This window comes from Zingiber officinale, chromosome 9B, assembly GCF_018446385.1.
Source record: "Zingiber officinale cultivar Zhangliang chromosome 9B, Zo_v1.1, whole genome shotgun sequence".
Classification (NCBI taxonomy): Eukaryota; Viridiplantae; Streptophyta; class Magnoliopsida; order Zingiberales; family Zingiberaceae; genus Zingiber; species Zingiber officinale.
The window spans coordinates 85427534-85499194 of NC_056003.1; the positions used below are offsets into that span (position 1 = coordinate 85427534).

General features: G+C 41.8%; 5 protein-coding genes across 6 annotated transcripts; 3 read left to right on the forward strand and 2 right to left on the reverse strand.

Moving 5' to 3' along the window:
* Positions 1 to 19446: 19446 nt before the first annotated feature.
* Positions 19447 to 20317, forward strand: LOC122023112. Its single transcript, XM_042581201.1, has 4 exons — positions 19447 to 19670; positions 19777 to 19883; positions 19985 to 20126; positions 20194 to 20317. The coding sequence occupies exons 1-4, from the start codon at positions 19447 to 19449 to the stop codon at positions 20315 to 20317; spliced, it is 597 nt and encodes a 198-aa protein (XP_042437135.1).
* A 7947-nt stretch (positions 20318 to 28264) lies between these two features.
* On the forward strand, positions 28265 to 28940 carry LOC122023680 (splicing factor 3B subunit 6-like protein). Its single transcript, XM_042581938.1, has one exon. The coding sequence runs from the start codon at positions 28357 to 28359 to the stop codon at positions 28732 to 28734; it is 378 nt and encodes a 125-aa protein (XP_042437872.1). The 5' UTR covers positions 28265 to 28356; the 3' UTR covers positions 28735 to 28940.
* A 131-nt stretch (positions 28941 to 29071) lies between these two features.
* LOC122023679 (putative pentatricopeptide repeat-containing protein At1g13630) lies at positions 29072 to 34954 on the forward strand. Of its 2 annotated transcripts, XM_042581937.1 has the most exons (3): positions 29072 to 31524; positions 32164 to 34239; positions 34682 to 34954. In XM_042581937.1, the coding sequence occupies exons 1-2, from the start codon at positions 31143 to 31145 to the stop codon at positions 34218 to 34220; spliced, it is 2439 nt and encodes an 812-aa protein (XP_042437871.1). In that variant the 5' UTR covers positions 29072 to 31142; the 3' UTR covers positions 34221 to 34239; positions 34682 to 34954. The 2 variants fall into 2 exon arrangements, with proteins under 2 accessions (XP_042437871.1, XP_042437870.1); XM_042581936.1 differs by lacking the exon at positions 34682 to 34954 and having other exon boundaries at positions 32164 to 34332.
* An 840-nt stretch (positions 34955 to 35794) lies between these two features.
* LOC122023706 (heat stress transcription factor A-1-like) lies at positions 35795 to 39629 on the reverse strand. The gene is made up of 2 exons (XM_042581977.1): positions 39226 to 39629; positions 35795 to 37376 (listed from the first exon to the last, which is right to left on the reverse strand). Exons 1-2 carry the CDS (start codon positions 39523 to 39525, stop codon positions 36120 to 36122), a joined length of 1557 nt encoding a protein of 518 aa, XP_042437911.1. The 5' UTR covers positions 39526 to 39629; the 3' UTR covers positions 35795 to 36119.
* Positions 39630 to 41171: 1542 nt separating this feature from the next.
* Positions 41172 to 42200, reverse strand: LOC122023113 (inositol-tetrakisphosphate 1-kinase 1-like). The gene has a single exon (XM_042581202.1). The coding sequence runs from the start codon at positions 42180 to 42182 to the stop codon at positions 41172 to 41174; it is 1011 nt and encodes a 336-aa protein (XP_042437136.1). The 5' UTR covers positions 42183 to 42200.
* Between the last annotated feature and the right edge of the window lie 29461 nt (positions 42201 to 71661).

Genomic DNA, 71661 nt, shown 5'->3' on the forward strand with positions numbered 1-71661 from the left:
TTACCCTTGCCTAACCTCCAGTTAGGGCTTCTCAGTCAAGTATCCGATCAATCTTGACCTACTTGACTCTTCTAGTCAACCTTTGACCATCAATATCCTATCTGGGTAATTTCACTTGTAATCTCTATACATTGTCAAATATCAAAACTCAAATATTATGACTCAAGCTTGAGTCAACTCAAGTTTAGTTAACTTAGTCAACCTTGATTCAAGAAAAATTACACCAATAGGGTCGGCCCTTGGCAGACTAGCCATTTGGCGGGATGGGCTGACCCATCATCTTGTTGTGTGGGACATCTCCAGCCCAACTCATAATGGGTTGCTAGTTAGGCAGACAATTTTTATAGTGAGTAAAGAGGCTTCACGAGAATCAAAATTAAGAATAAATGGATAAAGCCTATATACTTCATGGATAAAGGATTCAAAGCATTGTAAAGATCAATTAGCAAGCTATTTAGTTAATCAAGTTAATATGCTTTGCTTGGATATATGATAAAAGTTAGGAATCAAATTATGTAATAGAGTTAATCTATTAAGATATTGAGTCACGAGCCTCTCTATATATATATTAAATTTTTTAAATTTAGATTACAAATTAGGCATGTTTAGGCTATATTAAATTTTTAAATTTAGATTATAAATTAGACATGTTTAGGCTATGACTTTAATGGGACTGTAATCAAGCAGGTTTTTATGTATTTATTATCTTTGGAGATTTCTATCCATAAAGAAATTGTGGAATGACTAATAATCTGGAGTACTTGTTTGGTTATGGTATATTAATTTTAGCCTTAATGAAGAATAGAACTCATATTATTTGGTTATGGTTTGGTTTGACTATGGTTTAAGTGGATTGGTTTATTATTTATCTAAAATTTAATTGTGCAACTCAAGTCCATCGAGAGCCAACTTACGCAAGTTGCAGCCTAGACAAGTCGACACATCTAGATCCACCTTATATTAGTTAATAAAATTCTAATACAACTCTCAGGACTCCATCTAAATTGACAATTCTAAATGGGGATGGGATGGAGATGGACAAAATAAAATGGGGATAAGTATAGGGGATATAAAATCCGACCTAGTTTAGGGATGTTGTTGCATTGATATCTAAATTTTGGAGGGCATTTTAGAAATTTGCTAAAATATATATGTTACATTTTAATTTGTTAGGAGAACCATAAAATCTAAATTTTACTCCTCAACATTTTCAATCAATTGACTATCGATCCCGATCCCCTTCCAATCTTCCCAATTTCCCCTAAAAAATCATCTCCGATCGGAGTTGGGGAGACTAAACAACGTTGTGAAGAGCTTCAAGACCAGGATCCTCCTAGGTTTGTGATCCCGTCTGGAAGCTGAGTCAGATGAAGGCGAGCCTTGTTGTGCCGAAAGTTGACGGAGAGTCGTTCAAGTGATGGATGAACCGAGTGCCCACCTGGAAAGGTTCCCACGGGTGGTTGACGGAGAGGGGTGATCAAGACGATGACGCTATCTCTTTCTGCACACACTCAAATGAGTCCCCCGGTCGTTAGAGACCAAAAACTAGGGAAAAAGTCCCCGGGTCAGGTCCTCCGACGCTCAAGTCAGGTACTTTTCCCCCAGAAATCGCAGAAAAAAGGACGAAAAGTAAAGGACTAGTGGAAAAATGACGAGTGAGCGTACCTGCATAAGGGACAAGGCATCCCTTTTATACTACAATGAAGATTCCTGGGTCTGATGGGTGTCAAGGAATGTCGGCTGTCAGGCTTTATCTGGCGGTGGTTGGCACGTGGCTCTTCCTAATAGGCTGGCGGTAAAACCAAAGGTGTATTGAGCCCCGACTGTTGGCATATTCCCTGACACCTTGATTATTCCCTCTGACAAGCGGTTGCGATTCCTTGGCTGATTTGTCCTGTAGCCCCTGACCGATCCGGGATCTGGACTTGCCCTGTTTTTATATACTGTTGCCTTCGATTTGTATGTCTCGATCTGTGTTAAGCTCGTGTTCGGACCTGCCTTTGTCGTCTGCCATCTCGATCTGCCTTCCAAGTCTGTGTCTAGACCAGTGATCTTTGACTTGGGTATCCCGACCTGCACCTTGGGTCTGGTTCCTGACCCGCCTGTCTGCTGCTGTCTGCTATTATCCAAAGCATGTACGTCTCGACCTGCACGCTGGGTCTGGTTCCCGACCCTCATCTGTCTGATTATCCAAGGCATGTAGATCCCGACCTGCACGCTGGGTCGGCTTCCTGACCCTCATCGTTCTGACTATCCAAGGCATGTACGACTCGACCTGCACGCTGGGTCGGCTTCCCGACCCTCATCTGTCTGACTATCCAAGGCATGTACGTCCCGACATGCACGCTGGGTCGACTTCCCGACCCTTATCTGTCTGACTATCCAAGGCATGTACGTCCCGACCTGCACGCTGGCCGACTTCCCGACCCTCATCTGTCTGACTATCCAAGGCATGTTCGTCCCGACCTGCACGTTGGGTCGGCTTCCCGACCCTCATCTGTCTGACTATCCAAGGCATGTACGTCACGACTTGCACACTGGGTCGGCTTCCCGACCCTCATCTGTCTGACTAACTAAGGCATGTACGTCCCGACCTGCACGCTGGGTCGGCTTCCCGACCCTCATCTGTCTGACTATCCAAGGCATGTACGTCCCGACCTGCACGCTGGGTCGGCTTCCCGACCCTCATCTGTCTGACTATCCAACGCATGTACGTCCCGACCTGCACATTGGGTCTGTAAGCAGACCTGCTGGTAGTTTCCATCCTTAGCTATACTTGGCCCACGAGCCCATCTACTACTTACTATCTGGGCTGGGTCTTATAATTCTCTCTTTTGACTTTAGCCACGTAAGCTGGACTTTTGACCTCCCTGCTGTCCATATCAGCCTGACTGTTGACCGGCCACGTTGGCTTGTCTTCTACCCTTCTTGACCTCCCCGTCATCTGGACTGTTGACCGGTCACGTTGGCTTGACTTCTGACCTTCCTATCCTACAGGTCAGCTTGACTTCAGACCCTCTTGCGGCCTTAACTCCGAGCCACATCATCCTATTGACCCCATAAAATACGCACCGTATCACAACCCTCACCCTCAAGTCTAGTCGAAGGAGGTTCTAGTTCGACTGACTAGACCCCAGTGTCCTGAATACCTGATCTGGCTCTTAACTCCTTTGCCGACCCATCATCCCTCTGATTTCTATAGGATGTCCAGCCGTTATGGGAGGTAGCCGGGCTCACTTCCTACTTCCGTTGACTCCTCGACTTCTGAGTCCGGTTAGTCTTTAACTGCCACACTGGTTTCCAAGCGACTCCTTAGGTTCCGAGGGAACCCTTTCACCTTCCTCTTCTTTATAAAAGGCTTAGTCACTTTACTCCTTTATCTACACTTTCTCTTCATACCGGCTCCTTAACTTGCTCATGGAATCTCCCGAGTGGTCTACTCTACGTCACCGACTGGCTATTGCCGAGAAAGCCTTACATGACATGACTTTGAGCCAGGATCTACAGATCTCCCTTCGTAGGGAGCTAGAAGAACTATGGCAAGCGGCTAAATGTAGGACTCGGGCGGAAGTGGCTCTGAAAATGAAAGCGCAGGCAGACTTTCACGCTCAACTCCATCATATCCTCTATTTGAAGCTGAAGCATGAGGATGAGGTGTCTTCTCTGAAAGAGGAGAATCGACTATAGGGTGCCATCATTGCTCAACTATGGGCCACCCTTGACCACGTCCAGATAGAGCTGGCTCAGGCGAGAACTCGTTTAGAGAGAGGACATCAAATGTTTGGGTCTGGTAGCAATTGAGGCTGTCGTTATATGTTCCTTTTTTGAATGAAATGCAACCTATTTTCTGTTTTGTGAATGTATTGCTTTGTTCTCGTGTCTTTGTGTCTTTATCGTTATGAAACACCTACATTCTTTTAATATTTCTAACAAAGATAACAAAAACAATTTTCGTACCTCACTTTCTCCTTGCCCTTCGCCGGCCGACTAGCAAGCAGTGATGCATGAGAAGAAGTCAGGCTATATCTTGCCCATATGCATGTGAAGAAATACCGCTTAAGAAAGTTGTTGAGCCGACCTGGAAGGTTGTTGGTCATGAGAGTCCTGCTCACTTATAACTCGCACTGGGGCGAGAGTCTGGGATAGCCGACCTGGAATGTCGTTGGGCATGAGAGCCTTGCTCACTTATAACTCACACTGGGGCGAGAGTCTGGGACAGCCGACCTGGAATGTTGTTGGGTGTGAGAGCCTTGCTCACTTATAACTCGCACTGGGGCAAGAGTCTGGGACAGCCGACCTGGAAGGTCGTTGGGTGTGAGAGCCTTGCTCACTTATAACTCGCACTGGGGCGAGAGTCTGGGACAGCCAACCTGGAAGGTCGTTGGGCGTGAGAGTCTTGCTCACTTATAACTCACCCTGGGACGAGAGTCTGGAACAGCCGACCTGGAATGTCGTTGGGCGTGAGAGCCTTGCTCACTTATAACTCGCACTGGGGCGAGAGTCTGGGACAACCGACCTGGAAGGTCGTTGGGCGTGAGAGCCTTACTACACTTGCTGACTAGTCTGCAGAGAACGGCTCGTTGCATGGTCCTCAGTGAGTCTATGGACTGATTGAGATATTCCTGTCCCGACTGAAGGTCGTTGGGCGTGAGAGCCTTGCTCACTTATAACTCGCACTGGGGCGAGGGTCTGGGACAGCCGACTTGGAAGGTCGTTGGACGTGAGAGCCTTGCTCACTTATAACTCGCACTGGGGCGAGAGTCTGGGACAGCTGACCTAGAAAGTCGTTGGGCGTGAGAACCTTGCTCACTTGTAACTCGCACTAGGGCGAGGGTCTGGGACAGCCGACCTGGAAGGTCGTTGGGCGTGAGAGCCTTGCTCACTTATAACTCGCACTAGGGCGAGAGTCTGGGACAGCCGACCTGGAAGGTCACATGGGAGCCTTGTTCTTTATATATATTGCAAACATGAAGCGTACAGCCGACCTGAAAGGTCGTTGGGCGTGAGAGCCTTGCTCACTTATAACTCGCACTGGGGCGAGAGTCTGGAACAGCCGACCTGGAAGGTCGTTGGGCGTGAGAGTCTTGCTCACTTATAACTCGCACTGGGGCGAGAGTCTGGGATAGCCGACCTGGAAGGTCGTTGGGCGTGAGAGCCTTGCTCACTTATAACTCGTCCTGGGATGAGAGTCTGGAACAGCCGACCTGGAAGGTACATCCCAACCAAGATATATATATATTGCAAACATGAAGAGTAAACTCCTGGCCAAGATAAATGTTGCCGCCGAGGGGCTCGATCTCTTGATCAGGATATAGGCTGCCGACCTACAGGTCTATCTCCTGACTAGGATATTATCAGAAGAGCTTCGACTACATCTGTCATCAAAAAATACACCATTAATGATGTTGTGATGATAACCATATTAAAATCTTACTCAGCCTTGGCCTTGTTGCATTTAAATTTCTTTCCCGCTACTTTTCTTCGACGGTTCCCGAGAAAATCGCGTATTAAGCATTTCCGTACTCCCGCCTCATATCATGATTTCCTTATCACGTCCATCATTAATATAGCTCCTAGGAGGTCGACACCTGTCCTCTGCCTTTATTGCTTATGCAAGATGACACCGTCCACACCACTCCTTTTTGTACATGATTTCCCATAAGGGTATGTTCTTCGGCGATCGGGCGGCTTTAAGCGCTTCACCCAAAAAGATACTCATCTCTTTTCGATATTCCCTAGGAGAACTCCCTTTATAAACCCTAAAGGCAGTCCACAGTCATTGCCTTACGCATTTTGACTGCCTTCTTCCTATTGCTTCGACTTCTCCGGCGTCTGCACCTTTCCTTTTCTAGGCTCCTCCGTCTAGCGCTCTTCTCCTCCTCAACCTTCTTTACCCTGATAATGGCTGATGGTAAGACCACTCTTTGATATTCCTGCTTCATTTCGGATATAGACGACCACGACCTATCCGTGATTCGCTCAGACTTGCAACTTAGTGACGCTTATGAACTCAGAGTTCCCGTGCCGCATGAGCATCCTGCTAACCCTCCTGAAGGTTTCATGACCATTTTTAGAGACCATATTTTAGGAGGCCTTCATTTTCCCATCCATCCATTCATTTCTTCCCTGAGTGAATACTTTGGCATTTGCATCTCTCAGTTTGCTCCCAACTTCTTTAGGGCGGTTTGCGGCACCGTTATTCTTTGTCGCGTATACCAACTTCTCTTGACTGTTCATCTCTTTCACCACTTCTATTCCTTCAAACGCTCGGAGCCAGGAGTGTTTATGGTATAGGCTAGGCCTGGCTACAAGTTTTTTTTGGACATGCCTTCTTCGAACAAGGGGTGGAAATCCTGTTTCTTCTTTATCAGACTACCTAAGCCGCTGGTTGAGCCCACACAGTGGCGCCCCGACCTCCCTTCCGACCTCCCTGTACATCAACACCAGCCTTCTTGTATCCCTGCTTCAGAAGCACTTCAAGGTGTGCTCGTTAACTTTTCTATATTATTGTTGGAAGGCTTTCTATATTTGTTTGGGCTCAGCCCTGTTCAGAAGGACATCGGGGCTCCGTTTGGTAAGACCCCGTTTTCCTCTCAGCTACTATTCTCTAACTGAGGTATCTTTCTTTCTCATCGCAGAGGCTGTCATGTTCCGAGCATATGCCTCCGATGTTAAGCGCCGGTCTACTTCCTATTTGAAAATTTTAAGTGAGGAGCTTAAACAAGGTGTGGCAATTTCCTCCCGATCTGACCCTTCTGCTTCATAGTCCGCTCCTTCCGCGTCAACACCTATCCCGCCGACGACGACCCAGGAGGGAACTTCTTCGGCCATTCCCATGGATGCAGCTCCGCAAAAGACCTGGTCGCTGTAGAACAGGTCGATCTGCCCACTGCAGAGCAGATCGAGGAAGCCACTGAAGAACAGGTCGGGGAGGCCTCTGAAGAGCAGGTCGAGGAAAGGCAAGCTGCATCTTCCCGACCAGCCAAACGCCTGAAACTTCAGCGCAAGAGGAAGAGAGTGACTCCAGCTATTCAAGAGTCACCTCCACCCCTCCCCTCCATCTGTCGCTCTTCTGCTGCCCTTCGTTCGTTGGAAACAAAGACTGCTACTCCCGCTTGGGAGATTAATATGGGGCCTGAAGTTCTTGTCAAGTCACCACACCTATCAGTCTCGGCTCCCAGCCGCAACATAACTCCCGAGCAGGCTTCTCTTCCAGCTCAAGCTTCTTCTCCCGGTCAGCCACCCTTACCTTTAGTGGACCAGCCCGGGAGTTCTGCAACTCCATCCGCCTCCCTTCCCTTAGATGTTCCCGCGTCTACTTCTAGATCTCGGAGGAAAACTCACAAGAAATACTCCTTTATTGATTTTTGGCGCCTGCCTTCCTCCATAAGCTCAGGGGCCGCCGCAGAAACTGCTGAAGGGGATCCTCCCCTGGTTGCTTTGGTTGAGTTAGAGGGAGACTTAGCGGCCTCCTGGCGCTCAGGCAATCGCAAGTTCTGGAAGAATCTCCCAATGGGGGGGCTAGATCAAGCGGCTTGTCAGATGGTTGCTGTAAGTCTTCATACTTCTATGTTCCTCTGCTGAAATCTTTTATGATCTTTCTTCTTATATCTAATACAGGTCTGCTCCGCCAACCTAAGTGCCCTTCAGTATGCTTGTGGCTTGCAGAGAGAAAATGAAGTGTTGAAGGCTCGTCTGGAAGAAATAGAGCTGCCCCTAACTCCCCGCGATCCACTCAACCCAACTCCTGGAGATCTGGCGCACTATCTTCGCTTAATTGGAGAGTCTGCCGAATCTGCCCGCAATATTTCTCATGCGGCTTTTGACAAGATAAGGGCCTTGGAAGCAGCTTTGCAGTCAAGTGAGTCGAAGTTGGCCTCCCAGGTAGAAAAGCGTCAGGAGCTAGCAGCTGAGCTAGATAAGAAGGATGCTCAATTGGCTAGCCTGCAAGAAACCCGGGAGAATCTTCAAAAGACCATAGCAGAAGTCCAGGGTCAACTGGCTTCTAGCGCCGACCGGGAGAAAACCCTTCAAAGCCAGTGGGAGGCCAGCAAAGCAACTCTTAGATCCGTGCAGGCCGACTTTCTGAAAATTCAAGAGGATGTTTCCCAAAGTCAACAAGCCTTGACTCAGGCCCGTGCTGACAAGGAGAAGGTGGAGACCAAGCTGGCAGATTATTAGGCAGGTGAAGTGGGTCGTCTGAGGGCCTACAGGCGAGCCTATGTTACCTCCCCCTTCTTCATGAAGAAAATGGGAGATTTGATGAATTTCCTGGTATGCTGCGGCGCGGGCGGAGGAGCTCACCAAATGTTTGAACAGAATTTGCTTAAGGCTGCTCCTTCGGAAGATTTCCTAGATATAGGTCGCATCATGGATGAGATTCTTGATGGGTCATTCCCTTCTTTTAAAGACGATGACGACCTCTTCCTTCTTCCTGAGCCTCCAGCCGATTCTACGTCCTGCCCCCCTGAGCACCCTGCTGGCCCTGTTGAAGATAATCCTCCGGCTGAAGATCCATAAAATGGCAACATGTATTGCACTTTTTGATGTAAAACTGTAATTAATCAAGTCTCTTCCAAGTTATTGGTTGAATTGTCTTCACTTTAGCGTGTTTATCCCTCTCATGATACCTCTTGACCGCGAGCTCTCGATTTTCTTTTAGCATATTAATCATCTGACAGTGAGTTGTTCGATTGTTGGTATTCTTGCCTATTGCCCTTCTGAGTCTATTTGAAACGTCCCAAGGCCTTACATGTAATTTGGATACCTATTTTAGGTCCCATCTACTCCTGATCGGGGATTCTTCTATTCCCCCGACCTGCCTTCCTCGTCCTCTACTGATCCCCTGCCTTGGTCTTGCTCCTCGATTTGTCCTTTGCCTTGTATTATAGGTCTGTATTACAGGTTTGGATAACCGAAGACCGGGAAATTAAGAGTTATGCACAGACCGGAGTTCCTCCTGATCCAGGTCTATATAGACGAAGACCTGGGAATTTAAGAATTAAACCCCGCTCAGGACAGCGTGGGTGCTTTTCTAAGACAATTGTTTGTATCTTTTCCCGAGATCCGCCTCTTCGTACTTTGTGCCGGTACTTTTCCGTATATGCCCCTAGGCGTTATTTCCGAGGAATATCCTTCGGCTCTCGCTATTCCCGCTTATTGTTTTGCTCCGATGGATGATAGTTTGACTAAATTACCCTTTTGTTCGGCGACTATAAATATTCTCTTCACTTTCGACTTCAAGCGTTTCATGTCCTTTTCTTCTTCCTTTCGCTTGAATCCCTCCTTACTTCTGATCCTCTTGCTTCTACCTCGATAGCTTTCTACTTGATCTTTCTTCTTTGTGTTTCTCTTTTCCATGGCTTCCCCCTCCTTTCTTTCTTCTTTGGCGGTGATACACTATCCTGGCTCATCCACTTTCGATGAATTGGACCGAGATTACCTACGCTACACCTTCAGAGTGGAGGATGACGTGCAAGTGATTATCCCTACTAGAATACATCAATTCTTCAATCCTCCTGCTAGCTCTAGCACTTTCTTCAAAGAACAATTTATAGCGGGCCTTCGTCTCCCTATTCACCCTTTCTTCTCCGAAGTATGCCGCTATTTTTGAATTCCCCTGGGGCAACTAACACCCAACTCCATCAGGATCCTCTGTGGCTTTGTAGTACTGTGTGATGTGTGTGAGTTATCCTGGTCCGTCCACTTATTTCACTGCTTCTTCACCCTTCGGTACCAGGAAGAAGGCACATTCCGTTTTCAACCCCGTCTTCGGACTACTTTTTCTCATCCCTGCCTTCTTCTGACCCAAGCTGGAGGAACAAATTCTTCTTCATTATCTTTCCCTACGAGATGGAGTGGCCCTTGCGATGGCAACAGTCACTTCCTCCCCCTCCCGAACTAGGAGAATTTCATCTTGACTCCTCTTACATAGAAGTCTCGTCTCGCTTGTCCGGCTAGCAGCTAAACTTGGCACGGCTATTATCATCGGAGGAACTGTTGTCCTATTTTCGCCTGAGTCATCTGACCCTGGATACGCCTCGCTCCCTGGGTGAGCCTCTCTTTCCTTTCTGATATCGCTTCGTGAGTACTTTGTTTTCTACAGCAACTAATCTCCCACTTTATCTTGTGCAGCTGAAGTCTTAACCCATGCTTCGGAGGTTCAGCCCCTTCCTATAAGCGATATGGAAATAATGAGGCGTGGCCGAGTTATCCTGCAAAGGAGATCCCTCCCCCACTCGTCTTCAACTTCAATCGGCGGGGCTTCCCGGGCCCATCCTCCGCCCCGACCTGCTCGGCAAGGGTCTTTTGTTGTCCTCCCTGTTCCCTTGACTCGCCCCACTTGCCCACGCACTGCGCATCCCCCTCGGCCAGCTGCCCCTGCTCGCCCCCGGGCTGCTCGTCCACCTCGGTCGGCCGCCCCTGCTCGCCCCCGAGCTGCTCGTCCACCTCGGCCCACTACTCCGACACCCATCCAACCAGTCAGCTCTCCCCGAGCCACTTATATCCCTGGTCTGGGTCTGGGTGAAAGACGTATGGGCCTTGGTGGAGGAACAGGCAATGTTTCCTTCGCCAGCCCTGCTTTCAAAGAGGTTTCTCAAGTTGCCCACCGGGCCCACGCCACAAATGAACGCCTGAGCCAGGATGCCCCTTCTCCCTCTAAACGCAGGGCTCAGTCGCCGTCCAATGATTCTGACTCGGATGACCAGCCGCTGGCTCAGAGATGTCGACGTCGAGCCCCTCGTCCGGTGTCCAACTCAGGCCCGTCGTCTGTCCCTTCTCCTCCTCCAAATGCAGCTGCCTCTCCTCCACCTCCCCATGTGACTCCGCCTCCAATCCCGAGCCCTATAAATGATCCCCCTATTTCATCTGATACCTAGGTCAAACCCCTGTTGGCTCAACCTTCCACATCGCAGCCAACTCAGGGCGATGAAGCTGGCCCCTCAGAATGCCCTTTAACTATCCCGCCTGTAGTACCTCCTCAGGGGCCTTCTTCAGCTCCTTCTGACTCTACTGTTGATCCCTCTGCTCCTCCTAGCTCAATCGCGGGTCCCTCAGACCCATCCCAGCTTACTTATCACAGTTATTGTACTAGTGTCCCTTCTGAGGAGAGGTTATGGTCCTGAACAGATGTTCCCACCAGCTCCCTCAAGATGAAAGGTCGTCTGGCCACTTTATGGGAAGAAAGAATACAGCATATGGACTCCTTGCCTCCCCGGCCCAGATGGACAAATTCGCAGAGTTATATGTCAAGGTAAACTTTGAAGCTTTCCAAACTGTTGTTTTTCCCTCTCTTATCAGATATTTCCTGTATACCCCAGGCTTGTGCGGAGTCTCTAGCAGTGAACAATTCCTTCCATGCTATTTATCATCAGAATAAGGTGCTGCGAGACCAAGTTGCTGAACTGGAATTGTAATTGAATGATCCTGCCCAGGCCAGCCATACTTTGCGGGCAAAGATAGAAGATTTGACCAGACAGAAGAACCGTCTGGAAACATCCCTAGCGCAAGCCAATCAGGAACTTAAAGATTTCCAGGAAAAGCAAAGTCAAGTTGACATTGTGCACCAGCAGAGTATACATCAACAAGCTTTAGAGCATCAACGAGCTATGGACCAATTAGCTCAGAAGCTGCGTGCTGCTAAGACTCTAGCGCAGGATCAAAACCAAAAGTTAAAATCACAGGAGACCCGGTTGACCTCTTAAGCAACAGAACTAGCCACTGCCCGGAATGAACTGGCTCAGGCTCGGGCCACCACAGAGGGCGTATCAACAGCTCTGGCTATTTACAAAGATGGAGAGAACGATCGCTGTCTACAGAACCATGCTCAGTATCTGCGTTCTCCAGAATTCTGTACACATGTTGGACAGTGTTTCTCTACATCCGTTATCTATGGGATGGGCGGGGCTCTGCGACAACTTCATGAGCAAGACTACTTAAAGTCCCTTCCTCCCCCTGAATTCTTAGACCATGACCGGATCCTCAAAGAGATACCAGATGAAATATTTGCTCCTTTCGAATGATATTTTTTGGCTTCTTGTACATAATGACTTGAGAATTTCTTGTAAAGTACTTTGTTGTTTCCTCATTTGCGCTTTAAGGCTCGTTTTTACTAAAATTGCTTAGCTTTTGTCACAAAAAGTATTAGGACATATAATTTCTGCTTTCACCTCTTTTTCTGCTTTCCCTGATCTACTCTTCCCTGGTCTGCTATCCTAATTTGTTGGATAAGGGACAGATCGGCTTATTACCCAACTTACACTTCTCGACCTGCTTCTTCAAACTCGATAAGGTTGCAGATAATTAGCACTCCATGGTCGATCTAGCCTCTTGCCCCGTTCATCTTGTAAATAATAAGCTCCGGATTCTAACTTTTTAACGACCTTGTAAGGCCCGTCCCATTGAGGTGCTAGCTTAGTCACGTCCCCTACTGGCTTGATTTGCTTCCAGACCAGATCTCCTTCTCCAAAGAACCGAGAAATCACTCTCCTATTATAGTTTTTTCTCATTCTTTGTCGATAAGTCTCCAGCCGAGCCACTGTTCGGTCCCAGGTCTCGCTAATAAGATCTAGCTCGGCCAACCTTCGTTCTGTGTTTTCTTCATCATATAATGTCCTTCTGACTGATGGCACTCCTATTTCTATGGGTACCACTGCTTCATTGCCATAAACCAAGTGGTATAGCGTCAGACCTGTGCTTTCCCGAGGTGTTGTAAGATAGGCCCACAGAATGCTTGGCAGCTCTTCCACCCAATTGCCTCCGATATGATCTAGCTTGACCTTCAGACCTCGTACTATTTCTCTATTAATTACCTTGGTCTGACCATTGCTTTGTGGATAGGCTACTGAAGTGAAGGCTTGCGTTATGCCAAATCCCTTGCACCAGGCTTGGATTCTTTGTCCTTGAAATTGTCTTCCATTGTCAGACACCAGCTTGTGAGGAATATCAAATCTGTAAAGAATGTTCTTCCATAGGAATTGAATGACGGCATCTTCTGTAATTCGAGCCAAGGCTTCTGCTTCTACCCATTTAGAGAAATAGTCCACTGCCACTAATAAGAAACGCCTCTGACTTGGCGCCATCGGAAATGGTCCCACGATATCCATGCCCCATTGATCAAAAGGACAGGAAACTATAGACATTCTCAACAGGGTCGTAGGTTGATGTGTCAAGTTTTGATGTTTCTGGCAGGACATGCATGTGTTCACCAACTTGTGAGCATCCCTCTGTAAAGTAGGCCAGAAATACCCGGCCAGGAGCACCTTACGAGATAACGTCCGACCGCCTACATGATTGCCACAGCATCCCAAGTGTATTTCTCGCAGGGCTTGATCTGCTTCCTCTACCCCTAAGCATTTGAGTAAAGGTCGAGAAAAGGACCTCTTGTAGAGCTGATCTCCAATCATTACATAAGCATGCGCTTGCTTCCTAACCAGCCGTGACTCTTCTGGATCGGTTGGTAAGATACCCTGCCTGAGATAACTGATCATGGGTGCCCGCCAATCAATAGTTACTTCTGCATTGTTTTGCAGATCTATCTGGGCTATCAGAAAAGTTTGTGCTGCTGACCGATCCAGCACCCAAGTGGTTAGGGAACTGGCCATCTTTGCTAGCTCATCTGCTCTTTCATTATCTGACCTGGGAATTTTGGTCACGATGACTTCTGTGAACTCCCCTTTCATCTTTTCATATGCTTCCTGATATACTTGTAATTTGTTGCAATTTATCATAAAGTTACCATTCACCTGCTGAGTTACTAGATGCGAATCTGAATAAATGATCACCCGGGTGGCCCCTACATGTCGGGTTGCTTGCAGTCCGGCCAACAAAGCCTCGTACTCTGCTTCATTGTTCGTGGCTCAGAAATTTAATCGAACCGCCAGTTGGAGTATATCTCCTTGAGGAGATATTATCAGGACCCCAACCCCGCTTCCCTGATGATTAGCAGACCCATCCACATAGATCTTCCATGTTTCTTTAGAGTTGGTTTGATGCACCTTGGTTAGGAAATCTGCTAAGGCTTGTGCCTTAATAGCAGTGCACGACTGATACTGTATGTCATATTCTCCCAACTCTGTGGCCCATTTGATAAGCCGACCCGCAACTTCTACATTGGTCAGTGCTCTTCCCATGGTGCTATTGGTTAGGACTGTGATTGGATGCGATAAAAAATACGGTCTCAGCCGCTGAGCCATAAGGACCAATCCGTAAACCAACTTCTCGAGGGACGTGTATCGGACCTCGACTCCTTTCAATAAATGGCTGAAAAAATACACTGGTCATTGTACATGGTCATGTTCTTTAACGAGCACGGCCCCTACAGCCTCAGGGGTGGCCGACAAGTAAACCCATAAGGGTTCTCCTACAACTGTCTTAAAGAGAGAAAGAAGAGTCTCCAGATACTTTTTCATCTCTTCAAAAGCTTTAGTGCATTCATCGTCCCATTGGAACTTGGAGGCCTTCCTTAGCACCTTGAAAAAAGGAGCAGCTCGATCTGCAGATCTGGAAATGAATCTTGACAAGGCAGTTATTCTGTTGACCAGCTTCTGGGTTTCTTTTAAATTCTGAGGAGGTTGCATATCCTTGAGCACTTGAACTTTTTCAGGATTGGCTTCTATTCCTCGCTCAGTCACCAGGTAACCCAAGAATTTTCCTCCTTTAGCTCCAAATAAGCATTTCAAGGGATTGAGTTTCAGCCCATATTGTCGGAGAGTCCTGCATGTTTCTTCCACATCTTTGATCAAGTTTTCGGCCAGCGGGGATTTGATGAGTATATCATCTACATAGACCTCCACATTTCGCCCGATCTGCTCCCGGAAGATTTTATCCATCATTCGTTGGTATGTGGCTCCGGCATTCCTGAGACCAAAGGGCATGACAGTGTAACAGAAAGTACCGTCAGCCGTAATAAAGCTAACCTTTTCTTGATCTTCCCTTGCTAGAGGTATCTGATGATACCCCTGGTAGGCGTCCAGCATACATATTCTCTCACAGCCGGCCGTGGAATCCACCATTTGATCAATCCGGGGCAAAGGATAACAGTCTTTAGGGCTGGCCCGGTTGAGATCCCGGAAGTCTATACATACTCTCCACTTATTGTTGGGCTTCTTTACTAAGACTACATTGGAGAGCTAGGCTGGGAACTGAACCTCCCGAACATGTCCTGCCTTCTTGAGCTGATCTACCTTGGCTCTTATTATTTTATTCTGGTCAGCTGAGAAATTCCTTTTCTTTTTCTTTACAGGTCGGGAGTCTAGTAATAAATGTAACTTGTGTTCAGCTATTTCCGGCTTAACCCCGGGCAGCTCCTCAGTAGACCAGGCAAAGACATCCCGGTTGCGGATCAAGCATTGAATTAACTCTTCTTTGAGGGGAGAGGGAAGGTCGCTTGCCACCCGGGTCAAACTTTCAGGTCGCTCGGCGTGTAGTTGTACATCTTCCCAAGGGATGGACTCCTCAACTGTAGGAAGAGGCTCCTTCTGCACTGCATGAACACCTCCATCTTATATTCTTTGATTTTTTCGAGCCTCTACTCGGACCATGTCAATGTAACACCGGCGAGAAACCCTCTGTTCTCCTTTGACTTCCCCGACCTGCTCGCCCATGGGAAATTTGATTTTTTGATGGAAGGTCGAGACAGCAGCCCGAAATTCATGTAGGGCGGGCCTTCCTAGAATAACATTGTAAGAAGAAGGGGAGTCCACTACTATAAAAGTGCTCCTCCTTGTGCGCACCAATGGCTCGGTGCCCAAAGATATGACCAGCTTAATCTGACCCATAGGCTTCACTTCATTGCCTGTAAATCCGTATAAAGATGTAGCCACCGGCTGGAGTTCAGCAGCATTAATCTGCATTTCTTTGAACGCAGTCCTAAATAGAATGTTGACTGAGCTCCCGGTATCAACGAAAACTCGAGCCACTCGGCTATTGGCAATGATGGCTTTGATGATGAGAGCATCGTCATGAGGTAACTCCAAGCCCTCCAGGTCTGCTGGCCTGAAGCTAATAACAGGGCCAGTAGCTTGCTCATGACTGCATCCGACGGCTTGAACCTCCAAGCGCCGAACATGAGAGTTACATGCTCTCCCTGAATCTCCGTCAGTTGGCCCTCCAGAGATCATGCTGATCTCTCTGACAGCTGCATTACCTCTGTTCTCAACCTCCCGTGATCCTTCTGGCTCTTTTCCCCGGCCAGGCTGATGAGTGCTAGGCCCTGCGAGGTCAGGACGAGATTGCCCGGCCTGTCCTTCCCCCCTTTGTTCCTCCATCATCTTGATCAACTAAGGAGCTAGCTCGGGCGGAGGTAAGCCCATCTCGGCAGCCCGCTTGGAGTCTCGAGCGAACTGAAAGCAACGGTTAGTATCATGCGTACGTGACCGATGATAAGTACAATACCGATTATTCCATGTCTCTGGTTGGGGAACATGTACAGCAGCAACTCGAGGTGCAGGTCTGACTTCTGGCCTCGGGTGAAATGCGGGTCTGGCCTCCGGGGCTTGCGGTAGAGGTTGAGGAGGTGGTTGAGGCACCCTTCTTTCTTGCTTGTTGATGGAAGGAGGTGGTCTTTCAGCTTTCCTCCGAGCTGCTTGCGCTTCTTCCACTTTAATGTAGGAAGCAGCTTTTTCCACCATCTCATCAAAATTCCGAGCGGGATTTTTGATGAGATCTCTGAAGAATTCTCCCTCTCCCAATCCATGAGAGAAGGCGCTCATTAGAATCTCTGAAGTGGCAGTGGGGACATCTTGAGCCACTTGATTAAAGCGGTTGATATAACTTCTCAAGGGGCTCAGTCAGCCCCTGCTTTAGAGCGAAGAGACAATAATCTGTCTTCTGATACTTCTTGCTGCTAGCAAATCGGCGCAGAAAAGCCGTTTTGAAGTCCAGAAAACAGGTAATGGACCCTTGAGGTAGCCCATCGAACCACTTTAAGGCGGAGCCAGCTAAAGTGTTCAAGAAAACTCTGCATTTGACAGCATCGCTATATTGGTGCAGCAGGGCTGTATTTTTGAATTTTCGCAAGTGATCTTCCGGGTCCTTGCTCCCGTCATACTCTCCGATCGACGGGGCTCTGTAACCTTTAGGCAGTCTTTCATTTAGAATCTTGGCCGAGAAAGGTACTTTCTCGTCCGGATCTTCGAGGAACACCTCAGGTGCGACAAAGGCCTTCCCCTTCTTTGAATCTCGCCGCAAAGAACTCTCAGCCATATAGGCTTGAGGCTGTTCCTTCTTAAGGCTCTGCCCTTGGGGCTCTGGCTGATAATATCCCACACCAGGCTCACGATAAAAATTTGAGGAAATACCCCAGGATGCTTTCTTTTAGAACCCCGATCTGAAATAGGGAGGGGCTCCTTGGAAGCTCCAGCAGGGGCTTGTCGTGGTTGTGAAACAGTTGTCTGTCTCTCGGAGGCTGCCAACCTTTTGGCCTCCTTGAAGAGCTTGTACTCTCCGGCGGTCATAGTGACATGAATACGGCTAGACTCCTCCATCGTCACGTTCCGGAACAGGTTGTTGTGTTCCCACAGACGGCGCCAAATTTGATCCCGTCCGGAAGCTGAGTCGGATGAAGGCGGGCCTTGTTGTGCCGAAAGTTGACAGAGAGTCGTTCAAGTGATGGATGAACCGGGTGCCCACCTAGAAAGGTTCCCACGGGTGGTTGACGGAGAGGGGTGATCAAGACGATGACGCTATCTCTTTCTGCACACACTTAGACGAGTCTCCCGGTCGTTAGAGACCAAAAACCAGGGGGAAAGTCCCCGGGTCAGGTCCTTCGACGCTCAAGTCAGGTACTTTTCCCCCAGAAATCGCAAAAAAAAAAGACGAAAAGTAAAGGACTAGTGGAAAAATGACGAGTGAGCGTACCTGCATAAGGGACAAGGCATCCCTTTTTATACTGCAATGAAGATTCCTGGGTCTGACGGGTGTCAGGGAATGTCGGCTGTCAGGCTTTATCTAGCGGTGATTGACACGTGGCTCTTCCTAATAGGCTGGCGGCAAAACCAAAGGTGTATTGAGCCCCGACTGTTGGCATATTCCCTGACACCTTGATTATTCCCTCTGACAAGCGGTTGCGATTCCTTGGCTGATTTGTCCTGTAGCCCCTGACCGATCCGGGATCTGGATTTGCCCTATTTTTATATACTGTTGCCTTCGACTTGTATGTCCCGATCTGTGTTAAGCTCGTGTCCAGACCTGCCTTTGTCGTCTGCCATCTCGATCTGCCTTCCGGGTCTGTATCCAGACGATCTGCCTTCCGGGTCTGTATCCAGACCAGTGATCTTTGACTTGGGTGTCCCGACCTGCACCTTGGGTCCGGTTCCTGACCCGCCTGTCTGCTGCTGTCTGCTATTATCCAAAGAATGTACGTCCCGACCTGCACGCTGGGTCGGCTTCCTGACCCTCATCATTCTGACTATCTAAGGCATGTACGACCCGACCTGCACGCTGGGTCGGCTTCCCGACCCTCATCTGTCTGACTATCCAAGGCATGTACGTCCCGACCTGCACGCTGGGTCGACTTCCCGACCCTCATCTGTCTGACTATCCAAGGCATGTACGTCCCAACCTGCACGCTGGGCCGGCTTCCCGAACCTCATCTGTCTGACTATCCAAGGCATGTACGTCCCGACCTGCACGCTGGGTCGGCTTCCCGACCCTCATCTGTCTGACTATCCAAGGCATGTTCGTCCCGACCTGCACGTTGGGTCGACTTCCCGACCCTCATCTGTCTGACTATCCAAGGCATGTACGTCACGACCTGCAAGCTGGGTCGGCTTCCCGACCCTCATCTGTCTGACTATCCAAGGCATGTACGTCCCGACCTGCACGCTGGGTCGGTTTCCCGACCCTCATCTGTCTGACTATCCAAGGCATGTACGTCCCGACCTGCACGCTGGGTCGGCGTCCCGACCCTCATCTGTCTGACTATCCAAGACATGTACGTCCCGACCTGCACGTTGGGTCTGTAAGCAGACCTGCTGGTAGTTTCCATCCTTAGCTATACTTGGCCCACGAGCCCATCTACTACTTACTATCAGGGCTGGGTCTTATAATTCTCTCTTTTGACTTTGGTCACGTAAGCTGGACTTTTGACCTCCCTGCTGTCCATATCAGCCTCACTGCTGACCGACCACGTTGGCTTTACTTCTGCCCTTCTTGACCTCCCCGTCAGCTGGACTGTTGACCGGCCACGTTGGCTTGACTTCTTACCTTCCTATCCTACAGGTCAGCTTGACTTCTGACCCTCTTGAGGCCTTGACTCCGAGTCACATCATCCTATTGACCCCACAAAATACGCACCGGATCAGTTTGCTTTGCACGTCCGTTGTACTCTTCCTCTTGTTGGCATTGAGATCTGGAAAGCGGCGAGGAGCAAAAGCGAATTTTTTGGAGTCCGGAGGTAAGGAAGAGGAGGCAGAGGAGCTCGTGAAGTTCTCCGGCGTGGAAAGCATGACGGTGCACGACATATTGGAAGCGCCGGGGGAGGTGGTGCCGAAATCGGGATACAGGACGCTGTGCGGCTGGATGGTGCTGCTCCGCTTCCTGCGGCCGGTCTGCTTAGCCGTACCGAGGAGTTGCTTCCGGCGGTCCAAGCGTTGGGAGCGATCCGACAGCCTAACTTGGTGCCGCTTACGTCGACCTACGCCGCGGATTACTGAAGCAGTTCTTAAGAGGTGAGCTTGCTGTTCGCTTAAAAATGGCATTTTTTTTATTGATCTGGTGTTGGCGATTGAATAAAACATTTTTGTCTAAATTGTCTGTTTTGTCTTCATTTCTCAGTTCAAAATTTACTGTCTGGAAGCTGCTTTTTTCCTTGTCGCATTGCATGCTGTCATTGACAATCTGGTTTGCTGTTCATAAGGAAAATACAAACGTGATCGAAAACAGTAATCATTTGGGAATCATATCAAGGAAAGTCCTCACCTTTCTTTCAATTGATCTTAACAAGTTACTCTTACAATTTGGCTGATTTGTCTTTAATGCTTAGATCGAACAACAATAAATAATTCAACTGCTAACTTGATTGTACAATCTTCAGCTGGGGTTGCAGAAGCACACAGATGGGATTTCACCCAGAAACTATCTCTTGGTATTGTCAAAGGTTTGGATCATCTCCACGAGGGGCTGGGGTAGGCCGTTGTGCATGGCAATCTGAGGAGTAATAACATTCTAATCGACACAGAATTCCTCCCTCAGCTTTTTGGATTTCGGTTTGCACCTCGTCTTGAGTTCTGCAGAGGCTCGGGACATGCTTGAATCCTTGGTTCAGGGCTACAAAGCATCTGAGCTAGGCAAGATGCGAAAAATGTCAGCAAAGTGAGTGACATTTACAGTTTGAGATTGATCCTACTGGAGATGCTCACACAAAAGTATCCCATTGGCAACATCAGCTCCTTGCAATCCAAAGAACAAAGTCTCAAACAACTTTAACTCTGAGCTCATAAACCACAGCATAGATCAAAATTTTATCAATAAGCAACGCCTACTTGCGTTGTTCCCAATTGGCAATCGCGTGCTACTCTGCCTAACATTCTTTGAGGCTGGATATAAATGTGTCATCATGCATCTCGAAGACACTTCCTGCGATGTTACCAGTTGTTGCCAGCAGTTGTCAATCTGTTCTTGGTGCCACAACAACGAAGATGACAAAAATCCTTAGATTGGTTGAAGCAGCGGTGGGTATGTTTCACCTGAAGATATTTTGTGGCTGGCAGCAAATAGCAGAAGAAGTGGTCTCCACTCTCCACTATGACCACCAGAGATCAGGACAAGTATCAGATTGGTCGTCGAACCATCAATGGGATCTTGGGGTAGGTTACATATGTGATTTACAGACAGCTCTTTAAATGTTTGAAGAACTTCTAGGGTAGCATGAACTTGTGTCCTTTGATATCTGACTCAACTGTACTTATCATCTAGACTGTTGATGCTTCATGTGATTTGTAGGTACAAGCTACATTGCTGCTCCTTGGCCTGTTCCGTGACTGCTGCAACAAAAAATATGGAACCGTCACATCAATGATCCCTTAGAGCCTGTCTCATGGATATAAAGAGAGCTTGTCTCATGGATATAAAGAGATGTAAATTCAAATACATAGGTGGAAGACGCATAGCGGGACTACCACATGCAGTGACATCCTGGGGATCGACCCCTGCCCAATCCGGACACACTACCATGTGCCCACCAGATGTACTACACCTCGGGGACAACTGAATGCTACAACAAAAGAGACCTTTTGGTGGTTTGATTTCTTTGCTTGTTGTAAAACACATACGCATCAATGTAGAATTTCCCATTTCTTTCCTTGTTTTTGCCTTCCGAAACCTAAATGAGTTAAGAAAAGGCAAGCAGTGGTGTTGCAGGGATTTTCTATACAGATTTGAGTTGGCCACTCTTGATACTGTCATCTTCAAGCATCAGCTCTGCTTCCATGGCGCTTTTGTTTCCGAATTGCAGGTTAGCAATTGCGACTGACCTGTTTCGATATTGGTTAAATCATAATGTTATTTGCCTTGTAGTCATCTTGTTCATTCAGCCAGAGTTCTATGTGTTGGATCGAGTGGACTGACTAGAGGGGGTGAATAACCTGTAATGAAATATTAACACTTCTCTAGCTAACTAACTAGCAAGGACGCACTGAATTAAATAGAAATAGAAAGCATAAAAGAAATAAGAGGTAGAGAGTTACTTGGTTACAACTTACGTGGTTGTTAATCAAAGAGAATGAAAGTTCAACTAAAATCTCCTTCGTGAAGGCGGAGTAGTCTTTTATAAACTTTGGAAACTCTCTAGGGTGCTATTTATAGCTCTGAGAAAAAATTACCATTGCTGATGTTGCATTGGAGGTGCCTTAGCTGGATAAAACTTTATCCACAACTCAACGGTAGCCTAATGATTACTATTCAATGGAGGCGTCTCGGCTATTATTTATACGAGGTGCCTCTAGTCTCATATTCAACTGAGACGCCTCGGGTCTCTTCCACGATAGCTTTTCTGTCGAGACATCTGAGATGTCTCCAACCAAGTGAGGTGCCTCGGGTCTTTATGGTCAACATTTGAGTTGACCATTTTCAAGCCCTGCTTGCTTAGGTGATCTCCGGTCATACAGAGTTGAGCTCACTTGAACTCAACTCCAACCTTCTCCTAGAGCAGGCTTCCTCCCCACCTTCTCATCTCTCGGATGCGTCGTGTGCATCCTTCTCGCTCCACCGATGTACTCTTCCGTAGCTCTTCATCCTTCGGATGCACCGAGCCCGTCAACTCTATTCTTGTGCCATCATTCTCTTTCGCTGTGTCTTCTGCTCGACTTCTTGTGTTCCTAAGTCCTTGCTCATTCAGACATAAGGTATCAAATACATAAGGTCTAACTTAACTCGGTTGATAACATCAAAATTATCCCGGGTACTTACAATTTTCTCCTTTTTGATATGCATCAACCCAAGTTAAGATTAGGATAAATAAACAATAAAGAATTAAAAATAATAATTTAGTACCAGTATAAAAATAATATCAAATATTGCAATTAAATACAAACAATAAACATTACAATCTCCCTCTTAACGTAACCCTTATACTCCTCCCTTAACATATCAAAAAATAAGAGAAAGTACGATGAAAATGACAGAAAAAATCTTTAAAATTGTTTAACTCAAATTATCGAAGGTTGTTTATTTTTACCAAAATTATTTTGTAAAATAAAATAACTTTTCAGAATTAAATCTCATTTTTGTCAAAAAAAAAATAAAAATCATTTAAAAATTATTTTTAAGTTTTAAAAAATCATGAAAAAATTTTTAAACTCAAACAAAATCATTCAGATTATAATAAAAAATTCACGAGAAAATTATTTTCCGTATGATCAAAAATAAATATTTTATAAAAAATAATTCTTTTTGAATTTAAATGCTTAAAAATAGATTTTGACTTATAAAAATATTTTAAATTTTTCTAGACATGAAAAATATAATGATTATCTATAGAAAAATTAAGTTTTACCAGATTGAAACATTTTTAATTTTAAAAACTCAAATTTTGTTAAATAATTTATAAAAATTAAATAGCAATCGATTTTTTTAAAACAAATTGTGTTAATAGATAACATCTTTATTTATTATAGAAAAAAATTTGAGCAAATAAACCAAAAGTCAAAACAAATTTATTTTACCAATACATTTAATAATTCAACTAAATTAATTTCTAGTATGTACATAAAATTAATTTAATAAGTTAGAACAAATTTTAAAATCCAAAATAAAGTATTGTCTACAGGATTAATTAAATATTTTGTCGGAATATTATTTTTTATAACTTTTACAATTTAACCCTGGTGATTTCTAAAAATTAATTCAGCCCTATATATTATTTAATATTTCATTCTAGAGTAAATGAATTTTAACATATAGAGTTTTTTTTATTTTAATTTTTCTATTTATTCATTTAATTTTACGTTTTTTATTACAACTTTATCAAATTTTTCTTTTAAGCTTGCATGATCTTTCTTTGATTTTATATACGTGGTCTTAGTTTTACATAAAGTTCTACTTAGTATTTTAACAGCTTCGTAAAGTTAATCGGAAGGAAGGATGCATACCTCATTTATCATGTCAGACTCATAGATAGATGCTCCCCATTCATCTATGCTCTCTTCTGAAGTAGCTTTGTCGTCTTCTTTTTCGTGGCTGGTCATTAATGCTAGTCTGATGTATTATTTCATCTCAGATTCGGATGATGACAATTCAGTCCACATTGCTTTGAGGTTTTTGTACTTAGATTTTCTTTTCCTTTGCTTAATCTTGGGCAGTTGTCCTTGATATTCTCTTATTCTTGGTAGTTATAGCACCGAACCTTCCCTTTCCTTCGAAGTAGCTTTGTTGCCTGTTTTTTTTTTTTATCAAAGTTGTTAGATTTAAAAAACTTTGAAAACTTTCTTATCATAAAAGCTTCTTCATCATTATCGGGTGTTGAATCTGAATCCAGTTTGTTCTTCTTAGCTTTGAGTGCTAGGTTCTGAGTCGACTTCTATTCTTTACTTAGGCCTCCACATCTTGATTCGTGTAATTCAAAAGTAGAAAACAATGTTTATAAACTACTTACCTCGATGTCCTTGGAGATGTAGTAGAAGTCTACTATAGACGTTCATTCCGATGTTCTCGAAAATGCATTTAAAGTATACCTTAGTGAATCCCGATTTGTTACAGTTTCTCCAAAGTTGTTGAGTTCAGTTATCAACTCTTTGAGCTTTGCGTGCAGTTGTGCTACCTTCTCTCCCTTTTCCATCTGGATGTTCATTAATTGATTGCGGAATAAATCCCATCTTGTCAGTTTAGCCTCCGAGGTCCCTTGGTATAGCTCGAGAAACTTCTCTAAAAGTTCTTTGGTTGAGTTGTAGGTGGCGATTTGGTTGACTTCTTGAGATGGTAGTACATTTAGAAGGTGAAACTTTGTTTTCCCATTGGCTATAGAGTCGGTCTGCTGCTTTTTGTTCCATTGGAGCTCTTCTTTTTCTTCTCTGTTCTCATCCTTGGTACTTCAAAATTATATTTGATTATAAATAAAATATCAAAATTAGTTTTGAAAAATGCCTTCATACGATGCTTCCATAATATGAACTGTTGGTGCAGGGAACATCATAATCGAATCTATATTTTGATATTATCAAACGTTTAAGTTAAGTCTTATTATTATCTGATGAATTGATCAAGTGTGCAAGAAGCTCAACTTGGAAAGTCCTAATAGGTTAGCTGGATTCGATACTAGATAAGGAAAGTCTCAGTAGATCGTGGAACCAGACAGGAAGTCCAGATGGGTCAAGTGGACCTGACATTTGGCAGGTGGACTTGGTAGGTCTGGAGGACCCGATATCGAGTCAAGTCAAAGCCCTAGTAGTCGATCCGATGCTGAGTGGTTAAGTCCAAATAGGTCTGGAGGACCCGATGTTTGGCAGGTAAGTTACGGTAAACTACCGAAGGTAGTGAAGTGAGGTCATGTCTTATTAGGGATAAACCTTAGGTACTGATCTGACTAAAGAAACTGATGGAGGTTTCTAAGTTGAGATCAAGACAATCGTTACTGTTTCATTCATGCATATTATATTTACACTAATCTTACTCTACATATTTATGTTCTAACTGTGTTTTGCAGGGTACATATTATTTTTATTTACTAACAATGCTTTACAAAAAAGTTGTTTCGTTGACGAAACAAAGGTGTTCAGTCGACAGATCTATAAAATATCGAAACAACGATATTTGATTTAGAATACAACAGGAATTTTCGGTTCAGTCAACGGAGAAAGGTGATTAGTCAAGGGATCAGTTTATTTCTTGAATTAAACAAGATTTGAATTAGAGTAAAAATGGCAAAAAGACGTTCAGTTGATGGAAAGATCTTGATCCGTCGATGGAACAATGAGATTTCGGCAATCGAACGGATTAGATCAACGCAAACAAGGAAGGAATAGAGGATCAATCGATGGATAGAGTGATCAGTCGACAGATCAGTTCAGTTGACGAAATATCTTATCAATCAATCGACAGAACGAGACCTATAAAAGAAGCATTCGAGCTCCGAGCAAAAAAAAAACCTCCTGCTTTTCAATTTAGTATTGTGCTCTTTCTCTACTAATGCAAACTGCAACTACTATGACGCCGAGAGACTTCCGACAACCTACACTACTTCTTAGATTGATCGTTGTCGTTATACTTTGCTTTTAAAGTGACAAGATGCAGCCCCCCGCTCTCTCATACTCTTACGATCCAACATGAACTCCTCCTCGAACTTCGGTGGATGAATGCTAGATCTGGTAATTTCCTTGTTGCTTCAGTTGACAGTTAGTCTTTCTAAAGCGGTTAGACTCTGATACCATTTGTTGCATCGAGTAGACCGGCTAGAAGAGGGTGAATAGTTTGCAATTAAATATTAACACTTCTCTTGCTAACTAACTAGCAAAGACACTTAGTTAAATAGAAATAGAAAGCATAAAAGAAATAAGAGGTAGAAAGTTATTTGATTACAACTTAGGTGGTTGTTAATACAAGACAGTGAAAGCTCAGCTAAAATCTCTTTCGTGAAGATAGAGTAGCTTTTTACAAACTTTGGAAGCTCAAAAACAAATCAGGAAATAATTATAGAGTATGTTATTGAACACCTAGCTCTAGAGTGTTATTTATAACGTTCTGGAAAAAAGTTACTATAAGTATTCTGTGATAGTTTTGATGTGATCAACCAAGTCAAGTTAGGTCATGTTATATTTTGATCCTTGTATCTAAGTGTATAGGAATTTAGGATCACAAGAAGTTGAGCGAGAGACACAGCTAACCAGAAGAATGACACGGGAAAGAGTCGATGGACTCGGTGCGTCCGAGGGACAAAGGTGATGCGGAAGAGTATGCTGGTGGAGGACAAGGAAGTGCGCAACGTTTTCGAGGGATGAGAAGCCAGAGCAGAAGATTGCTCTAGAAGGCCAGAAGATGGGTTCAGATGAGCTTAATTCAAATGGCCGGAATCACCCAAGCGAGCGGAATCAGAGCAGAAGCTCATACAAAAAAGTCAACTCTAAGTTGACTCTTGTCCGGGCACTCGAAGCAATTCAGGGCGCTCGGAGTCTAGGTTTGGACCACTTTGGTCCAGCCAGAGCACTTCAACTCCTCGGTGTTGTGGATGAGCATCAGCAGGGGCCAGGCGCTCAGAGCGGAATAAAATTTTATCCCGCATTCGTTGTGTAGTCATTTGCGAGAAGATGAGATTTGTCATGTTGGGGGCGCCTGGAGAGGATCCAAGTGCTCGAACCGTGTCATGTCAACAAATGATCAATTTCGACCAGTGAGCTATAAATAGAACCCTGGTCTTCTCCTTTCGAACAACACACTCTATACTTCGAATCTCTTTCTGTTTTTCACTTCCAAGCTTAATTTTTGTGTACGAGGCTTCTCCGCCTCCGATGTTTTGTTCGAAAAGGAGATCTTCATAGTGAGCTTATTTGCCTTGAAGTAGCAATATTTTGATTGCCAACCAAGTAAACTATTTGTCTTGTACTCCCTTTAATTCTGTAATATTTCTTTAAGTGTGTAATCATATAAAGCATGATTGTTTGAGAAAGGTATTTGTTGTTAATTGTATAGGACAATTCACCCTCCTCTTGCTGGCCGCAAGAGATCTATATTTACCTTTGCTGACATTGTATTGGAGACACCTTAGATCACTTGGAGACACCTCCAGTTGGATAAAACTTTATCCTCAACTCAACGGCAGCTTAATGATTATTGTTCAATGGAGGCACCTCCGGTAGACTAAGGCCCCTCAAGTACTATTTATCTAAGGCGCCTCCGGTCTCTTCTATGACAACTCTTTTGCTGAGGCATTTGAGGCATCTCTTGCCAGATGAGGTCTCTCGAGTCTTCATGGTCAACATACAAGTTGATTATTTTTGGGCCCCACTCGCTTGGGCGATCTCCGGTCGTCTGGAATTGAGCTCACCGGAACTCAACTATGATCTTCTTCTTGAGCAAGCTTCTTCCCCGGCTTCTCGTCCCTTGGATGCGCCGCACGCATCCTTCTCGCTTCATCAGTGTACTCTTCTGCAGCTCTTCGTCCCTTGGATGCACAGAGCCTGTTGCCTCCCTTCTTGTGTCATCTTTCTCGTTCGTTGCGTTTTCCGTTCGATTTTTTATGTTCCTAAGTTATGCTTACTCAGACATAAAGTATCGAATACACAGGATCTAATTTAACTCAGTTGATTACATCAAAATTATTTTGGAATACTTACACTATGTCTTCTTATCCCTAGGGCATAATCGAGTTGGTTATCACATGATAAATTTACAGAATTAAACAAAGATTGAATCTTTAGCGACGACCAAAAAATTACCTTCCCATATAATAACTAATTTTTAGCGACGACCAAAAAATTACCTTCCCATATAATAACTAATTTTGATTTCCTAATTACTCTCTTCCAATGACATAAGACAGTCATGGGGGCCATCACAAATTATACCTTTAGCAAAATAGAGTTATATGTTTTCCTTCTTTATATTCTAATTTATTTTATTTCACCTTGAATAAATTGCACCATTAGTCTTTGCAACGAGAAAATATATAAAAATTAAGAAATTGTGTATGATATAGTTTGTGAAATTATGTGGTGAAATAAAAAATAGTAAACAGTTGGCTTGTAAAGTGCAATTGTCTCTTTAATTTTGTAGTTTAGATCAAATAAAAAAAAATCAGTATTTATTAGGCCTGAACCACCCCTATAAATACAGATAAACCGGCCATAGCCCATCCGGTCCCTGGCGAAAGGGGTCTTGTTCGTCGTTCCTGTTCGTTTCTGAAACCCTAATTTGGCATCGCAATCGATCATGGCGACGATTAGCCTTCGCAAGGCAAACACCCGTCTCCCGCCGGAAGTGAACCGGGTGCTGTACGTGCGCAACCTCCCTTTCAACATCTCCAGCGAGGAGATGTACGACATCTTCGGCAAGTACGGCGCCATCCGGCAGATCCGCATCGGCACTAACAAGGACACCCGGGGGACCGCCTTCGTCGTATACGAGGACATCTACGACGCCAAGACTGCCGTCGACCACCTCTCCGGCTTCAACGTCGCCAATCGCTACCTCATCGTCCTCTACTACCAGCAAGCCAAGATGGCCAAGAAGTCCGACTCGAAGAAGAAGGAAGAGGAGATCACGCGTCTTCAGGAGAAGTACGGCATCTCCACTTCCAAAGATAAGTAATAATTCACAAAGGCGCAAGCTTTATCCGATTAGGGTTGTTGAATTGGGGATTTCTTGATAAGTAACTGATTTGTATGTTATGTCCGTTGTGAGCTGAAACCTTTATGCCAAATATGTACGGCCTAATTGCCTTCTACTTGAAAAATCAGACATTGAGCTCTTGTATATGGTTGTTTTGAGATAACTATGTTTGTTTTGGTTTTGCATTTCTGAGGCTATTAGTCTAAATTGATACAATTTCCACTTATTCGACTATAGTTCTCGAAATCTAAATAAATATGTTGATAAACACTGTGAATTGATGTCATGGAACTAAAACAGACAAGTGATCAAGTTGATACTCTTTAATCTGTGTTTGTTTGTAGCCTGCCTGAATTTTTATGAGGTTGGAGATTATTCTCGACTGATACCGTTTCTAATTTTTGCAATTCTGGCTCTTGAAATCTAAACAAGTATGTTCATAGACAGTGTTACTCCAAGTTCTTGGAAATCAAACTTGATTGAGTGATCAGGTTGAAATTTTGCTGTGTTCAAGTTTTGATTAAATGGATATATTGGTCATTTGTTTGTGTTCTTAGCATGCCTGTTTATTTATGAGTAGAGTCAAAGGTAGATAGTATTGTTCATTATATGCTTTGATGAATTGTATATTAAGATCTTCATTGGAAAAAAAAAGAGAATAGTTATGTAACATCTTCAAACTTCGCCCCCAAAGAGTACATTTTGCATAAGTTGTTCTTTTTCTATGAATTTGGACTATATGCCTTAAAAGTTATTATGAATGAGTAATTTGTTGCATGCAAAGATAAGATTAAAAAAAGAAGTAATTTGTTTCTGCCTGTGTTTTTTTAGTTATAAAAGGACTTTCTTTCTTTTTCAGAATATCATTTATGAACATTAGTGTTCTATAATTCTATTCCATTTCACTGAAAGTGTAGAATCTGTCTAGCTTCAAAATATATGATAAAATAAAAGAGAATGATGGGAAATAGGGGGAGGAAAATGGCTTTGCCTTATTTCCAACGAAGTTATTTTTTCCTTAAAAAGAAAAAAATATCAGGAAAAAATTAAAATAATTTTTAGTTGAAGCTTATCAAAAAAGAATTTTCCATTTTTTTGCCTCTCATTTTGCCTTCCATGGAGTTTATCATTTTGGCCATGATTTATAAGGAATTTTTTAGTTCTCAAACCAACTTTAACTTTTCTGGCTAGTAAGATGAGATAGGCAACCAAATCAAGCATTAGAATAAATTACTGGTGAAGTTGGGATGTCGTGTGAGGAGCTTCTATTAATTTGTTGGACGGAATGTAAAGTTGGGATGTCAGTTAGGAGCCATTGTATTTCTTGTATTCACTTGATGGATGGAATGTGGAGCTAAATCATCTATTCTAGAATTGAATTAATGGAGTTGTAATATTTGGATATCGTGCATAAAAAGAGATAAATTGTCTCCTCGGATGAGTCTAGTGGTTAGCGCATAAGGTGTTGTCACCATGAGGTTTGAGGTTTGAATTTCGACAAAGTTAAAGTAAATGTTTCTTTTAGGTGCTAGTTACTATTCTAAAGGCTAGTAGTTGTCCGTGATTTATCTCTTCCGTATTGGTCTTGAGATGAGTTGACGGGGGTGTTGGGGACTCATCTAATAAATTAATGTAATTATGGTATGAGTTTAAATTTTCATTACTCCTACACGAATATCAATAGGATATATATACTATTTTTTTTTGTTATTTTTCATAAAAAATATTGGTTTTGTAAAATAATTGATTTTATTTTTATTGTTGTCAAATTAAATTGAACTTATTAATTCATGAGCCATTTAACACAGTCTGGATCCTTTGGACCGTTTTTTACGGTCCAGGGGATGATCCCTTGATGTGGATTGGTGAAATGAATTATTCTCGTTCATAAAATAAGTAGGGATCATTCATTTCACCAATTCATGCTAAGGGATCATTCCCTGGACCGCAAAACCCTCCATTTAACAAACCAAACTAAAGAAAATTTTATAATCCATTTATTCTATATTTCATTTTTAGAATTTATTAATTTCATTTTATGAATTTAACACGTCGGGCTAAATTAAATATTTTTGGAAATTATAAGAAAAATCGAGATAGAATTATTTGCTCTAGCTAAATTTTATCAAAGCACAAAATTTACAAAATAAAAAAAAGGGTTAAAATAAAGGCGAAGCCCGACGGGCCGGATGAACCGGGCCGAGCCGGACCGGCGATACTATAAATGGGTCTTCTGATTTGTACGGGAGCAATACCTTAATGGGTAATTTCCACCTTCCCGAAGCGAGGTTACTGGAAACTCCTCCCGACGAAGACGACGGCGGGCGGCGGAGCAAAGGCCGCCCGCCCTTTTTATTTTCTCTCTAGAATGAAACCCTAAACCTTCAATGCTATTCCGGCGCAATTCCCCATATCAACTGCGGATCCCTCGCCGCTGCTCCACCAGTAAACGCCTGCTCTCGTCTCTGGCGGCGGCGGTTGTCGCCGAGGAGGAGGAACTCGTCTCCGCTTCTTCGGCCTCAGATTCCCAGAGTTCTCTGATAAAGTTCGTATCTTTGTTCAAACCAGAGGCTGAAAGTATCGCTCCGTGCCAATTCGCCCGCGGGGGCTTCAGTCGACATGGAGCTCCGAAGGAGAAGGAAACGGTCTCGTTCCCTGGATTGCATGAGAATCGAAGGGTACGGAAGTTGGAGGTTTGCCACGCTTTGGCCAAAGAAGGGAGATTGAAGGAGATGCGAAACGCCATGCGAGGGATGGTGCAGGACGAAGGTTTTTTCTTGTTTCTTTTACCATTTTTTACCTTTCCTTTGATTTCCTATTCTCTGTCGATATTTTCCATAAATTTTCACTGCAAAAGTTGCATATTTTGCTGGCGAGAGTTGATAGAGTTCCAAAACCTCTCCATTCTTGGGGTCACTGTATGCTGTAACAGTATGATGATCATCTTCTTCCTTAGTTTTAGATTTCAATAAGCGTGTAACTATTGATGACAGGATAACTAGTTATGGTCTTAGAGAGCCTGCATTTATGCTGCATATGCAGCTTCAAAAAAGGCAGATTTTAAAGGAGACTGTGTATGGTTGCATTTATCATATATGATTTACATGTGCAGCTAAAAATCCTATCTTGTTCATCTAAGCCCATTTAATCTCTACCAAATGTACATAGAACCCTAAGTTACCTTATTTAGTAGCTTGCAACTACAAACCTTAACTTTTAAAAGTGATAAAATGTGATGAAACTCTTAGTGCATATATGGACCTAATAAATTGTATCCATGCTCTATCATAATTGGTAGTTGCTTAAATTCTTTGGCCATTTATTAAATTTTATGTTGCTCGAAGGAGCATAGCTTGATTGTAATTTATTCATTAAATTTCTTCTTCTTTTTTTCCTAAATGTGAGAAGGAGTTGGTTCGGCACCATTATTGAGTGAGCACCTGTGGACTCATTTCAGACACTGGGATTCCAGCAGCATTGTTTGGGATATGTTGGCAGATGTATATGCTAGATCAGAAATGATGGACGACGCTCGTTTTGTCTTAAGCAAGATGGCTATCTTGGACATGCAAGCTTCTGTGTCTACCTATCACAGTTTATTGCACAGTGCAAGGTATACAAGCATTGTTCTTGATCTTTATCGAGAAATCAAAGCCAGTGGGATTTCTTGCAGAGAGCAGACAATTGATCTCCTCATAGACAGTCTCTGCAAACAAGGAAGAGTGCAAGATGCAATATCGTTCTTCCAAGAGATAAGAGAAGAGAAATCATATTGCCCTCGTTTGATCACCTTCAATGCCCTCATATCTGGACTGTGTAATTCTCGCTTTATCAAGATCGCATGGTCTCTCCTCTCTCTTTCCTTTAAGTATGGATTTCTTCCCGATGAATATAGTTTCAATTCTCTTATGCATGGGTTATGTCTAGCAGGAAATGTGGAAGAAGCTTTGCAACTCTCTGAGTCCATGCAAAATGACGGCGTAGAGGTTGATGTGGTTATGTATAATATTCTTATAAATGGGTGTCGTCGACTTGGATCTATGCGTGAGATCTGGATGCTCGTTAGAATGATGATAAAACAGGGACTGCAGCCTGATCCTGTTACTCATACTATTGTGATAAGTGGTATTTGTGATGAAGGCGATATTGATGAAGGACTAAGGAGGATGGATATGCTTGCCCGAGGATGCAGGCTGAATATTGTGACTTACAGTGTTCTCCTCAATGCCCTTTGCAAAAAAGGGGACATCGCTAAAGTTGAAGAGTTGCTTCATGAGATTAAAGATATCGGCCTCGATATGGATCTAGTGGCATATTCCATTCTCATAAACGGGTATTGCAAGTTGGGAGAAATAGACAAGGCACTTCAGGTGTGCCGATCTATGAGCTCGAAGAGTGTGATGCCAAATTCTTTTTTTCATGGAGCAATTCTTTCAGGTATGTGCAAGAAAGGTTTGATGTCAGTAGCAAAGTGCTATTTCGAGTACCTAGTTGCTACCGGTCAGAGATTGAACGTTATATTATATAACATTGTCATTGATGGCTTTGCTAAAGTTGGTGATGTCGAAGAAGCTCTTGCAGTATATGAACAACTAATTAGGTCAGCTATAACTCCTACAATTGTGACTTATAATTCCTTGATTTATGGCTTTTGTAAGATCGGAAAGCCAACCGAGGCACAGAGATTCTTGAGGGAAATGGATACGTATGGACTGGTTCCTACAGCCATAACATACAAGACACTTATTGATGGATTTTGTGAAATTGGGGATGCCGATTCGATGCAGATGCTACTTGAGGAAATGGATAGGAAATCAATCATGCTCGACAAAATTACTTACAGTATAGTTATCAAGGCACTTTGTAAAAAGGGTAGAGTAAAAGAGGCTTTTGATAAACTGAACGACATGGTTCTTAGTGGAATAGATGCTGACTCAATTGCCTACGGTACAATTATCCAAGGCTTTTATCAGCAAAGGAACTCAGACATGGCCTTCTACATATTTTATAAAATGTTAAAAGGCGGTATCGCACCTACTCCTGCTACTTATACCTTTCTCATTGATTGTCTTTGTTTAAATCACCAAGTTGACAAAGCAGAGGAGTTCCTATATTATCTTTTGCATCAGGGTATCAGATTGAGGAAGTGTGCCTACACCACTGTCATAAAAGCACATTGTGCCATGGCGATCCCGGATAAAGCCTTTGTGCTCTTTGATAAACTGTTGAAGTCTGGACATGAAGTTACAATCAATGACTTCAGTGCGGTGATCAACCGATTATGCAAACGACATTTTGTACATGAGGCAAAGGGCTTCTTCAATAAGATGTTAGGTTTCGGCATACATCCAGATCAGGAAGTGTGTGATGTGATCTACAATGCCTTCCTCAGGACGAAAGATTACAAGTCATTGATTACTTTCTGTGCCTTTTTGATCAAAAGAGGATTGGAGCCACAATCATAAAAGCACATTGTTGAAGATGGTGATTCCTCCAACCCCTCTTTTCTTATGTTTCATATTAGAATATTAGATTTTATGTGAGTTATATGAAATTATCACAAATGTGTATATTAAATGAGAAAGAGGAAGACCAAAAAAGAATTGATTAGTAATAATAAAATAAAATAAAATTTATTTAAATATAAATAATGATATAATAAAGAATAGTATCTAATAGTATATAATGATCTATATAGTCAATACCACTAGGATATTTGTAATTGTTAATAAAAATATAATGCAGTTTGTTGTTCATTATATGATTGATGTAAAGTGTTTATTATAGATTATTTATATTAGTGAAGTTCTTGAGATGTCTAATTGTAACTTCCTGAAAATGGTTTTTATATCTTGAATACACATTTTATTTCCTTAAACTAGTGTGTATCTTGATTTGAAGAGAGTCCATTTGACTTGATGGTCAGGATATCTGGATCTTAACTCTGCTCAAAATTGTTCTACTCCACTTACAAATCTACTTCAAAGAAAAGTTCAAGATATTCGAGTATGTCCAACTCTCCTATCGAAGAGAACCCTTAACGAACATAGGGTGATACATCGCCTTCGCTGTAGTCGATCACTTGAAACGGGAGGTTTGTATGTGATATATTAGCAACCTCATTATAAATTTTAGAGAAGTCAATTTTGTGAGTTTTTTTAAGTTGATATTAGATATTCAGTTTAATTCGATTCCATAAATATTTTCAACTGACTATAAGAATAAATTTGGTAAATATCCTTATGAGTTTTGTTATAAGATCAACTTGAAATCTGCAAACCATTAGATCACATCAGCCTTTAGGTTTATATGAAAAGCTAGTTTATTCTCTACGGATTTGCATGAAATAAATATACTTATTTATGCTAGAACGGAACTTAGATTTGTCTTAATGATCTAAGTTCAGATAGAAAAGATTATTTTTTTACTTATTAGTAAAATCAATTAATCATTTTGGGTATACATTTTTTTAAAAAATTCAGAATAGTGAATTTTATAATAAATTTCCATATAAAAAAAAAAGACCCGAGTGGTCTAGCTGAAGGTGGCGATGGAATTTATCTTTTAAGAAATTGTTCTTTTTCAAAGTTATTCAGATTTCTTATTGACTAATAATAAATTTTCTGTTAATCTCTAGCCTTTATTAACTTAAATGCGGGAACAAATGAGAGAGTTATTAACGGAATCAAGAACAATTTAGAGTACACAAGTAATTAATTTGTAACAAAATTTGCGATTTGGAGGATAAATGATGATTTTTGAAAGGAAAACATTTGTAAAATCCAGGAGATTATGAGAAAATAAATAAACAAAAAATGAAAATGTTACAAGTATTCAGCTAGCTACTGAAATCAAACCGACAGATCATCAAATCGACATAGGTTCTGTGTAATAATAACACGGGTGCCACTTATATATATAAGAGCAAAAACAAGTATGAAATTTTAAAATCACTTTCCAACAAAAAAAATGCTCAATGGTTGGATCAACCCAAACCGACCTGTTTGATCGGCTTGGTCAGCTAGAATTTCTCATATTCTAGTCCAACAAGTGAACCAGATCATTCAGGTTAAGGACTCTTAGGTTTCGAGTCGAGTTTGAAGTCACAGAAACACTTTTATGCAATGAAAGTTTTCTTCGTATGGAGCTGCTACTAATAACCAGAAGGCGATACAATATGTAGCCTCGCCTTCCATACAGAACTGATATGCAATCGATTTTCTAGGAAGTACTCCCTTGGCGAGTCAAATAAACACTTACCTTGGCCTTCTTGCAATCTCCAACGGTTGCTATGACTTTAGTAGCAAAATGTTAATGTCCAAAATCTGAACCAAGTTGCTTCTGTGGTAGGATGATAAACCACATCAAAGCTTAGGAGCTGATGAAAGAAGCCCCATTTGCTCCGTAATATGATTCATGTGTTCAGTGTTGTTCCACACATTGTCTGCACTTGGCTGAACCTCCATCTGCTCCTGGGTGGTGGATTCAACCTCCTCTGTGTCTACTGCGAGGGGGCTAGCCATCAGGAATTGCTCCCAGAAATCATCGATAATGCCAGGGAGCTTCTCCTCATCATTGAACAGGTTGATGTCAGTATCTGCTGAAAAACCATCAATATCTAAAGGTCCAACTTCTTGCAAGACCAAGGCATTCTGGTTAGCATACATGTCCTGTGGCTTGGGCATTTCCAAAGTTTCAACTGGAATATCAGTAACATTGTCTTCAGGATCTATTCCGAGTAACTCAGGGAGATCTGGGATGTCAATGTTAGTCGGAGATGGAGCAATTTCCTCTGGAACTACAGATAACACTCCAATGTCATCTGGTCCAATCATTTCATTAGCTACTGCAGAAGACTGATCAGATACTGCAGAGGCAGTAGGAACAAATGGAAAGCCAGAATTTGAAGGGATCTCTGACAAAGTAACACAAGAATTCTGACTTGCTGTGCTTTCAAATGCTTCAGATGGAATTTGGAAGTTCTCTAGTTGAAGATTATCAGAATTTCCAAAAGATTCCAACCTAGCAGATGCATTCATCTTTATAATTTGTCTTAGCATTGCTTTGGCTGCTTCATTGATCAGTGGTTGGTACTTCACTATTTGACCTTCGAGCATCTCATCATCATGACTATCTCCCTGTTTTGGCAGCCTCCGCTTCTTGTTTACTCCAGTAATGCGTCTGTTGCTATCATTTTGATTTTGCTGCACAAATTGCGGAAAGAAACCAGGGCTCCGCATGGCCTTTGCGAGGAATGCCATCATCTGTTGTTGACGTTGTTCCATTCCCTGGAGGCGTTTCATCAATGTCTGTAACTGATGGTCTGAGGTTTGCTGCTGCTGGCGCAACCTAATAAGCTCTTGCATGAGTACATTCTTATCTCTCTTCAGCTGCTCAACCTCTTCTTCCAACCCAAACTTGCCCAACTCAACACAAGCAGTAGCTGGAGCACTCTGTGGTTGTGGTTGTGGTTGTGGTTGCGGTTGTGGTTGCTCTTTTTGACTTTGCCCATGTCCATGAGAGGGTTTCCTCCTGTTGATAGTTTTAAGCAGGTGCTTTTGCCCTCTTAAAAATCCCTCGTTCGCAAATTCCCAGCGATCAGGATCAACTTTCCGAAAACCCTGTCCAATAGTATCATGAAGCACCAAGTATATACCTTAACAGCCTTAAATAAACAACTTAGGAAAAAGGGCAGTCGTAAAGTAAGATTTGATCCTCAGCAACCAACATTAGCTTTTGAGTTTCCATGAAAAAATACACCATAAATGTAACATGAAATTTGCATACACAAGGGGTGCAAAGTGTTTTGCAAGAAGGCTAGTCCCCATTAGTTCAATTCCACATCGTGAGCACCTCTATAGAACTTCAGTACATCAACCAAACCATTAAGATCCTTAGGATCCAATTACTTGGATAGAAGATACAAACTTTATGATCCTTTTTCTCATATCTTCCATCTAAGTATTCTGATTAAAGCTAAACTATGATGAATCAGTTCCCTTCCTATTGTGAAACTCTACACCCATTAAGGAGGATTAATAACATCAGGCTATATTTTGGAACATCATGACAATCCGATGCTGTTTCTATATAACTTTGTTAGGAACTAACATAATTATCATACCAAAAAAGGACCAACTTGGAGGAGTCAAGTATGAGAAAAAGGATCATTTAAAACAATCATGTTCAAGTCAGAAACAATCATTGTTAATAGACTAAGTGATGTATAATCTTGTTTTTTTTCAGATATCATGTAAATATTTCATTTGTCCTTCTTCTAAGTCAACAATCTAGACCAAGAAATCAAAAACAACCTGATAGAGAGTTTCATCAGCCTTACTATTAGATAAAGCAGCTGATGAACAAGTCAACCACCTTAAATTTAAACAATTACATAATTGTAGAAGATTATAGCTGGGAATTCTAGGAAGTGGGATACACACATTGTATATCTGAACGCTAAAATTGACTTCAGTAGCATTACGAAACTCAAAAATTAATGAACTTACTTTCTTAAGCTCACGGAAGCCAATATCATGCCTCAAGGAATCAATGTATCATTTAATTGAGTGATGAACATCTAGCATTACCTATCATCATAAACTTGATGTCTATACTTGAAAATAACACAATTTTTCATACTGAATTGCCTATATTCATATAATTTGGTACAGCATACTAGTAGACAGTACTAAAGCAATATATTCATTAATTATTTTGGATTGATCATCATTCATTAGTTATAATCTTTAAAGTAATCATATAATTGATGTTATAAGTTATAAATTGTGTTAGCCTTGTAAGATCGAGTAGTACATACTGGACAATTAATTGGTAGTTCACTCACGATCAAAATTTCAAAAATTAGTGTTAATATGAGTTTCAAGAAACAATCACTTCTATGAGTAGATTACTGAACCAGCACCTTTTTATCAATAAAAAAAAATGCTTTGGACTAAAAGCAATGTATTTGAAGATAATACAAAAGGATCTCTTTTAAATAAAAGGGCAGCTCTGTGCACGAAGCTCCTGCCATGTAGGGTCCCGGGGAAGAATCCATTGTACGTAGCCTTACCCTGCTTTTTGCAAGAGGCTGTTTTCAGGATTCGAACCCGTGACCTTTTGGTCACATGACAGCAACTTTACCGTTGCGAAAATGATCTCTTTTAAATAAGAGTTCAAATTTGGAAGAAGATGAGAATAGTATGCAGGAAATCTTCTTAACAAGAGTTCCTCTCAGGTGAGATATCAACATCTTATCACAATATAGTTAATCAGTAACGCTTGTGGGATAATAGGGCGCCAGGATTTGTGAATTAACTGGACGCGTGAGTTCCAATGAAGCGGAATTGCATCAAGAGCACCGAATTGAAGAGGATCACAAAAACCATTCTATTATTCATGACGACGATAGAATCGAACAGGAAACAGATAGATGGAGCAAAGCAAAAGGGATGGCAGAGATCTTACATAAGTATTGAGCTGCCGAACAAAGCTAGAGAAATTATTGTGCTTGAAGTACTTGGGCAGGAGATCCCTGGCGAACTCCGGCGGATCCCTCACGACGAAGCTGTTATTTCCGGCGCCCCACGATACGATCGCGTCGGTCGCCGGATCATCCACCATGTCGTAAGTCTTGCTGAGGAAAGGGGGCGGCGCATTCCCGTTTAGTCCGGGATTCGCCCCCGCCGCCGTCTCCTTCTCACCGATCGCCGCCTGCCCTCCACCTCCCCTACCGCCACTGTTATCCTCCATTCCGCCCCCAACCATTATGCCGTCCGACGACGAGATCGGCGGCTAGGGTTTACAGAGGGCGTGCGATCTCGGGGTTTCGCTCTATTTCCCCTTTCCTAGCGACTGGCGCAACGCAAGCGCAACGTAATTGGTAGGATACCAGAAGCCGAGCGGGATCCTCTCCAAGACATCTTCTAAACATTGGACGGGTCTGAACGCCTCCATTTCGCATAATCTCCAGGTGGCAGTACAACTGTGAGTATGACGGTTACGATAAGAATTGTAAGATTATGCTATTACTACATCATTGGAGATTATCATCGCTTGAATTTAATCTCTATTGATGAGATGAAAATAATAATAGCCACTAGTTCGTTTAGTTAATTATTTTATTTAGTGCAGTAATAAAAATAAAGAGTAAATCTTGCTGGCCAGAATCTGGCCAGCTAGAAATTCCTATCTCCCAATTAAAATACATGCATGGACATGCATATAATTAATGTGGTCATATGAAATTACTAAAATACCCATACATATACATGCATGCATATATTCTAGCTGGCCAGATTCTGGCCGTTTAGCAATACCCATAAAATAAATGAGATAGGTATGACGAGCTTTCAATCAAATAATAGCAGTATTAATTAGGAGAGATTGAATTTGATACTTCACCCCATGCATTATAAGATATTAAACCATTAACCTATTTTTCTATTATCCAAAAATACTCTATAATTTATAGTAGCTAAGTCTCAATCCCGAAATTCTTGAAATCCATATTTCAATGACCGATCCGACCCTTATCTGCCATTAAAATAAATAGAAAAGTGCTCGTCATTCAAATGGCCATTAGGTTATGTGTCTTTCCATAGTTTACATAGTTTGGAGATGTTTTGTTTGATTTATAATTTTCATATTTTAAACTATAAGTAAATGTCTTTATTTGCTTTATTATTTTGATCATATTAAAAAAAGAAATACATGTCTATATTTAATTTACAATTTTCATATTAAAAACGCCTTTATTTAATTTAATCATATGTGATTTTTTTAAAAAAAATATTTCCATATAATTAGCCACTGTATACTAATTTGACATGTCATCGGAAAAAAGAAATTCTTAATTAAATCTTAAGAATTTAAGTGCGTCGTAAAATTTACTATATGTATATAACTATAGAATTCTGTTTGAACAAAAAAAAAAATTAAATGTCTTTCGAGAATTCATTTAAAAAGGTATAAATTGTCCTTCCAAAAAAATAATAATAAACAAATTTGCTTTGAAGTCAATATTATTATTATTAAAATTCAAACTTAAATATAAAAATTATGATTACAAATATTTAAAAGATATATAAGGCAGTTTTGTAATTAAACTATATAATATAAATTATGCTATAAAGTATATGGCGATATTTTTGGTCGTTATGAACAAATACGGACCGTAAAATTCTTCCCATATGGCGTTCCCATCGGTAAATTACCAACGGGAATTTTACTCACAAAAACATTAACGACGAAAATCTTGTAATGCTGCGATTTTGAGAAGTGAAAGCCAAACAATATGGAGTGAAGAATCGCCTAAAATTTTGTAAGGATGTATATATGTTCTGTACCTTATTGGAATCGTAAAGAAAATTGGACTTCCAAATGAGGGCAAGCAGCAGCAGGAGCCGATGTTTCTATTCATGCTCATGATGCTTGCACAAGTTAGAGGAAGCGGGCGACGGTGCAGAAGAACTCGTAGGCGCTTGCCCCTTCTCGTCACGAACAAGGTCACAGAGAAAGTCGGTTAAAACCTTTTCGTAAGACGGCATCTTAGCGTAACCGGGAAAGTAATTGATGTCCACTATGAGGTAATGATTACTCGATTTGGAATCCCTAATCATGTCGAAATTGAAGAGGCGCAATCCCATCGCCTGCCTCAAACCCATTGCTACCTTCTCGAGAAAGTGCGGCGGGGGCACCTCTGCTTCTTCCAGGCGCTCGTAATATTCGACCTCTTCGGGTCTCTGCGTGGTCACGTTGGACACTTGAGAGAAGGTGACAGAGCCGACGGGATGATCCAGCTTCTCCGGGGAAACGTCGGGGAGGGATTTCCTTCTCACGCACTGCACGTAGTTCCCCACCACATAGACCTTGAAGATGACCCCGCCGTGATTGACGAACTCCTGCAGCACCAGGGGAGGTTTGAGTTTGAGAAGAGCCTCGCGGTGGTAGACAAGGGACATCTTGTGGGATTTGGCGCTGCCGTCGGCGACCAGCGGCTTGGCGATGATAGGGAACCTGAGGTCGGTGGTGTTGGAGAGGGCGCTGGAATCATAGATCACCACTTGGTTGGGGATCCCAAAGGTCTCCCTCCCCTGAGGGATTTCGAGCTCGGACACGAACTGGAGCATGGTGATGCGATTGTGAAGGCGTTCGATGTCGATGGGCCGGTCGACGATGGGGACGCCGGGATTCTTGGCGGAGAAATCCGCGAGCTGTGACTTCCATTCGTCGCCGTAAAATTTGTGGATCACGCAATCGAAGGGGCCCTGCTCGGAGACGCGACGAGAGGGGTCGATGGGGACGAGATCGACGCCGCGGTCGCTCGCGAGGCCGACGAGAGACGGCCGGACAAAGCTATGCTTCTTCTTAGGCGCGAGGGCGTAGCCCACCACAAATCGACGAGAAACGGAGGTGTCCTCCATGGAGAGATCAAGATCCGAAGAAGCAGTGCAACGAAATCCACCCTCGAGCGCTGTAGCGAACTGCATTGCCGAACAAGAAACAACCACCGATCGATCCGATGTTAGTCGACACAAATCGAAGATCAATAAGATAAAACCACGAACAAAAAATTAGGGTTCTTACCTTTTCCGATCGCCTTCCAAACGCAGAGAAGAGACGCGTTTGAGAACGGCGAGACACGATTCGAGGGGGAGACGAGAAAGGTCTGCGACGGGACAATTTATAGCCCGAGTGGCTCGGGAGTGAGATCACCCGAGGTGCGCTCATCCGTCTGTACGCTTGGCGATCAACGGTGAGCTGGGAGCGGTGATTAGAACCAAAATAGGTACGGACCGTCAGACCGAACTTCGACGGAGTAGATCGGCACTCGTTTCGTCGATGAGGAACCTCAGTGGGGTCCAGGGATCCGGGAGATTCCATTGGTTTGTTTATTGCGCCGTTTCTTATTGGTCAGAGCAAATAAAGAACAGTTGGTGATTTTGTCGAAAATAGATGGAATATGCGAATGTTAATGCAAATCGTATCCTAGAATAAATAACTAAAGAAAGAAATAAACACCATAAAATATTATATATATATATATATATATATATATATATATATAAATAATTTTCTAATTTAACATCAAATAGATTCGGATATTTATTGGAACCCAAAGTTATTTTTTATGTGATCAATCAAGTAGGTTAGGTCCTGTTTTGATTTGATCAATGTGTCTAAGTGTGCAGGAGCTTAGGAGTACAGAAAGCCGAGCGAAAAACACGGCTAGCGAGAAGGACGGTACGGGGAGAGAGCCGACGGGCTCGGTGTGTCTGAGAGACGAGATGCTGCGGAAGAGTACACTGGTAGATGAGAAGGACGTGCACGACGTTCGAGGGATGAGAAGCCGGAGCGGAAGTCTGCTCAAAGAGAAAGACGAAAATTGAGTTCGGGTGAGCCCTATTCTGGTGATCGAAATCACCAAGTAGATCGCAGTAGTAATGGGGCGAAATGGAGCTGCAAGTGCTGTTGGAGGCGCCTTCAAAGGCTGTTGAAGGCGCCTCCGCGCCTTTTGTAGAAGGCGCCTTCCATGGCTGGTCGAAGGCGCCTTCGATGAACAGTGCGAAGACGTCTTCCAAGACTATGGAAGACCCCTTCGACCAGGTTAAAATTGTTGGATTTTTCGGGCCGCGAAAATAGCTTTTTCGCGTCGCGGAAACCCCGAAACCCCCTAGCCACTGGATCTCGTGCGAAGAAAAACATTCGAAAAATATGAGTATGAGTTTAAACGTTGATCTACAGTAGATCTACATAAGGATAAACCATTTTATACCTTTGTAGCGAAGCCCTTCGCAATCCCGCTTGTCCTCGGTTCGCCGGATCTCGAAAGTGTCAAAGTAGACACTTCTCTATGTGTATCCACACAAGCAAGAGATGGAGAAGAAACCTTAGAGTGTGCTAGCACTCAAGCAAGGTCTCGGCAAGAAGGAGGAGAGGGAGAGAAGAATTGTGAGCAAGATGAAGAAGATGAAATCAATTAGCCTTGAATGAAAAATAAAAATATTCATCCACACAAAAAGTGGCCGGCCACATTAAGCCTTGTAACCCCCATGGAATATCAAGAGTCACAACTCTTGGTAACTCCCATGAGGTGGCATTTGGTCAAGTCAAACTTGACCAAATGAAGAGGCCTTGATGATGTGGCATTGGTCAAGTCAAAGTCAAGTCAAAAACTTGACTCTTCATCTTCCTACTTAAGTCAAGTCAAACTTGACCACTTCTATCCCTTGGTTGATCTAATCTAACCATTGGTTCAAGCCAATTTTAATTTAATGAATCTCTATTCATCGAATTAAATTAATTAAATGAGTCTAAGTCCAAATTAGACTCACTTAACACATGAACCAACTTGAGTCCAACTCAATTAACCTACTTTGGATTACTCTTAATCCAATTTGGTTCATCATATGAACCTAATCATTTAGGTTCATCAAATGAACCTAGTCTCCATCTAATTGCCCTTAGTGTGTGACCCTATAGGTTCTTGTAATGTTGGCAATGCCCCTAAACTCATTTAGGAGCATAAGTAATGAGCGGTATTTAGCAACACATCATTACTACCCAAGTTACAAGAATGTTGAGATCCAACATCACCTTGTGACTACTAATTGTGACTCCTCACAATATATGACAAGTGTCCTTCTATCCTAAACATCTAGATTGATCAATGTGAGGCATAGACCGTGTCATCCTCTAATCAATCTAAATCTTGAACTCCAAGTACACTCACTCAATCAAATGAGCTCAATATCCTATATTGACTCATTTGGGCATGGCCATGCACTTCGTGGTCTCACTCTATCAAGAATATCGATGTCGCTCCCGTCATATAGGAGGGATAGATCTCATCTACATCACTCACATCCCTCTGCATAATTTGTTACATACCCAGTAATCGCCTTTATAGTCCACCCAGTTACGGGTGACGTTTGACGAAACCAAAGTACATAACTCCTTATGTAGGGATCCATGGTGACTTCAGGTCTAAGGACTAGTAGTCATACTAATAGCCACATGAGAAAGTATATGACACTCATATAATGATCCATGATACTTTCTCATGGCGGGTCATTCAGTATACATTCTCCAATGCATACCCATGTGTCAACATGATATCTCTATATCCATGACTTGTGAGATCAAGTTATCGAGTTGACCTACATGCTAGTCTTATTGCATTAACATTGTCCCTGAATGTTAATACTCGACTAGGAATGATTAAGAGTAGTGTTCCCTATATCATCTCACTATCGGTTCAACTAACCGATTGATATAGGTGAGAACCGTCTACTCAAGGACGTTATTATACTTAGTTTATTTGGCACCAATACAAGTAAGTATAATAACCAAAAATCAAATGCCTTTATTTATATAAAGAATATGATACAATAAGTCCAATATACAATCATCAAATGATTGGCTCTAGGGCTCTAGCTAACAATCTCCCACTAGCACTAGTGCCAATCAGTGTAGGCTCTAAGCCCAAATGACCTAGTGTGACCATCATGCTTCCTTTGTGCCAAAGCCTTGGTCAAGGGATCTGCGATATTAGCCTCTGTAGGTACTCTGCAAATTTTCACATCTTCTCTCTCGATGATCTCTCGAATGAGATGGAAGCGCCGTAGTATGTGTTTGGTCCGCTGGTGTGAGCGAGGTTCCTTCGCCTGTGCTATAGCTCCATTGTTGTCACAATAGAGCTCAATGGGGTCAGCAATGCTAGGAACCACCCCAAGTTCAGTGATGAACTTGCGGATCCAAACTGCCTCCTTTGCTGCCTCTGATGCAGCAATGTACTCGGCTTTTGTTGTAGAATCAGCTACTGTATCCTGCTTCGAACTCTTCCAGCTAACAACACCACCATTAATGCAAAATACGAACCCCGACTGCGATCTATAGTCATCCTGGTCGGTCTGGAAGCTAGCATCACTGTAACCCTTTACAGCTAGCTCATCATCGCCTCCGTATATAAAGAAATATTCTTTAGTCCTTCTTAAGTACTTAAGAATATTCTTGACCGCTATCCAGTGACTTTCACCTGGATCTGACTGGTATCTGCTCGTCATGCTCAAAGCATACGAAACATTAGGTCGAGTACATAGCATGGCGTACATGATCGATCCTATGGCTGAGGCATAAGAGATCTGATCCATGCGGTCTCTCTCCTCTCTAGAATAGGGACCTTAAGTCTTCGAAAGACTCACGCCATGTGACATCGGCAGAAATCCCTTCTTGGAGTTCTGCATGGCAAACCGAAGGAGTACCTTGTCAATGTATGTACTCTGACTTAGGCCAAGCAATCTCTTAGATCTATCTCTATAGATCTGTTGTTAGGATCGATGATCGCGGGTAGAGGGGGGGTGTGAATAGCCGCCCCAAATCGTTCGTTTCTTTCTACAAATCAAGGTTAGCGCAGCGGAAATAAACAATAGAAACGACAACGGAGAATAGAAAACCTCAAACTCGTCGATGTAACGAGGTTCGGAGATGAAACACCTACTCCTCGGCGTGTCCGTAAGGTGGACGAAGCCTATCAATCCGTCGGTGGATGAGTCCCCGGAAAACCGGCTAATAAGAACACTCATTCTGGGTGAAGAAACCTCGCCACATAAACTTCTTGCAACAGCAAGAAAGGTGTACAAAAATACAGCACAAAACAGAAGACAATATGAATGTACAAAACAAAGCTTGCCTACTGTTCTTGTCGACTGGAATCCAAAGCAGCAACTTCAGGAAACTCACAGCAGCAGCTGATCAGTCGAGGAAAGCTCACCCGAAGCTTCAAGAAGGAGCTCACACGAAGCTCAGTAAGCTAAGAGCTCAGCAAAGCTCGATCACAGTCAGGAGTAAGAAGAGTAGCAGTACCCATCTGTAGAAGCCCTCAGCCTCTTTTATACCTGCATCCATCTACGCTGTACCTGCGAAGAACAGAAGACAGAAGACTAGCCGTTGTGAGCCAACGACTAGTGCTGGACCGATCAGGACATCTCCTGATCGGTCCAGGAAGACCCTGATCGGTCCTAGGGACCGATCAGAGCTTCCTCTGATCGGTCCAGGGACCGATCAGCATGCATCCCTTCCTTTTCTCCCGAACTTCTTGCCTTCTGATCGTTGTTTCCTGATCGGTCTGCAGACCGATCAGATAACACTCAGTAGGCTACTGTTTGGTTACTGATCGGTCACCAGACCGATCTAGCTACCCAGTATATCACTGGATCGATCCACTGATCGATCCAGAGCTTGGTTTTTGCCCAAACCAAGTCCCAAACCTTCCAAACCAACATCCGGCCAACCTTGACCTGTTGGTACATCATGCTTAGCATCCGGTCACTCCCTTGACCTGCTAAGACTCCCTACCAAGTGTCCGGTCAATCCCTTTGACCCACTTGGACTTTTCTCTTCGTGTCAAGTATCCGGTCACTCCCTTGACCTACTTGACCTTCTCAACACCAGATGTCTGATCACCCTTGATCCATCTGGATTTTCCCTTGCCCGGCTTCACTCACCAGGACTTTCATCTAGCTTCACTCACTAGGGTTTTCACCTGGCTTCACTCACCAGGATTTCCAATCTGCCCGACTTCACTCACCAGGACTTTCCAATTGTCTGGCTTCACTCACCAGGACTTTCCCACTGCCTGGCTTCACTCACCAGGACTTTCACCTAGCTTCACTCACTAGGGTTTTCACAACTGCCTGGCTTCACTCACCAGGACTTCCCACTGCCTGTCTTCACTCACCAGGACTTTCCCACATCCGGTCCAGAGAACGAGCTACCGAGCCCTCTCTGACCACAGTTCGGAGAACGAGCTACCGAGCCCTCTCCGACTTCCATCCGGTCCAGAGAACGAGCTCCCGAGCCCTCTCTGACCATAGTCAGAGCTACCGAGCTACCTAGCTACCGAGCTACCGAGCTACTGAGCTACTGAGCTCCCGAGCTACCGAGCTACCGAGCTACCGAGCTACCGAGCTACTGAGCTACTGAGCTACCGAGCTCTCTCCGACTTCGTCCAGAGAACGAGCAACCGAGCCCTCTCCGACTTCATCCGATCCAGAGAACGAGCTACCGAGCCCTCTCTGACCTAGTTCGGAGAGCGAGCTACCGAGCTACCGAGCTACCGAGCTCTCTCTGACTTCCTATGCCAAGCTTCCATACTTGGACTTCTCCCGTGCCAAGCTCCCTGCTTGGACTTCTCCGTGCCAAGTCTCCATACCTGGACTTTTCCCGTGCCAAGCTCCCTGCTTGGACTTTTCTGTGTCAGGTCAACTCACCTCGGGTCAACCAGGTCAACCTTGACCACGGGTTGCACCCACAACCTCCCAAGTTTATGTTCTTGTCAAACATCAAGATACAACTTGAGTCTGGTCAACTCGAGTCAGGTCAATCAGGTCAACCTTGACCTAAGGTTGCACCAACAATCTCCCATCAAAATACAACTCTTCTGTTTTCGTCAAACATCAAAATACAACTCGAGTCAGGTCAACTCGAGTCGGGTCAACCAGGTCAACCTTGACCTAAGGTTGCACCAACAATCTCCCCCTTTTTGATGTTTGACAAAACCATAACCTAACTTAGGTTTTCTAATGTTCTTCCTTGAACATTCTCCCCAAACCTACACTCTCCCCCTTTTTGACACACATCAAAAAGAGTGAATCAAGGTCAAGAGTTTCTTCCTAATGAAAGTCTCATACCTTTCATTGAAACCCTTAATTTCCCCCTTGATACTAAAGTCAACAATCAACTTAGTGATAATCCCATATCACTCAAGTCTTTAGGAGTAAAAACTCCCCCTAAAGGTCAACTCCCCCTTGACCAATAGGTAAAACTCCCCCTAAAGGTCAACTCCCCCTTGACCATTGGGTAAAACTCCCCCTAAAGGTCAACTCCCCCTTGACCATTGCACCAACAATGTCTTGGAGAGTTTCAAACCTTTAGAAATCTAAACCACCAACTTCCATAGCTGAAATTTCAGTCAACAGTCAAAAAATCAGCATTTGGCACGCTCTGATCGGTCACCAGACCGATCAGCCTTCACTGGATCGGTCACCAGACCGATCCACACTCTCCTGGATCGGTCACTAACACTTTCCTGGACCGATCAGAATCCTCTCTGATCGGTCCATAAGTCTGATATCAGAATTTCTGATTTTCCTCCCGAAATTCAGAAACTCCTAGAAAATTCCAGAAAATTCCAAAAATTGTAAAACTTTGAGGATACATTCCTCATAACATATATTATCAAGAAAAAATAGTTTTCTATGAAAATAACTTCCATTTTCAAATCTTGATACAAAGTTTAAAAACTTTGAAATAGTTCAAGTTTACCTTAACTTTGTATCAACTTGCTCAATGATGAATGCTATCACTAGAAAAACTTCATCAAGGTTTTTCAAATCAATTTTGAAATAATTTTAAAACATTCAATTTAGGACCACAATCTTAGGGCTAAATGTACATGACTTGTACACAAGCTTTCCCTATGATCCTCAATTTCGAATTAGGCTCATCTAGGTACAAGAACTATGCACCTTGATCCTAACTCATCATCATAATATCTCACACACATCTAAGGTGTATCAAACACATCCAAGTCAATTTTGATGTGAGATATGGGTTTAGGTCATCTTAAGCTAAGTTCTCATGCATTTTCTAAACAACAATTTGATTTCCATATCAAATTGAGTTTTTTATCCTTAAACCAATTTAATTGATCATAAATGCAAGAGATGATGACATGGCATAAAATAATATCATGAGTAAACATATGTGCCAATGTCATGATGTCATGGCATAAAGTATGAAACTTAAATAAGGCATGACATATAACTAACCTAAGTATTATCATGACATTTCAAATGATAATAAATTAAATATGATGTCATGACATGACATATGACAAACAATACATGGCAAATAATATATAAAGGTATAGAAAATACCTAATTCTAGCCTTAGTTGCCATTTTTGATAATTTTGATCATTTTGCCATAAATTCCATATTCCTAAGTGTAATAGACCTAAAATCATATACTAAAGATTTTTAGATCACAATGTGCCAATTAGATTGACCCTAGAGAATTCCTCGAATATGGTTGGCACATGCTAATCATCTTAGGAATAACTTTCCATTTCATTTTCAAGGCTTGATTACACCTTGAAAATTCCTAAAGTGCCACCTTTTGCCATAATTAGATTAACTACCTATTCAATTAAGGTTGGCACACTCTAATCCATCTAGCGTGATGAAATCATGCTCTTAGGAACCCAATACCTATTTGAGCTCATTGGGTTCACTAAATATTCACTAGGGATGACTTCCCTAGCAACCCTCCTAATGACCCTCTTAGGCTTTAAAGCCTTGGCCATTTGGGACTCATCAAGATCAACTCTAGGGGTGACTCCCCTTGTGACCTTGGCGATGGTCTTCCTAGCCCTAGGTCTTGTTCCATAATCGAATGGAACATTATGATAAGTGGGCTTGACCACTTGAGACTTAGGTTTGTGACTCAAACCTCTCATGTCCTTGGGCTTTTGCTTTTGACCCTTAGGCCCTAAAGATGATTTCTCCAAATTCTTAAGGGTCTTTTCTAAAGTGTCAAGTCTTGACCTCAAGACTTGATTTTCCTTTTCTAATACCTCAAGTTTTAATTTGTCATTTTTCTTTGAGGTATTCCTAGGCATATGTCTAGTTGTTTTGGGATTCCTACCTAGGTTTTCCTTAACCTTAGATGAGTTAGTTCTAGGGTTGGCATTTCTAGTATTGTTCTTGTTTAGGCTAACATGTTTTGCACCTAAGCACATGTATCGGTTTCTAAGATTATCATGCTTATCATCATTGGCAATTGCAATAAAGCTACTAGCATGTTTCTTATTAGAATTGCAATAATATGCCTTAAAGGTTACCTTAGGGTTTGCCTTAGCTCCCCCTATAGATGTGCTTGGTCTCTTGTCCTTGTGAGATTGCCTCCCCCTCAGACATTGGCTTCTATAGTGTCCCCTTCGCTTGCATTGGAAGCACACCACGTGCTCCTTACCCTTGCATATCGGGACTCCGACTTTCTTGACTTTTGGCGCCGGTGGAGTCTTCCTAATCCTCTTTGGACATTTACTCTTGTAATGCCCAAATTCCCTACACTCAAAGCACATTATATGTAATTTACTTGAAAGTAAATTGCTTGAGTTACCTAGGATTGAGGATGGTTGTATGCTTTCTTCTTCATCCCTTCCGGAAGTAGAGGCTTCTTCTTCTTGCTCCAATCTTGAAGAAGAACTCTCCTCCTCCTCTTCCTTAGATGTTGAGTAGCCCTCAACTTCTAATTCCTTACCTCCATGATGTGAGCTACTTGGCTCACTTGACTCCTCTTCATAACTTGAATTGGAGCTCTCCTCATGGAACTTAGCCAAGTTGTTCCACAACTCCTTGGCATTGCTGTATCCACCTATCTTACACAAGATATCACTAGGTAATGAAAATTCAAGGATTTTCGTTACCTCGTCGTTGATTGTGGATTGATGGATTTGTTCTTTCGTCCACTTCTTTTTCTTGAGAAGTTCTCCCTTTCTATCCACCGGAGGAGTGAAACCTACTTGCACACACCTCCAATTCTCAAGATTAGTCATAAGAAAATATTTCATTCTTACCTTCCAATACGCGAAGTCGTCGCGGTCATAGAAAGGTGGAATGGTGATGTCTTCTCCGAGTTGATCCATCTCTAGCTTGTGCTCCCTCGGGTGTTAATCCGGCGAAGAGCGACCTCGCTCTGATACCACTTGTTAGGACCGATGATCGCGGCTAGAGGGGGGGTGTAAATAGCCGCCCCAAATCGTTCGTTTCTTTCTACAAATCAAGGTTAGCGCAGCGGAAATAAACAATAGAAACGACAACGGAGAATAGAAAACCTCAAACTCGTCGATGTAACGAGGTTCGGAGATGAAACTCCTACTCCTCGGCATGTCCGTAAGGTGGACGAAGCCTATCAATCCGTCGGTGGATGAGTCCCCAGAAAACTGGCTAATAAGAACACTCCTTCTGGGTGAAGAAACCTCGCCACATAAACTTCTTGCAACAGCAAGAAAGGTGTACAAAAATACAGCACAAAACAGAAGACAATATGAATGTACAAAACAAAGCTTGCCTACTGTTCTTGTCGACTGGAATCCGAAGCAGCAACTTCAGGAAACTCACAGCAGCAGCTGATCAGTCGAGGAAAGCTCACCCGAAGCTTCAAGAAGGAGCTCACACGAAGCTCAGTAAGCTAAGAGCTCAGCAAAGCTCGATCACAGTCAGGTGTAAGAAGAGTAGCAGTACCCATCTGTAGAAGCCCTCAGCCTCTTTTATACCTGCATCCATCTGCGTTGTACCTGCGAAGAACAGAAGACAGAAGACAGAAGACAGAAGACAGAAGACAGAAGACTAGTCGTTGTGAGCCAACGGCTAGTGCTGGACCGATCAGGACATCTCCTGATCAGTCCAGGAAGACTATGATCGGTCCTGGGGACCGATCAGAGCTTCCTCTGATCGGTCCAGGAAGACCCTGATCGGTCCTGGGGACCGATCAGAGCTTCCTCTGATCGGTCCAGGGACCGATCAGCATGCATCCCTTCCTTTTCTCCCGAACTTCTTGCCTTCTGATCGTTGTTTCCTGATCGGTCTGCAGACCGATCAGATAACACTCAGTAGGCTACTGTTTGGTTACTGATCGGTCACCAGACCGATCCAGCTACCCAGTATATCACTGGATCGATCCACTGATCGATACAGAGCTTGGTTTTTGCCCAAACCAAGTCTCAAACCTTCCAAACCAACATCCGGTCAACCTTGACCTGTTGGTACATCATGCTTAGCATCCGGTCACTCCCTTGACCTGCTAAGACTCCCTACCAAGTGTCCGGTCAATCCCTTTGACCCACTTGGACTTTTCTCTTCGTGTCAAGTATCCGGTCACTCCCTTGACCTACTTGACCTTCTCAACACCAGATGTCCGATCACCCTTGATCCATCTGGATTTTCCCTTGCCCGGCTTCACTCACTAGGACTTTCATCTAGCTTCACTCACTAGGGTTTTCACCTGGCTTCACTCACCAGGATTTCCAATCTGCCCGGCTTCACTCACCAGGACTTTCCAACTGCCTAGCTTCACTCACCAGGACTTTCCCACTGCTTGGCTTCACTCACCAGGACTTTCACCTAGCTTCACTCACTAGGGTTTTCACAACTGCCTGGCTTCACTCACCAGGACTTCCCACTGCCTAGCTTCACTCACCAGGACTTTCCCACATCCGGTCCAGAGAACGAGCTACCGAGCCCTCTCTGACCACAGTTCAGAGAACGAGCTACCGAGCCATCTCCGACTTCCATCCGGTCCAGAGAACGAGCTCCCGAGCCCTCTCTGACCATAGTCAGAGCTACCGAGCTACCGAGCTACCTAGCTACCGAGCTACCGAGCTACCTAGCTACCAAGCTACCGAGCTACCGAGCTACCGAGCTACCGAGCTACTGAGCTACCGAGCTCCCGAGCTACCGAGCTACCAAGCTACCGAGCTACTGAGCTACCGAGCTCTCTCCAACTTCGTCCAGAGAACGAGCTACCGAGCCCTCTCCGACTTCATCCGATCCAGAGAACGAGCTACCGAGCCCTCTCTGATCTAGTCCGGAGAGCGAGCTACCGAGCTACCGAGCTATCAAGCTACCGAGCTACCGAGCTCTCTCTGACTTCCCATGCCAAGCTTCCATACTTGGACTTCTCCCGTGCCAAGCTCCCTGCTTGGACTTCTCCGTGCCAAGTCTCCATACCTGGACTTTTCCCGTGCCAAGCTCCCTGCTTGGACTTTTCCGTGTCAGGTCAACTCACCTCGGGTCAACCAGGTCAACCTTGACCATGGGTTGCACCCACAACCTCCCAAGTTTCTGTTCTTGTCAAACATCAAGATACAACTTGAGTCTGGTCAACTCGAGTCAGGTCAATCAGGTCAACCTTGACCTAAGGTTGCACCAACAATCTCCCATCAAAATACAACTCTTCTGTTTTCGACAAACATCATAATACAACTCGAGTCAGGTCAACTCGAGTCGGGTCAACCAGGTCAACCTTGACCTAAGGTTGCACCAACATCTGTATCCCTAGAATGCGGGATGCCTCACCTAAGTCCTTCATTGAGAAGCAACTCCCTAGCCAAGTCTTGACAGACTGAAGCATTGGGATGTCCTTCCCAATGAGTAGTATGTCATCCACATACAATATGAGGAAGACAACTATGTCCCCTACAACCTTCTTGTAGACACAAGGTTCATCTTCGTTCTTGATGAAACCAAACTGTTTGATTGCATCATCGAATCATAGATTCCAGCTCCGAGATGCTTGCTTTAGTCCATAAATGGACCTATGCAGCTTGCATACTCTGCTAGTATTCTGTGGATCTACAAAACCCTCAGGTTGTGTCATGTACACATCCTCGAGCAGGTTTCCATTCAGAAACGCGGTTTTGACATCCATCTGCCATATCTCATAGTCATGGTATGCTGCAATAGCAAGCATGATCTGAATGGACTTAAACATCGCTACTGGAGAAAAGGTTTCATCATAGTCAATACCATGAATCTGCTTGAAACCTTTAGCTACCAAGCGACCCTTATAGATAAGTCCATCCATGTCAGTCTTTCTCTTAAAGACCCACTTACACCCAATGGGTTTTACCCCTTCAGGTGGATCAACCAAAGTCCATACTTGGTTGGTGTACATGGATTCCATTTCGAATCTCATGGCCTCTAGCCATTTCTCAGAATCTGGTCTCATCACAGCTTCCTGATAGGTGGTAGGCTCATCCTCTATAAGCATAACGTCATCATGGTCAGACAAGAGAAATAAGTATCTCTCAGGCTGACGACGTACCCTATCAGATCTGCGAAGAGGTATGTCTACTTGAACTGGTTGTTGTTCCTCAACTCCTTGTGGAACAACATCATCCACAACACTTTGTGGTTCCAGTTCAATTTCCATCGAGGCATCAGAGCTATTTTTCGCATCTTGAACTTCTTCAAGATCGAACGCGCTCCCACTAATCTTTCTAGAAATAAAGTCCCTTTCTAGAAAGACCCCAGTCTTTGCCTCAACTACCTTGTGCTGACTGGGAATGTAGAAGTAATATCCCTTAGTTTCCTTGGGATATCCAATAAAATAGCACTTGTCGGATTTGGGTCCTAACTTGTCTGAGACATGACGTCGAACGTAAGCCTCACAACCCCAAATCCTCATGAAAGACACCTAGGCATCTCTCCCAGTCCATATCCTATATGGTGTCTTTATCACGGCCTTGGATGGAACTCGGTTGAGTATAAAAGCTGCCGTGTCTAGAGCATAGCCCCAAAGGTATGTCGGAAGATCAGTGTGACTCATCATAGATCGTACCATATCTAATAGGGTACGATTCCTCCTTTCAGATACACCATTCCACTGTGGTGTTCCAGGAGGAGTGAGTTGGGATAGAATCCCACACTCAGCTAGGTAGTCACGAAACTCATGGCTAAGGTATTCTCCACCTCGATCTGATCAAAATATCTTAATACTCTTGTCAAGCTGGTTCTGTACTTCATTCTTGAATTCTTTGAACTTTTCAAAGGATTCAGACTTATGTGTCATCAAGTACACATAACCATATCTACTGAAATCATCAGTAAATGTGATGAAGTACCTATAACCGCCTCTAGCAGCAACATTGAAAGGGCCACATACATCACTATGTATGAGTCCTAACAAATCAGTTGCTCTCTCGCTGTGCCCACTAAAGGGAGTCTTGGTCATCTTGCCTCGTAGGCATGACTCGCATATCTCATATGATTCAAAATCTAATGAGTCCAACAAACCATCCTTATGGAGTTGGGATAAGCGCTTGTCATTTATATGACCTAAGCGACAGTGCCAAAGGTAAGTTTGGTTCATGTCATTTGACTTGAACCTCTTGGTATTTACGTTATAGATAGGGTTCTCAAGGTCTAGAATATAGAGTCCATTTAACAGAGGTGCACTACAATAGAACATATCGTTTAAATAAACGGAACAACATTTGTTCTTTATAGTAAACGAGAAACCTTTCTTGTCCAAACAAGAAACTGAAATAATGTTCTTAGTTAATGCAGGCACATAACAACAATCGTTTAACTCTAGTACAAGCCCAGAGGGCAGAGATAAAAAGTAAGTCCATATAGCAACAGCAGCAACCCGTGCTCCATTGCCTACTCGTAGGTCCACCTCGCCCTTTGTCAATGCCCTGCTATTTCTCAACGCCTCCACATCAGTACAAATGTGAGAAGCACATCCAGTATCTTATACCCATGATGTAGAAATAGATAGATTGACTTCTATAAAATATATACCTGAAGTGGAAGTCTCACTTCGCTTCTTCTTAAGATCCTCCAAGTATACCTTGCAGTTCCTCTTCTAGTGCCCGGTCTGACCGCAGTGGAAGCAGGTAGCATCCTTGGCGACCCCTCCTTTCGGCTTCAGTGCCTTGTCTTTGCCCTTGGCTTGGGACTTTCCCTTGCCTTTGGGCTTGCCCTTGCCCTTATGTTTCTGAATCATCAGAACAGTGTTGGGATTAGCCTTCTTAAGGTTTAGCTCAGCAGTTCTTAACATGCTGAGCAGCTCGGGCAGTGGCTTGTCAATCTCGTTCATATTGTAGTTTAGAACGAATTGACTGTAGCTATCCGGCAAGGATTGCAAGATCAGGTCAGTGGCCAGCTCTTGGCCAAGAGAGAACCCCAACCTTTGTAGGTTCTCTATGTACCCAATCATTTTGAGTACATATGGGCCTACTGGAGCCCCGTCTGACATCTTGCACTGAAACATTGCCCTTGAGATCTCAAATCTCTCATGCCTCGCTTGACCTTGATACAGTTGACGAAGATGTTCAACCATATCGTAAGCGCCCATTAACTCGTGTTGCTTCTGAAGCTCAGAGTTCATGGTCGCGAGCATTAGACATGACACATCTAATGCGTCATCTTGATGCTTCTTGTAAGCATCTTTATCAGCTCGCGGGGCATTGGAAGGAGGAGCCTCCGGAATGGGCTGCTCCAGAACGTACAGTTTACGTTCCTGAGTGAGAACTATTCTCAGATTCCTGTACCAGTCCAGGAAGTTTGCTCCGTTGAGCTTGTCCTTCTCAAGGACAGATCGCAGGGAGAAGGTGTTCGTATTTAACGTCATAGTTATCTACAACAGAATAAAAGCAGAAATAAATATCATATTCTTAATCATTTAATTAGGCCTTTAACTAAATGATGCTCCCACTGAATTCTATAATTCATGTGGGACAAGATCCACATCATACTAACCCTTGAGTTAGCTTTGGCTAATACGCCCAAGATTTAGTATGATCGGTAGGTAACGATTACCAATTACATCTCTATGCAACTCTTGTTTATAGGATAAAATCCGCATTTATATTAAAACTCGAGTTAGCTTTGGCTAATACGCCCGAGAGTTAATATAAACGTGATTTTGTCCTACCTTTCCAACCATTGGAAGAATGTCTATAGTTATACTCGATCCAACTGAGTTAACTAGGGATACTCAATCTTATTGAGTTTATACTCGCCCATGCGTTGATAGGCGGGACCAAAATTGTCCCTCCGCACCCTACCAAGATAGTATGTGTTGCTCTGCTTTGGCAGATTCAACAACATCATGCGATCGAGGTAGTGATGGGTATCACGGCATGGTAGGCATTTTGAGTTGTCGTGATTTAGATCTAATCTAAATGATGTTGTATCATATACTCGAAGTAGATCTAATCTAATCGATAGAGTGCATCTTGTACACGATGTAGATCTAATCTAATCGTAAGGGTGCATCTTGTGCACGATTTAGATCTAATCTTAATCGCTAGGCACTAATTAATTACTTAATTAAACATGCATCATATACACAAGTAATTAACTAAGTTTTGTGATTAGTCATGGCCCTACTACGATCTTCTCAAGCCAATGAGAAGATCGGATGGTCAACCTAAGGTCAACTTCTCAAGCGCCTTCCTTTTGACCACCTTGTGTTGCTCGCGCCCTCCTCGTAACTCCGTCTCGTGTGGACCTTCCACCGCTTCAAAATTACATTACAATTTTAAAACTCGAGTTACATTCGAGTCTAAATCTAATTACAACCAGAATAAAAGGAAGGCACGACGCGCAGGTCGCGAAAAATAAAAATAAAAATAAAAATACAAGCACGCACAACACATAACGGCACGCAGGCCGTATTATGAATTACAACACAATATCCAAATCTAATTTGGGTCATTTGGGCCATGACTATCACAAAATTAATATATAATTCGAAATTATATATTTCTGTAATTTTTCTATAATTTTTTTCATAATTTTACAATTTTATGGGTAAATTTTTCCCGGCGGTCTCGATTAGCGATTTCGGGCGCAATCGCGGAGCAAATCCCCTTGCGGGGTTAGGGGAAGTACCCCTACCCGCGATCTAACCATCGCGAGTTGCTCTTAAGTGATCCAATAGCGCCTAAGCCCACTGTCCCAAAACGTTTTGGGGTCGAAACTTCACCTTTTCATGAAAAACTTCTCGGTAGTCGAAGCCTACAAGTGTCTAAACACTTGTGCTTCGTTACTACGAGAAAATAACCCATTAAAACTATAAAAACATCAATTTACAGAAAGTTTACAGATTTATATTTTTCATAAAAATATGAAACGAAACTCGTACTCGCTTCGCACATGGCTCTGATACTACTGTTGGGTTTTTCGGGCCGCGAAAACCGCTTTTTCACGTCGCGAAAACCCCGAAACCCCCTAGCCACTGGATCTCATGCGAAGAAAAACATTCAAAAAATATGAGTACGAGTTTAAACGTTGATCTATAGTAGATCTACATAAGGATAAACCATTTTATACCTTTGTAGCGAAGCCCTTCGCAATCCCGCTTGTCCTCGGTTCGCCGGATCTCGAAAGTGTCAAAGTAGATACTTCTCTATGTGTATCCACACAAGCAAGAGATGGAGAAGAAACCTTAGAGTGTGCTAGCACTCAAGCAAGGTCTCGGCAAGAAGGAGGAGAGGGAGAGAAGAATTGTGAGCAAGAGGAAGAAGATGAAATCAATTAGCCTTGAATGAAAAATAAAAATATTCATCCACACAAAAAGTGGCCGGCCACATTAAGCCTTGTAACCCCCATGGAATATCAAGAGTCACAACTCTTGGTAACTCCCATGAGGTGGCATTTGGTCAAGTCAAACTTGACCAAATGAAGAGGCCTTGATGATGTGGCATTGGTCAAGTCAAAGTCAAGTCAAAAACTTGACTCTTCATCTTCCTACTTAAGTCAAGTCAAACTTGACCACTTCTATCCCTTGGTTGATCTAATCTAACCATTGGTTCAAGCCAATTTTAATTTAATGAATCTCTATTCATCGAATTAAATTAATTAAATGAGTCTAAGTCCAAATTAGACTCACTTAACACATGAACCAACTTGAGTCCAACTCAATTAACCTACTTTGGATTACTCTTAATCCAATTTGGTTCATCATATGAACCTAATCATTTAGGTTCATCAAATGAACCTAGTCTCCATCTAATTGCCCTTAGTGTGTGACCCTATAGGTTCTTGTAACGTTGGCAATGCCCCTAAACCCATTTAGGAGCATAAGTAATGAGCGGTATCTAGCAACACATCATTACTACCCAAGTTACAAGAATGTTGAGATCCAACATCACCTTGTGACTACTAATTGTGACTCCTCACAATATATGACAAGTGTCCTTCTATCCTAGACATCTAGATTGATCAATGTGAGGCATAGACCGTGTCATCCTCTAATCAATCTAAATCTTGAACTCCAAGTACACTCACTCAATCAAATGAGTTCAATATCCTATATTGACTCATTTGGGCATGGCCATGCACTTCGTGGTCTCACTCTATCAAGAATATCGATGTCACTCCCGTCATATAGGAGGGATAGATCCCATCTACATCACTCACATCCCTCTGCATAATTTGTTACATACCCAGTAATCGCCTTTATAGTCCACCCAGTTACGGGTGACGTTTGACGAAACCAAAGTACATAACTCCTTATGTAGGGATCCATGGTGACTTCAGGTCTAAGGACTAGTAGTCATACTAATAGTCACATGAGAAAGTATATGACACTCATATAACAATCCATGATACTTTCTCATGGCGGGCCATTCAGTATACATTCTCCAATGCATACCCATGTGTCAACATGATATCTCTATATCCATGACTTGTGAGATCAAGTCATCGAGTTGACCTACATGCTAGTCTTATTGCATTAACATTGTCCCTGAATGTTAATACTCGACTAGGAATGATTAAGAGTAGTGTTCCCTATATCATCTCACTATCGGTTCAACTAACCGATTGATATAGGTGAGAACCGTCTACTCAAGGACGTTATTATACTTAGTTTATTTGGCACCAATACAAGTAAGTATAATAACCAAAAACCAAATGCCTTTATTTATATAAAGAATATGATACAATAAGTCCAATATACAATCATCAAATGATTGGTTCTAGGGCTCTAGCTAACAGAAATGAGCTATTAGCCGTGGATAAAGTTTATTCCACGAGTGCCTCACTAGAGGCCCCTTCCAGTCCTTTGGAAAGCGCCTTCAGCCTGTGGATAGGATTTTCCAGGGGTTATAAAAAACCCCTGGACCTAGGAAAGAATGAACAACTTGTGTATTCACTTTTCTAGTCTTTTCTGAGCTCTCATTGTGTGTAAAGGCTTCTCCGTCTTCAGTGAAGGAGATTCTTAGTGAGCTTTTTACTACCTTGGATTAACAACCATCTAGGTTGTAACCAAGTAATTCTTGGTCTTTTATTAATTTTATTTAAGTTGTTATTTCTGTTTAATTTATTTGCTATTGCTGCTAACCTGAGTTGAAAGATCGAGAAAAGAAAAGTTTACTACATTGGATTAGTGTTCCTTCCAAGAAGTCAACCGGATCGGTGCTTACGAGTCTGCTAAGGAGCTCTAGGAAAAATTCTTGGAACTATACGAAGGAACCTCAAAGGCGAAACTTGCGAGACGGGACCTACTTCGCAACCAAATCACCAACCTTCAATTAGAAGAAGACGAAGCTGTTGCACACCTTCACTCGCGGATTAAGGACCTCATCACCAGACTTTCGAATCTCGGAGAAAAGGTAAGCAACCGAGATTCGCTAAGGTACACACTTAACACATTCCCTAGAAATAAGGAATGAGCATCATTAGTAGATGTCTATTATATCTCTAAGGATATAGACTCTGTTACCTTAGAAGAGTTATTTTCAATATTTGAAATCCATGAAATGAGATGTGCAGATTCAAAAAAGGAGCCGAAGCATAGCATTGCCCTTAAGGCAAAGATGGACGAACAAGATTCAGAATCCTCTCTCAACGACAATGAAATGGTAATGATGGTAAGACAGTTTAAGAAATTATTTAAAACTAGAAAATCTAACCATCTACAGGGTAGAAAGAAAAGGACAATCAGATGCTACCACTGTAATGAAGAAGGGCATGTAAAAGACAACAATCCTAAATTGAAAAAAAGGACAAAAGCAGAGACAAGAAGCCCATCCAAACGAACAAACACAAGATCCTTAAATCGACTTGGGACGAAATGTCATTCGAATAAGAGGCAGAAGCCTTTTCCGGACTTGCATTGATGGCAAGTCATCAAGAAGACGAACACGAAGAAAGCTCATCCGAAATGAGCATCGAGAATATCGATGAAGAGAGAGCTACATCAGAAGAAAGCAGCAGATCATGGAGAGCTACAGATGACAGAATCGACAAGGTAAGTCAGGTACGATCTCTCCCATCTGACAAGTTGTTTAAATTTGTGAAATTATTAACTAAAGATTGTTGCAAACTTGAAAAAGAAAACAAAGAATTAAAAATAATTTTAGCCAAATCTTGTCTGTTAGAAGATTTTGAAAATTAAAAATTGAAAATGATAAATTGAGGACACAAGTTAGAAACTTGAAAAATCATACATGTTCAACTGTTCAAACTCAAAATTTTAAATGAATAAGCTGGTACCTTATATTTCACAGGGTCAAATCAGAAAAATATCCAAAAGTTACGTACCCCCAAAATTCTTGATTAATCCTGTAGAAAGGAACCTATATTGGGTTCAAAAAACTTGTATAAATTAAAAGTAAAATTAGACTTAGGGCTTTCAGATAGAAGATTAAATATTTGAATTCTTTAAGAGGCTTTGTCTAGAAGTGATTAATGATTCAATAACCAAGAAGGCCTAGTGCCTCACCACAGCCTGGAAGTCAATTACTGAATTGAATATTAAATTGACAAACTGATAAACATGAAATAGTTAATTAAATTAATGCTTTCAATAGGTGTCAATGATTTAACATTTTCACTTCTTGACTTGCAAATTTTACTTACAAGTTACTTAGAAATTAAGCTTTTCTTAAATTTTTTTCTTTACCCTTAGATCTTTTTACTCTAATTTTTTATGTGATCGAAGGGGGAGAAGGGAAGGTTAAGTCTAGGGGGAGGTAGTAGTTCAATTTAAATTTAAAAATATTTTTGTACTTTATTGCATATTTATAATTTAATTATCTTTACTTTATAGTTGATTTACCATAACTTAACTTGAGTTGCTCACATCAAAAAAGAGGAAAATTATTGAAACCACAAGGTTATTTTTGGTGTGATCAACCAAGTTAGGTTAGGTCCTATTTTGGTTTGATCCCTGTGTCTAAGTGTGTAGGAGCTTAGGAGCATAGGAAGTCGAGCGGAAGACGTGACTAGCGAGAAGAACGACACGGGAGATAACCGACAGGCTCGGTGCGTCCGAGAGATGAGATGCTGCGGAAGAGTACACCGGTGGACAAGAAAGATGTGTGTGATGTTCGAGGGACGAGAAACTAGAGCAGAAGTCTGCTCAAAGAGAAGGCTGGAAATTGGGATCGGGTGAGCCCTATTCTGGTGGTCAAAATCACCCAGGAGATCGCAGTAGCAAAGGAACGAAATGGAACTGCAAGTGCTGCTGGAGGCGCCTTCAAAGGTTATTGAAGGTGCCTCCGCGCCTTCTGTGGAAGGCGCCTTCCATGGCTGGAAGGCGCCTTCAATGAACAGTGCTAAGGCGCCTTCGATCAGGCTAAAATGAGTCGTTGGTCGTGGATAAAGTTTTATCCATAAGCGCCTCACTAGAGACACCTTCTAGCCCTATAGAAGGCGCCTTCAACCTGCAGATAAGATTTTCCATGGGCTATAAAAAGACCCCTGGACTTAGGAAGAATGAACAACTTGTGTATTCACTTTCCTAGTCTTTTCTGAGCTCTCATTGTGTGTAGAAGGTTTCTCTGCCTTCAGTGAAGGAGATTCTTAGTGAGCTTTCTACTGCCTTAGATTAACAACTATCGTGGTTGTAACCAAGTAATTCTTGATCTTTTACTGATTTTATTTAAGTTGTTATTTCTATTTAATTTTATTTGCTATTGCTGCTAACCTGAGTTGAAAGATCGAGAAAGGTTTATTTTAGTATTTCAGGCAACACAACCCTCTCTAGCCGGCCGACCCAATCCAATAATATTGTAAGTGTAATTTATTATTATTTATTGATAAATTTGAATAAAGGAAATAAATATGAACATGAAATATCCTAAATACCTTCAAGTCTATCTAAAAAATAAATTAGTAAGAAATCTCCTAGCTTTTAATTTTTTTTTTAGATCTTGATCAATCTAAATAAGTTAGCAAATGATTCCTTTTTAATTTTCCAGACATATAAAAATTAAGTCTTAGCTTTAGTAAATTAATGGATAATTTTTTTAAATGGACAGTTAACCTAAAAATGTTAGGTTGATGAATTATCCACTATGAATATTTTTTAATTTATCCTAATAATCGATATGTAATTTCTATAGGGATAGATTGATCATTTCAAATTAATCAAAATAAGTTGAATACTCGACGTCAATTAAAAAAATAATCAAATGATTTTATAAGCTATTTCTTAGTGCCAAAATCTCATATACAAAGTCTTTTGATGATCACTTAGGGGTTACTTTCAATCGTTCGCATGCATAACTTAATCATTGAGTAGCAACTTAAACCTCTTGGAGCAACTCCCTTATTTAGCTAATAATCGATTTCACACGACTATTTTCATCTTTAAGATTTTAACTGCTTGAGTCTTTCATGTTCCTCACCAAGCTCCTAAGGACATCTCCAATGAGGTTTTTCCATTTTCAAATGTCATATTATTACTATATAAAAAATATCACTCTTCTCTTCACTATAAAAAAATTTCCTTTTAGTTTTTTTTATAGACCGCACATTCAACAATTCATATATCTTTTTTAAAAAAAAAACCTTAATTATTTGGTAATAGTCACTCTTATATCACCTAATTTGTTAAAATATAATATTAAAAATTTATAAATTTAAAAATAAGAAATACAACATTAAATAATAAATTAGTATAAATAATTTCTAAAAATAACCTTTTATTGATCATACTCATAGCGTATCTAAATATGCTTAACTAAGTCAGCTCAAAGCACGTACATGATTATCATGTATTTTGCAGTTTCTTCGAAGATATTCTTCAAACTCTTAGATAGAGCCATAAAATATTTGTGTCAGAGGATCTTCTTTATCATTCGACCAATTGCTTACTAATCTCCTCATTCTCAATAATTATGTTGTACAAAATAATACACATATATATGATATCCTTCAAGTTATTCTTATACCAAAATCGTCCTAGACCTTTGTGTTGGTGCAACTTTTACTGATAATCAGGTTTTAATATATGACAAATAGATTAAAGTTAGATGTGTTGTGTGATCTAATTGCTTTACCAAATGTACATAAATTGACGGGTCTGGAGGACCTGACACTAGGCTGAAATCCAACTAGGTCTGAGGGACCCAATAGCTGGTGCGAAGTCCAGATAGGTACGCGAGACTTGATATCTGGAGAAAAGTTCGGTTAGGCCCGTGGGACCTTACAACCGGCCGAAGTCCAGTTGGGTTTGCAAGACCTGATAACTGGTGGGAAAACCTGGTGGGTCAAACACAAGTTAAGCGATTACAGTTGGTAAGTAAGAAGTAAGCAACTGGAGGAGAGATTCTGTGAGAATGTGTTCCCAGTTGAGGGAATAGTAAGCATCGGTCCAGTTTAGGTCCATTTGGAAAACCTAAGTTGAGATCTTGACTAGATCCTGATCTCGGAGAGACAAGATCTAATTACTATTACTGTCTTGTTGTATTGTGCTAACTTTATTTTGCAAGATAAATATATTTTTATTGTCTGGACTAACTCTTTTTTGCAGGAAAGAAGTTGCTGAAACAGAGTGTCCGGGTGTTCAGAAGGGATCCGAGTGCCTGAAGTTAGTCTGAGCGCTCGAACCAACTTTGTCCGGGCGGCCTAGCCAGGCACTCGGCGGTCCGAGTGCCCGGAGTTGATCCAGGGGCCTGGACCAGAAAAGTTATCCAGGAGCTGAGTTAGAGCGCGTCGACTAGTTGATCCCAAGTCAATGGTCCAGACGCTCGGAGGGGATCTAGGCGCTTGGAGGGGATCTAGGCGCCCAGAGGTGGATAAACTTTGCCGATAAAGTTTCGACGAGAGCTCCCACGTCAGCACAGTCCAAGGGCCCAGGAGAGGATCTAGGCTCCCAGATGGGGCTATAAAAGCAACCTTCGACTAGTAGTTTCAGAACATCAAGTGCTATGACTTTCATTCTTACGTGCTGCTCCGAAGAAGCTCCGACAACGCTGTAATGCTCCTCCAACAACTGACGATCAAGTTCCATTTCTTTTTTTATGTTGTTGGTAACATTTTCTTATAGTTCTTGTACTTCAACTTTGTAACATTTTGAACTATTAGTGGATTACCCAACGAAAACACTCAACGAGTGTGGACCTTGGAGTAGGAGTCGTTGAAGGCTCCGAACTAAGTAAAAAATTACTTGTGTTAGCGCGTGCTTGTCTTTTTCTTTCTAGCTTCTTTCTCTTTATCTTTTTATCTGTTGCATACTCTCAACTTTCGAAAAAGTGACTATCGCTATTCACCCCCTCCCCCATCTAGTGACTTTACGATCCAATAAGTGATATCAGAGTCAAGTTGGCTTTGAACTGGTGCAACCATCAATCATGTAAGGGGGGGACTTTCAAATTTTTTTTAATCTTTCTTTTCAATTTTTAGTTTTTCGATATAGTCCAAATTGGTCCAATTACCTCTTTAGATAAGTCTTTTCATTTCTTTCTGCAATATCTTGAATTGGTGCAACACTAATCAGGTCTTTTCTTATTCTACCACACTACTTACCCCAAGACCAAATCTTGGCAACATTTCCAAGTTTTTCTTTCAGAAATTACTAGCCCAAAATGAGTGGCACAACACCGTTCGTCCCCCCTCTACAATGGGGACGACTTTCCATAATGGAAGAAGTAGATGGAGGTGTCTTGAAGATAAAATTCGACCAATGGTTCATCATCCTCAAAGGATACAAACCTTCGATCCACAACAACACCAGAATTTTGATAGACCCAGCAAACTGGAATCTGGAGATCAAAATGAAGGTACAAATTGACTTCAAGGCATTGAACACGATCCAGTGTAGACTCATGAAGGAGGAATTGAACCGAGTCAGCCCACACGAAAATACAAAGGAACTTTGAGATAAACTCATCGAGTTACACGAAGGAACAAACGAGGTCAAGGTAACTGAAAAGGATTCATTTCTGAATAAATTACTTAACATCAAAATGTAGGAAGAAGAAAAGGTGACTTTTGATGAGGCATCCTCCGAATAATCAAACATTGAAGATCAAGAGCATCACAACTACCTTGCACTGATAACATCCGGGCCCGAATCAGAAAGTGAGGCGGATCAAGAGGATGAGTCCAAAGACGAATCAAGCCACGAGTGCACACTTGTTTCTGAAGGTTCGAACGAGGTATCGTCTATCTTAACTGCTAAATTTTTTAAAATAATTGCATGTCTAAATAAAAAAATTAATTAGATCTGAAAAACAAAATAATACACTTCTTAAGAAAAATCAACACCTTAAGGAACAACTTAACTCCCAGACAAAAAACATTAATCCAACTCAAGTCAAAAGACTTGAGGAAGAAAACTTTAAATTAAAAACTAAAATAACTAATCTAAAGGAACTGTTAAAAAAATTTACAACCAGATCTAAGTACCTAGACATGATACTTGGATCTCAACGAGATGTATATAATAAATCCGGGCTCAGATACAAGTCCAACTCAACAAACAAAACATTTATATCACTTATAAGCTAAAACAAGAAACTAACCAAAGCTTGGGTTCTGAAAGCATGTCTAACCATTCAAGTAGGGCTCAATCAATTTTATGTACCTAAAAATGAAATTCATTACCTAAAACTAAATCCATCTAAACCTATTAATTCAAATCTAAAATATAAAATGAAATCAAACAAATCAAACTTAAATCAAAAAACTAAATTTAAATCAAATAACTACCATTTCAATTTAAACACAAGTTATAATCAAGTTTATCAACTATAAAACCCATCGACACAAACCTCAACCAAAAACCCAAGTTCAATAATTCAGGGGGAGACTCCAAATTAGTAGGCACATCTAAAATTTTAATTTACCAGACTGGGTAAGTAGGACTATATTAAAAAGGGATAAAAGTTTAACTTGATAAACAGTACTAGAGAAGTTTTGGATGATAGTAGGTTAGGAAAGCTCTGTCTATGCATGTCTAGGAAGATATGACTTCGACCTAGTGTATTTGGATTAGTGGAAATAACTAAAGTTACCCTTTACTAATTCTAGTTGGTTAGACTAAAGTTTTGTACTAAGTTCAGTGGGCGGGACTATTTGAAAATTTTCGAAGGCATGATTACTCTAATAATGTTAATGTGACTCACCACAGCTTAGAAGTTTATCCAAAGAATACTTATTTGTTGAACCCAAAGTTAAACTTGAATCTAACACAAGCTAAACCAAATCCTGAAATTCAACTTAACTCATCTCACAAAATTATAGGATCCATTTGTCCGAAAACTTAGACTGGGTGAGATAAATAAGGTTAAATTAAATAAAAATAAATTAAATTATATCAAAATAAATTAAATTAAATTAAAAATAAAAATAAAAATAAAATAATTAAATTAAATTAAAATTGAAAATAAATTAAAGTTAAATTAAATTAAAATTAAAATTAAAATTTAGAATTATGCTAATGAAGAATGATTCTATCTTAGTAATTAATTCCTTTAAAATTTATGACATATGCAAACTCAATAAAATAATTATAAGTAAGTTTTTTTTTGAAAACTAAGACCTTAGGTTAAGGGGGAGGACATTTATTCAAGTAATTTTTAAATTCTAGAAAAATTATTACTTATGTTTTAAAAAAAATTCCCATTTATCTAGTGTTGCAAAATTATTTTGGCCTTAATCAAAATCTAACCCTTAGAAATCATAATCCTATAGATCTAGTGAACAAACATCTCACAAACACACTAGGTCTACCTTAATTGTGTATTCAAAAACATTGAATGGCGTGAGATGCGTAGGCCTTTTGCTTGGACTTCAGATGCTTATATCAGTGTATTAATATAAGTCTGGGTGATAAATACAATAGTATATTGATCAAGTTAAGTAGTCATTTTTCAGTAATTTCTAACTGGACATTAGTACTTAACTTGACTAATCAAGTGAATACTACTATCTTCTGATAGTTAATTAGTAACTAAAGACTAAACATTTAAGGACACTTTTTAGATAATTATTTTAAAAAAAAAAATCAGATTCAAGGGAGGATATTTGAAAATTATTTTCAAAAGTGTCATATTTCAAAAAAATTCATTTTTTATGTTACTTTTTACAAACTGATATCTTAAAACTTACTTAGAACTTTGTTTAATGTCTTTTAAAGTTTTCAAAGTATATAGTTGAAAAAATTATCTTTAAAAATGTTTTAAAATACTTACAAATTACTTAATCATCTAAAAAGTTTATTTTCAAAACCATATATCAAAATTTTTTAAAAGTGTTTTGAAAATTACTTTAAAAAATTCTTTGGAAGTCTCCTTAAAATTGTTTTGTAAAAATATTTTAAAAATTACTTTTGAAAATGTTTTGAAAATTATCTTCAAAATTTGCTTGCAAAATTCTTGTTAAAATTATCTTTACGAAAGATTTTAGAAAAATTTAAATATTTGAAAAATATTTGTAAAATTTTGAAATTCCTTTCAAATTTTCCTTGGTAATTTTTTTGAAAGCTTTTTTTTTTGCAAAGTCTTTATGTAAAATATTTTGAAAACTATTTTAGCAAACTTACTTTAAAAGTACTTTTAAAATATTTTTTAAAATTATATGGAAATACTTTGCGAAATTCATTTTTTAAAACTTTAAAAATCTTTTATAAATTTTAAAAAACTCCTTTCAAATTACTTTAAAAGAATTTTTCATTTACTTTTCCCTATGATAAACCTAAGTTTTTTCTGGAAAAAAAACTTTACCTTTGTCAACTTTACTTAAAAATATTACTTGTAATGGTTGTTTTCAAAATAAAACTTATTTTCAAAATTTAAGAACTTGAAATCATTATTTGAAAACTTGTTTGAAAAACTTAGTTTTAAAAATTTATTTATTTTGTTAAAACTTTATTTAAGTTGTTCAAAAATTTCCAAACATTAGTTAAACAATTAGTTGAAATATTTTCAACTTTTATGAACAATTGGAAATTTGCGCATAATGTATTGCATTAATTTTTGGTGTATGCCAAAGGGCGAGGATAGTGAGTTAGGTTAGAAAAATTCAACTCACTTAAAATTTTTTAATGCTCATTTGCATGTTTTTTTTCTAACTTTAACCTAGGTTGTCATTACATCAAAAAGAGAGAGATTGTTGGTGCATGTTGTATTGATAATTATGTTTTGATTGTTGGGTCACATCGAAAGCTAGAAAGGGGGGGGGGGGGGGGGGGGGGGGAATAGCTCGTCGCGCTCGTTCGCTTACTTCATAGATGATGATGTTGTAGTGGAAAACCTTACAACAAGCTCACAATGCTAACACCAGGATTTACTTGGTGTCCACCTCAAGAAGAGGTGACTAATCCAAGGATCCACACACATGAGCACTCTCCACTATGAAAAACACTCCTTCTCAGTAACTGTCGGGGGTGGAGAAACCTCGTACAAACTCACACAAGCATACAACTCAAAACAAGAAGTAAAATTAAACAATACAATGAATAACCTCTCTTGTTTGATCTCGTGTAGCTTGTAGATGCCTCTTGACTCTTGGAAGTGCAGTAACACTTGTCCCCAAGATGCTCCAAGAAATGGTGGAAGACTCGTGAGCTCGGTGGAGAAGAATCGGGAGAGATCTTCGTGTAAGCGCTGCCTCATTTGAACTCGCTATCACTTTTATATTCTGCTATCTAGGGCTTCCAATCGATTGTCACGTCAAATCCCAGTGATCCTAGTCATCCAAAACATGTATTCTACGCAACGGTCATATCCCAATTGATTAATCAATCGATTGACGAGGCTTGAATCGATCGACCGCTTGATTCAGAGTGTCTCTATGCTCTTGCTGAAAAAGCCCTGAATCAATTGACCGATCAATTCAGGCTTCCTCGCATTCTTGCGAGAAATCCAGCCCCAATCGATCGGCTAATCGATTGGCGTGGCCCAATCGATCGGCTGATCGATTGGGAAACTCTCTGTGCTCGCGAGAAGGTCTCTCTAATCAATCAACTGATCGATTGGGCTTCTTTCATTGGCATCACACTCCCAATTGATCAGTTAATCGATTGGGCTCTGGTTCAATCGATCACCTGATCGATTGACCAACCCTAACTTACCTAACTCAAGTCTAGGGTTCTCAAACCCAACATCCAATCAATCTTAACCTATTGGGACTCCTCATTGCCTAGCATCTGGTCAACCTTGACCTGCTAGGACTTCTTTGTTAGAGTGTATACTAAAAGTCTATTTTTTTGTATAAACATATAAGAATCATATTGGTCAAATATCTATATTTATATGCTAAGTATAGTTGTTCAATTAATTTATATTGTAGATAACATGGTATGTTGTGTCACATACAGAAGATCATATTATCAATTCCTTATCAATTATAAACAGTAGCTCACGATTAAGACGGATAGGAACAAACCATTGGAATAGTCGTAGTGTAATTTGGTATTAGTTTATCTTGACTATAAAATTACACTAGTACACTCTGAGTGTATTGAGCAGGACCATTTAAGGTAAGTTCTTTTTATACTGACTGCATAAAAGAACAAGACCTTTGTTATTATGGAAGTGTGTGTTCTTAATCCTGATATAATAACAAACGCATATATTTAGTATTTATTTCTTTAATTTATCAAAGGGTGTGATTTAGTTCGATAAATCAATAGGCCCGATAAGTTGGGAAATAATATTATTTATAGTATACGTTGTTGATTATAGAAGGAAACTGTGTCCTAGAAATCTAGGTTGATGATGTCACCAAGAGGAGCTCATAAGGATTGTCATTGATCTGGCAGTAAGGACGGGGGACCCCCTTTGAGGGAAGTCAATGACACGTAGAGGTCAAAAGTCTAAGGGCAAGATGAGTAAGGGTCAGATCAACCGGCCGATCGGGTAATGATCGGATCAACCGGCCGAACGGGTCATAACAGAATCAAGGACAACCCGGCGGGGAGTCGGGTCTCCGATGCTCAGGGTAAGGCCGAGCGGGCTACCCGCTTGGCCACGACATAAAACAGCAATGCTGCGGACAGTCTCAGCTGAGCTGAGCACGCGACCAGGCATCACACCCGCTCGGACCGATAAGGGTCTTACCGAGCGGGTGGGCGCTCGGCGCAGGTAAAA

Bases quoted from the DNA above. Each gene is read 5' to 3' on its own strand.
- LOC122023112 (XM_042581201.1), top strand. From the start codon at position 19,447: ATGACGGTGCACGACATATTGGAAGCGCCGGGGGAGGTGGTGCCGAAA. The intron at 19,671-19,776 runs GTGAGCTTGCTG...TTCATTTCTCAG, and splicing joins ACTGAAGCAGTTCTTAAGAG to TTCAAAATTTACTGTCTGGA. The intron at 19,884-19,984 runs GTAATCATTTGG...TTTAATGCTTAG, and splicing joins TACAAACGTGATCGAAAACA to ATCGAACAACAATAAATAAT.
- LOC122023680 (XM_042581938.1), top strand. From the start codon at position 28,357: ATGGCGACGATTAGCCTTCGCAAGGCAAACACCCGTCTCCCGCCGGAA.
- LOC122023679 (XM_042581937.1), top strand. From the start codon at position 31,143: ATGCTATTCCGGCGCAATTCCCCATATCAACTGCGGATCCCTCGCCGC. The intron at 31,525-32,163 runs GTTTTTTCTTGT...AAATGTGAGAAG, and splicing joins AGGGATGGTGCAGGACGAAG to GAGTTGGTTCGGCACCATTA.
- LOC122023706 (XM_042581977.1), bottom strand. From the start codon at position 39,525: ATGGTTGGGGGCGGAATGGAGGATAACAGTGGCGGTAGGGGAGGTGGA. The intron at 37,377-39,225 runs GTAAGATCTCTG...ACTATTGGACAG, and splicing joins TTCGGCAGCTCAATACTTAT to GGTTTTCGGAAAGTTGATCC.
- LOC122023113 (XM_042581202.1), bottom strand. From the start codon at position 42,182: ATGGAGGACACCTCCGTTTCTCGTCGATTTGTGGTGGGCTACGCCCTC.